The following is a 51,904-nucleotide window of genomic DNA, read 5'->3' on the forward strand; positions in this document are numbered from 1 at the left end:
TGTTTACATGGTTTGATTTAAAATATTAATTATGATGCCACGTGCCCCAATTACCATTTTAGATCGCAGTTTAGTGAGTCACTTTCTGTAAATTATAACTTGTACTTGCTACACATAATACTTTAGAATTAAACATAATATTATCAATATAAAGTGTGCATAATTATTAGGAGGTATAAAACATATTGCTACAGTTATTACAATGTTTTAAAATGAATATAAATTAATATAAAGTTGCAAATAATTCCAATGCAGCCCTACTTCATATTATCCTAATTTTATTTATTAAAGTGCCTACAAAAATAGCATAGCAAAGATGCCTCAATTTGAGCGCCTTATGATTTTTATAAGCAACAACATACATTACGTTGCATTCCAAATTCTCAAGGATATCCACATTAGTTAGTTTTAAAAGCGAAAGTGTGTCTGTGTGTTACTGCGAACAGGTTTGGATGAAATTTGGTATAGCAAGACGAGAAAGAACAGGATAGTTTTTTGTGTGGTTTCATGATTCCCACGATTGCTTAAAACTAATTTTGGCGCATAGGTAAGAGTTGTGGGCGTCATCTTGTCTCAAAGAAAGGCAAATCATAATAAATAATTTATTTAATGGACGGATCTCTTTGCCTGCGACTGGAAGTCGATGCCGAGCATGCCGGGGTCAATGCCAGCGATTGCGGTGCCCACTGGCCTGGCGAGGGCCACTCCCGATAGCGCCACCGCCGTACCGACAGGCCGCGACGCCGCGAGGCCGTGGTGAGCTATCACCGCCAAACCTGGAAAATGAAGTAGGAAATATAATGTAAGATTAGAAACATTGTTAGCCCTAGATGATCAATTTTATTAGTGCAATATCATTGAACAATACTTATTATTGAAAAATTTATTTGACAATAAGATTGAAAGGCGGGGAGCGTTCAATATCAATCTTAGATGATCAATAATATTGCACAATAAAATTGATCGTCTAAAAGCCCGCTTAGAAATAAAAGAAAATAAAAAGAGAACAGAAATCAAAAGAAACAACTCAATGAGCCCTGACTCAGTTAAAAAATCTATGGATTGTAAGCTCAATTTTACATCTGCATTTCAGATTCCATTTCCTAGGGCTTCATAAAGATACCTACAGTGTCAACAATACAACGTGGAAATATAGGTATTTTTGTGTTGAAAAGTTCGCATAGTACCGTCTACCTAAATAAAGGCTTAACAATAGTTAATATTGTATCCTAATGATTATCCTACATAAACAAAGAAAGAACAGCAGCTAGTTAAAATAAACATCAAAATCTAGGATCATGTTTTCAAACGGGGTTGACCAGTTTCAATGACTTCTACAATCCTGCCTTGTTTAAATTAATGTTTGTTTCGAAACATCTCAAAAGGAGATATTATTTCCTTATAGGTAATATTAAATATCATATTTAAAATTCTAAACAAGTATTACTAGTATGTTAGACACGTACCGTAAGGTTTGGCCTCAGCAATGGTCTCGCCAATGCTGTAGTTCGGGTCTGAGTCTGAGTCGGTGGGACTCTCTATGCTCACACCCTCTTCGCCAACCTGAAATATGATGAAACTTCTATTAGATCACATCTAAGCAAATAACCCATAAATTTTACGGCACATGAAGACCCATGGGCCCGAAAATTCGTTAGCATGACTGGAAGTAGAAATTTCTAACTCTAATTCTTAAAGAACATTTGAAAAGTTTTTCTGACTTGTATTTTTTAATAATATTTGATCACGAATAGAAGATAATTTCATATACTTTATAAGTCATGTATTCTGCTTTTAAGAATTATGTTTACTGAAAATTATTTTGCAACTTACATCATCCTCAAACTCCTCAGGATACTGTTGTCTCAAGCGAGTCGAATTCTTCTTGAAAAGAGCATCGGGGTTTTCGCCCAATTCGTCTATCAACTTAATCGTGTTCGAAGCTACATCACCTAAGTTTACCAGATGGTTCCTGAATCTAGTCTTCTCGTTACTACCTAAGTATCCCTTTTTTCTGCCTGCGTTGACTAAATTTAAGGTACTACTAGAAGCAGTCCTGAGATTCTGAAGGTTGGCTACCAGTACTTTTAGCAAAAGATTCTCTCCGCTGTTCTTCATAATGTTATCGCTATTAATTTTATCTTCTGGTACAATTTTTTCGCTCAGCACTGTACCTACTGTATCTTTTTTAATTTCTAAGTAGTTGCCCTTCCCACCGCCATAGAAAGGAAGATACTGCGTCACAGCACTGAAATACATTAAGAAGTTCATCAGCTTATGACGGAAGCTTGCAATAAAGTGTTGACATTTGAATATATTTATTTTATTTACCTTAAAATTATTTCATTGTTGTTGTGGTAAAATATTTTGAGTTGAATTTTGTAACAAAATCAAAGCGTTTAAAATTATACGCCTGAGCATATTTGTAAGCAATTTATGTATTCATATTGCATTGCTTATTAAAATATGTGACTCCCAATATTAAGACACGTTAATCCTCTGCCAATTTTTTTTTTGTAATAATATTATGCCATTTCTTTATTTTAAATTAGATCAAATTTGATTTTATAATGTATTCTGATTAACATTCTTTCGTTATTTGATGAGGTTATGATTATCTAGCTACGTTCTATCAGATAATATAATATGAATTTTATACTTTACGGGCAAGAAAATACTATGTTATTGTTTTTAATTAAACACAAAAGGCTGCATATAAATCTATATTTCATAATATTTTAATATTATATTTACAGCATATTTTATCTTAAGCGTATAGTGAAGATATTTACAATAATATAGAAAATTAAATCAATGCACAATACGCTCTAACCATGGGAAGATTGAAATTTAGATGTAAAATATACAAGAATATAGTTTACCAAATTTCAATCCAGCCTACTACCCAGTCTTACATTCCTCAGCCAATATAAGATCTAAGTACTTATATATTGGTCGAACCTTTTTATTTGTCTACGCGTTTTTTTATCAAGTTTTGATAAAAAAACGCGTAGACAAATTATTAGTATTCGTATTGTTATCAAGCAAATTTTCTATTGATTCTATACACTTATAATAATAATATTTTCAATGTTAATTCAATCTATATTCTAATACATCTAGTTCTGACTCAGCATGAGCTATACCGCCCGGGCCCGCGACTGCAGTGGCTTCTGGATCATGAACAATTTTAGCTACATCACCTGGACGTAGTATCACCGTAGATATAGGATTAGATATGGCGATTCCTTCACCATTTGAAGCATACGCTGATGGCTTCAGATGGAACGTAAACTTTGGTTGCCCCTGAAGATTCGGCACAAACTTTCTTCCATCGAAGTTATAGATGTCCGGATGATTCTGATTTCGCGGCTGCCATCTCACTGCGACTGGTTCGTAGAATCTAGTCATCAAAAAATTAAACATACTATTAATTATTTGTCATTGAGCTACAACATAATGATTATCTTTGTTCATTTTCTTTCGGATGATAGTAAATCGCGGGGCCGGTGGCGACTATCCTTCCTTCTCTAACAGATTGAGCCGATGCCGCGTATGTACCGTTTTTCTTTTTTAATTTACGGAGTACGGCAGCAAAATCGCTACCTGAAGGAAGGGCAATGACTTTGGCTTGAGGCCCCGCCACTGCTAGGCCCCCGGGTTTCGTGTAGGCCAACCCACCTGCACCAACGATCGCCGTACCTCCGTTACCAGCTGTAGCTACGCCTCCCGGGCCGGCGATTGCGACTCCACCCTTCTTAACTCTAAGTCGATTTATAAAAAAACCAGGACTTGGTGCTATAGGCTTTCTATTTCCGAAAAAAGTGAAATCGCCAAACGGTGTGCGAACATCCTCGTCGACCTCTTCCTCGCGGACGTCTGTTACAGGTACAGGTTTTTCGGTTTGAACTTTCACGGGCCTCTTTGATGAGATCTTTTTGGCTGGTTTGCGTTTTGTATAATAAATCGTTTTGCTTTTTTCTTTGTCTGCCTGTTGGTATGAAGTGTCATGCGCTACATGCCTTCTCATGGCACGTGACTCCCGATCGCTACTTTCGTTATTTATGGTTTCATTTTCAGTGTTTTGAGAACTTTGAATTTGTTGCATAATATTTTGTATTATTTCACTGTCATCGTTTTCTGGTACAACTGCAGCTTTTTGTTTTCTGCTGCAGACATCAGCGCTTTGCCCATACTCAAAGAAATTGCTCCATCCACCTCCCTGTAGGAAAGCTACAATAGGATCTTTCACGAGAACTGGGAAAAAACTTGCAAATGGCGATGGAATTTGAAAGTTCTGGAAAGATGGAAGTGAAAATGACGGGAACCCTGATGTTGGTTGCGACTGCCGCAGGTATGCAAAATTGGGATTATTATTATTCTGTACGTTGCTATCTGCTCCGTAGTATTGAGGTACTTGATTACTAGCCGACAAAATAAATACTGGGACATTAACCGTATAAGGAATATGCGCAATTTGAACGGGAGCTGGGTTATTTAGATTAGGAACAAATTTTAAGTCCCTTGTGTATGTCTCACGATTCTCTTCAGGTTCTTTTAGATGTTCCTCGGTATTTTCTAAAACATCTTCAGATTCTTGTTGATCATTTACTTTTATTTTTGTGTTATACTTATTAGTGGCAATCAGATGTTTAATTTTTTCCAAAATTTCATTATCCATCACATAATCGTCGTTAAAATTTGTTTTGTAATAGATATTTTGCTGTCGCTGTGGCTTTTTTAAATTGTCATTAATTGTTCTGATTTTTTCCACAATATCTAGTTTTTTGTAGGCATCCGAATCTTTTTCTTCGTCGATCAAGTATGTTATTGATCTCTGCTCTTTCTCTGAATCAGCATTAGCTACAGTTTCCAAATTTGGAGTTTCTTCTGTCCCAGTTGCCCTAAAAAAAAATAGATTAGTAATAAACAACATTTTATAGAATACCAAAAAAGAAACTATTAATCAAGCATGTGCTAAAAAGGAAAGCAGCATTATAAAGCAGTGTGGCCAATTAAAGTAAAAACCATACCTGTATATTAATAACAGTATTATTGCCTGCAGGGTCTTCACTTTGTAGATTTTAATGTGTTAGTCAAACAAAAATGTGTTTCTTGCATTCTTGTGTATAATACAACATTATTATTTTCACGCGCGTAAAGTTTGCATGATTTTTTTAATAAATATTTTTAAATACATATTTTCTAAAATAGGTGACATCCCAAACTAAATTTAATTTGGACTAAAAACGATCGAGTTACGAGTAAAAATTATCGTGGCATGTATATCTTATATCTTTAAACGAGCAATTCTTGTATATACCTATATAATTGGAATCTCGGAATCGGCTCCAACGATTTACATGAAATTTAGTATATAGGGGGTTTCGGGGGCGATAAATCGATCTAGCTAGGAATCATTTTTATTAGAAAATGTCATTTTATTCGTGTTTTATCGAATACCGAGCAAAGCTCAACAATATACAATAGCTAGTAAGTAAATAATATAAACAAAATATGTCAGTCCTTTTTTAATTGATTTTAATGCTATTTACATTTAAATAAAAAAAGCTCGATCGTCATATCACCTTAAATTAATTTACAACCAAGCACCTTTCCCAAGTCACAGAATATACAAGGTAACATAAGGTGGCAAACCGACCACAACCGAAATATTTACAATATCAAAATATTTTATATTGCATACTCACTCATTACTTGACGGGCGAGCGCCAATCAAAGCGGAGAAACATGCCAAGATGACCTGGAAAGAAAGCGAAAACCATGTTCAACAAGTTTCAGTATTAAAGTGTTTGAAGATGTTAATGGTTCACTTTCATCTTGACCATCTATTGATAAACAAAACGAGTAAAATAATCGTAACCTTTCTAGCGACTATGTTCAAGTGAAAGTATGTAGTGTCTACAGGTTTCAGCTTCAGTAATGCCATCGGCTACTGGATAATAAAATAATGTTAGTACGAATTTAGAATAAGATTATATTAAGAATGTTGGTCGAATTACGTAGTCTCTGGCAAAGTAAAAACGAAATAAAAATTTAGAACCAATAACCACCATCAGTGATGAATCCTACTCGACATTTTTAATTATTCATGAATCATAAATCTACTCAATTAATAATTTTGAATTGTTAAAATTATTGTCAATATTTCTGCATGGATAACCTATCAGTAGGTCAAACACCTCTTCTTTGTTTACAAATAAAGCGTGCAAACTGAACGTAACGGTTTGACGCCAACAGAGTTAGTTTATAAGGAAATATAGTTACAGTTAATACCAAATACAGAGCCACCGAATCAAGGAGACGATTATTAAGATCTGTGACCAGGTCAGGATTGTTCTTTTAAGAGTCTGTTCTACTTTCTGGTAACATGGGTCTAGAGTTTTCGATTTTTGCTCAAATGGTCAAAAACAAAACCTATAGGTGTCATGATTAGTGGAAAAAAAAAACAACTTTGTTAGATCATTTACGTGCAAAATTGAATTAAAATAGATAATTTGCTAATTTTAATTAACCTTAATATCAGACTAAGTGCATAATTATGAGAAAGAAGCATATTAATCTTGTAATTTTTCACGGTTAATATACAACAATAGTGAGAAGATGATATGGAAATTAGCGAATTGCTTTTACTTTTAAGTTGTCATTATTCGTAACATTGTTGTTTATTTTGATGCTTCTAATTCTTACAATTCTAATTTGTTTTAAATTTTTAAAGCATATCTGGTGTACTCGTGATTTGTAAAAAAGGACTAATTCTACGAATAATAAAAACTAAGGAAAGGTAACTCCCATTTTTTTTTTTTTATGAAATAAGGGGGCAAACGAGCAAACGGGTCACCTGATGGAAAGCAACTTCCGTCGCCCATGAACACTCGCAGCATCAGAAGAGCTGCATGTGCGTTGCCGGCCTTTTAAGAGGGAATAGGGTAATAGGGGAGGGTAGGGAAGGGAAGGGAATAGGGGAGGGTAGGAAAGGGAATAGGGTAGGGGATTGGGCCTCCGGTAAACTCACTCACTCGGCGAAACACAGCGCAAGCGCTGTTTCACGCCGATTTTCTGTGAGAACGTGGTATTTATCCGGTCGAGCCGGCCCATTCGTGCCGAAGCATGGCTCTCCCACGTATAAATACGTGGGAGAGCCATACTTCAACCGTTTTAAATTTGGCTCCTTTTCGAACACTAAAATATGACAATTCAGATTTTCGCCAAGGTCGTATCCCAGGTAACGTATATTGCGCGCCGGACGACAGCCTGCGCGGTTATTGTCATTGTCATAGTTATGAAACAAATAATTGTCAAAATCGGATAGTATTATGCAGTATACACCAAGCACATCTACTATCACGAAGAAACGAGCACATAATTATTATTTTAAAATCAAACATTTTCCTCTGATCCTTAAGACATCGATAATAATAATATGCATGTAATAATAATAATTATGAACAAACCTTGTACGACTCGGGCGAATCTAAAACTGTCCGAGCACCTAGAAGACATTTTCAGATTACAAAAATCTAAGTGCTAAAGCCTAAATTATTACAGAATTGAAATAAAAAACTTACGCAAAATTTTGTACTTATAACTCACAATTAATATAATATTTTAATAACAGTTAGCAGTTTTTTATTTTTGTTCATTTACAATATTTAAAGAAATACTTATTTGTTTTTGTCGATTGAAAGTAATTTAATACATTATGTTTTTTTGTTTTTTTTAATTTTGTTTAAGGAATATGGGATCATCATCTTATTACGTAGTATAATGTCAGCCAGACCCTAAAATTTCGTTCATGATTAAATTGTTCCATCTTGCATAATTTGCAAACATCTTTTACAGTCCATGGCGACTGTAAAATTTTTGTAATTATATTATTTTTTGATTATTGCACTTATAGGATAACATGTAAATTTAATAAGACAAACACAAAGAGACCAGCTTAATTTTACGCAAAGGGGAAGGAATTTCTGCGACGCCTTGGTATCTATCTATAATAGTACCAATATGAGAACTCTTCAACCCACAATTTGTGCATATTAAAGCCATCCTACTTTTCCATAGCAATTATTTGTTTCAAGTAAACTGGCACTTGTTTTTGTTGGATGCACTGAACTACTGCACAGATACACAGATCTGTAGGCATAACCGGCTTTCCTACCGGCTGTGCTACTTTCAAACTGCTTTAGTCTACCAACAAAACTATATCTTCAAGATGTTTTTCTACAAAAGCTTTTTAGGGATCCGCTGCAAAGCTGTCGTTTTTCGTACAACTTTTTCTTGAAATGTACTTGTATATAATTATAATAATGGCTCTTATAATTCGCATAAGTCGCTCAGAATCCGAAATGAGTTCGAGTTCCTCAGGGGTTGATTCTAGAGCCACTTCTGTTTCAAATAGATAAGCAAGTTTTTTTTAATAGCATTCAATACTTCAACGAATGCTCCATATTATTTTGTGTTCTTAGTAAAAAATCTTAACTGTATCTGCTTTAAGCAATAAGTCTATAATACAAACAAGGATGGATAATGCGATGTAATACATTAATCTAATCACAATAGGTATCGTAACAAATTTAATGTTGTCGTGACTTGTGTCTTGTCCTGTTGTTTGGTACTTTTCCGTACCACGATGTTTTGAATTTAGATACCTTTTGTTTATAAATAAATGTCGAACTCAAATCCATCGCGCGGCGCCAGCTCTCTCAGAAGACTCAACGTATCTCCTTAAAAAATTCAGCAAAATCGGATCAGATTTTTGCGTGAAAAGAGAACAGATAGACAGACAGACACCCTTTTTAACCCCCGACAAAAAAGGGGTGTTAGAAGTTTGACGTATCTGTCTGTCTGTCTGTCTGTCTGTCTGTCTGTCTGTCTGTCTGTCTGTCTGTCTGTCTGTCTGTCTGTCTGTCTGTCTGTCTGTCTGTCTGTCTGTCTGTCTGTCTGTCTGTCTGTCTGTCTGTCTGTCTGTCTGTCTGTCTGTCTGTCTGTCTGTCTGTCTGTCTGTCTGTCTGTCTGTCTGTCTGTCTGTCTGTCTGTCTGTCTGTCTGTCTGTCTGTCTGTCTGTCTGGCTGTCTGTCTGTCTGTCTGTCTGTCTGTCTGTCTGTCTGTCTGTCTGTCTGTCTGTCTGTCTGTCTGTCTGTCTGTCTGTCTGTCTGTCTGTCTGTCTGTCTGTCTGTCTGTCTGTCTGTCTGTCTGTCTGTCTGTCTGTCTGTCTGTCTGTCTGTCTGTCTGTCTGTCTGTCTGTCTGTCTGTCTGTCTGTCTGTCTGTCTGTCTGTCTGTCTGTCTGTCTGTCTGTCTGTCTGTCTGTCTGTCTGTCTGTCTGTCTGTCTGTCTGTCTGTCTGTCTGTCTGTCTGTCTGTCTGTCTGTCTGTCTGTCTGTCTGTCTGTCTGTCTGTCTGTCTGTCTGTCTGTCTGTCTGTCTGTCTGTCTGTCTGTCTGTCTGTCTGTCTGTCTGTCTGTCTGTCTGTCTGTCTGTCTGTCTGTCTGTCTGTCTGTCTGTCTGTCTGTCTGTCTGTCTGTCTGTCTGTCTGTCTGTCTGTCTGTCTGTCTGTCTGTCTGTCTGTCTGTCTGTCTGTCTGTCTGTCTGTCTGTCTGTCTGTCTGTCTGTCTGTCTGTCTGTCTGTCTGTCTGTCTGTCTGTCTGTCTGTCTGTCTGTCTGTCTGTCTGTCTGTCTGTCTGTCTGTCTGTCTGTCTGTCTGTCTGTCTGTCTGTCTGTCTGTCTGTCTGTCTGTCTGTCTGTCTGTCTGTCTGTCTGTCTGTCTGTCTGTCTGTCTGTCTGTCTGTCTGTCTGTCTGTCTGTCTGTCTGTCTGTCTGTCTGTCTGTCTGTCTGTCTGTCTGTCTGTCTGTCTGTCTGTCTGTCTGTCTGTCTGTCTGTCTGTCTGTCTGTCTGTCTGTCTGTCTGTCTGTCTGTCTGTCTGTCTGTCTGTCTGTCTGTCTGTCTGTCTGTCTGTCTGTCTGTCTGTCTGTCTGTCTGTCTGTCTGTCTGTCTGTCTGTCTGTCTGTCTGTCTGTCTGTCTGTCTGTCTGTCTGTCTGTCTGTCTGTCTGTCTGTCTGTCTGTCTGTCTGTCTGTCTGTCTGTCTGTCTGTCTGTCTGTCTGTCTGTCTGTCTGTCTGTCTGTCTGTCTGTCTGTCTGTCTGTCTGTCTGTCTGTCTGTCTGTCTGTCTGTCTGTCTGTCTGTCTGTCTGTCTGTCTGTCTGTCTGTCTGTCTGTCTGTCTGTCTGTCTGTCTGTCTGTCTGTCTGTCTGTCTGTCTGTCTGTCTGTCTGTCTGTCTGTCTGTCTGTCTGTCTGTCTGTCTGTCTGTCTGTCTGTCTGTCTGTCTGTCTGTCTGTCTGTCTGTCTGTCTGTCTGTCTGTCTGTCTGTCTGTCTGTCTGTCTGTCTGTCTGTCTGTCTGTCTGTCTGTCTGTCTGTCTGTCTGTCTGTCTGTCTGTCTGTCTGTCTGTCTGTCTGTCTGTCTGTCTGTCTGTCTGTCTGTCTGTCTGTCTGTCTGTCTGTCTGTCTGTCTGTCTGTCTGTCTGTCTGTCTGTCTGTCTGTCTGTCTGTCTGTCTGTCTGTCTGTCTGTCTGTCTGTCTGTCTGTCTGTCTGTCTGTCTGTCTGTCTGTCTGTCTGTCTGTCTGTCTGTCTGTCTGTCTGTCTGTCTGTCTGTCTGTCTGTCTGTCTGTCTGTCTGTCTGTCTGTCTGTCTGTCTGTCTGTCTGTCTGTCTGTCTGTCTGTCTGTCTGTCTGTCTGTCTGTCTGTGGCATCGTAGCATCCAAACGGGTGGACCGATTTCGATCTAGTTTTTTTCGTTTGAAAGCTGAATTCATTGAGAGTGTTCTTAGCTATAGTTCATCATCATCAGCCTGCTCCGTGCTGAAAAATCGCGGTTCATCTGGTTCGTGAAGGGCCGATTAGCAACTCGCAGTCGTCGTTTGGTGGGCTTTATTGCATTCTAGTTCGTGACATTTATGAATATTTACACATGAATGGAAAGTTGACCTGGTGCTGCTGCATCACCTGGTAATCAATAGGATACCCATTTTTACGTGGGAGAGCCATGCTTCAGCATGAATGGGCCGGCTCGACCGGATAAATACCACGTTCTCACAGAAAACCGGCGTGAAATAGCGCTTGCGCTGTGTTTCGCCGAGTGAGTGAGTTTACCGGAGGCCCAATCCCCTAACCCCTACCCTATTCCCTTCCCTACCCTCAACTATTCCCTTCCCTTCCCTTCCCTTCCCTACCCTCAACTATTCCCTTCCCTTCCCTTCCCTACCCTCCCCTATTACCCTATTCCCTCTTAAAAGGCCGGCAACGCACTTGCAGCTCTTCTGATGCTGCGAGTGTCCATGGGCGACGGAGGTTGCTTTCCATCAGGTGACCCGTTTGCTCGTTTGCCCCCTTATTTCATAAAAAAAAAAAAAAAAAACCCAACTCCTCACCAACTTAGAGCAACGGTTTCGTGTTTGGGCTCATTTGAATTGCGACAACTAGTAAGACGTAGATAACCAATAAATTTTTGCATGGTGCTGCTGCAGCATCACCTGGATGAGCCGAGCTCCATATGAACCCAAAGTGTAGGTTTCATGTTTGGACTCATATTGACGGCCTCATCCAAAAGGACATTCGTAGATGGTATTCATTGGGATATAATATGATCCTGTTGATAGGAATTATTCTGCACTATAACCAACACAAGTTTAAAAAGCATGAAATAAAATTAAATTAAGAAATTTAAAAAAACCCCCGCCACACAACTTTAAAAAGTAATGAAATAATATATTTTACTGACTTTAAGTTTAAATAATTCCAAAGTGTAAAGTGATATTTTAGTCCATAATTATTATTGTCAAGGGGTGTCGGGGGACCGCTACTGTAGATGTTTGATTTCACATAACATTATAGTTTAAGGGTCAGTTCACAGCGAACCGAATCGAGACAATCAGTGACATGGCGATACAAAATGCAAAATAATGAAAATGCAAAACTGTTGGCGGTCCCCCGACACACCGTGACAACAATTATGGACTAAAATATCACTTTATTAATTTGTAAAATTAGTATGGAAAAATAAATACTAACATGTGAAAACTAAACGTTTTAAATATAATTTAGCGCTTGATAAGAGCTTATCAGTATCTAAACGGTAACAGAATGATGATGATGGGTTGCATGTACCAAAGAATTTGATAATAATAATAAGAATAAGAATAAGAATGGATTTATTTTTAGCATCACACAATACATCATAATATAAGTATACAGTTCGACTATAATATTATTATAAAATTAACTACTACAATGCTGTGTGACACCAAAAATTGGCCCCAGCTCAGTAAACGCAGCAAGCAAGCCCGCTGCACTGATTTTCTGCAGAGGCCAATGAGTGGCTTCACAACGCTTAAACTAACCTAAACACAAAATTATTTACAGAAAAAAAACAAATAATAATAGCGACAAGAAGTCAACAGAGTAGGTGTTGTTGTCTTAACTTTGAAAAGAGAAAAAAAAAAAATACAAATTTGACAGATGGTAAAAATAAAAAAATAAAATAATACTAAAATGGTGGTTTGACGTCTGCGGACTGCGTTACTAAAACGTGGTTTATGACGTGGCAATAATAAAAAAAATAATGGAAACTAGAACCAGTATTGTCGAACATACACCGCAGGAGGCCGTCAAACGATTGTCGTTAGTATTTGTGGATGTCGGACAAGTAACATTAGAGATATAGTTAGCTTAATATTTGTCAGTACCGCGGTACTGTAATGTCAAGGTCTGGCTTAAGAGTATTTAAAAGCTTTTGAATATAAAGACCAATACTCACTAAAGAGCTCCACAAACAATAATCTATTTTAATTATTTTATTTGGTACACAAAACAGAATACAACCAATAAAAGTGCCAGTAACAAACTAAAAACTTATCGACTAGACTATATTCCTAATTATTATGTAAACACACATGATATAGTTTTCAAAACACAAGGAGAAAACATAATTAATAAAGTAACATGTTTATGTAACTTCTCGCTTAAAAATAATTCTTTTTTAAATCAGCTTGAAGTTTTTGCTCCCTCCGCTGCAGGAAACTTACCCTATGAAAACTTTTCTGTTATTATATTTTACAAGTTGTCTATAGAGTGCTATAGAGTGCTAGGGGCCTTAGATATTTGGTTCACGCTGTCGTCCGTACTGCGCACCTATAATACGATATTATAGTTATCATTGCATTTAAATGTCAGCGGAGTCGTCAAGGATCAACATAGATCTTGTATTACCTAGGTTTAGTGCAAGGTCAGTGCTTATGTGCAGGCTAGCGGCTAGAATTTCGAAATGTGTAATCAAAGATCAAGGTAGATCTAGCATTAGGCGTGAAAGGTGTTTGCCTCCTATTTTCTTCTAATTCTGGTATTTAAGATCAGGAAATCCTTTAGTAAGGTTTTAGAATAGAACAGCCAACATGGTTTTGTTAATTTAATTTTTTTTTATGAAATAAGGGGGCAAACGAGCAAACGGGTCACCTGATGGTAAGCAACTTCCGTCGCCCATGGACACTCGCAGCATCAGAAGAGCTGCAGGTGCGTTGCCGGCCTTTTAAGAGGGAATAGGGTAATAGGGGAGGGTAGGGATGGGAAGGAATTAGGGGAGGGTAGGGAAGGGAATAAAGTAGGGTATTGGGCCTCCGGTAAACTCACTCACTCGGCGAAACACAGCGCTAGCGCTGTTTCACGCCGGTTTTCTGTGAGAACGTGGTATTTCTCCGATCGAGCCGGCCCATTCGTGCCGAAGCATGGCTCTCCCACGTATATAACAATTTAGTAATTGTCTTACTTTAATTTTAAAATTTTAATGTGTTAAATGATCACAAAGAAAAGTCTTTTTGTGAGTCATTGTCAGAAGTAGCTAATTGATTTGTCAACTAACATCCTCACAATAATAATTAATTACATCAGACGGTCAAATTATTGTTATTTTATGTATTTATGCTAAGTTATTCGTGTTCTCATTAGTCATTAGGTATTGTGTACTAATTAAAAAAGTAGAACTTATTTAATATATTTAGGTAAGTAAATAACAAATTTCATTTGTTTAAATCATTAATTTAAATAACTTTGCCTTGTCTTGCTAGCTTAGAAATGTTTCTATTGTAATAACTCTATTACTTCGGTAGAGTCATACCAATGGACTAGCAAGGAGTTATATGTATTGTAATTTGTGTCTCTGAGATCCTCAAAGTCCTTTTGGCCTCTGGTACGAATGTCATTTCGAACGCAAGTTGCCTCAATTAATGTCGTCTAACGCACGAGCCTAACAACCTGACAAGCGAATGTCAATTAATAAGAATCGAACCCATGACTTTTGTTTTTAAATAATAGTGATTTATTTACTCGTGGGTAGCAATTCTGATAATATGGCTTCCGAAGATAGCTTGTCGCCGGCCGGTTTGGACAAAAAATATTGAGATCATAAAAACTTATTTAATGAAGGCTAGCCACCGCCCGTATGTCATTATGCAAATCGTTACCACAGGCTCAATAAAATTATATTATATTGTCATAAAATTATTGTATATTACTTGTATGTAATATCTTTATTACCTATATTAATATAAAGAGAAAATACTTGTTTGTTTTGAATCGACTGGACGGAATTTGATGTAAGCTATACATATAGAGCGGACCTCAGAAAAGGAATAAACTAAAGCTCTGTTTTCTAACATTTCGAATATACTCTTCCCGAGCCATTTTCTTCAAAACAGGTTTACCTGACTGAGCAAAGAGGGTTATGTTTTCGAATAATATGTTTGTATGTAAAGGCCTATGGGGGATTTTGTATGGACCCCGTCCCCACCCTTCAACAGTCATGGGATCCGTCTCGATTTGTTCACTGGGACCCAGAAAAGTCTTAAGTACCAGTGTCAGTTTCAAAATCAATGGGGTTTACTAAAAAAATAAACTTTTCGCCAGAAAAAAGTGTTTATTTTTGAACAAAAAAATACTTTTTTCTACAAACAAAAAACATATCAGGGTTCCGTAGTCAACAAGGAACCCTTATAGTTTCGGTCTGTCCGTCCGTCTGTGTGTCTGTCTGTCTGTCCGCAGTTTTTCTCAGAGACTATATATTTTATACAGATTTGTATATATATTATACAGATTTGTATAATATATATACAAATCTGTAATTCGGCATATATATTATCTTAATGACGGCGACAAAATGGTATATAAAATCTTTTTTTCATGGTACCTCCCCTTACACATCAAGCGGGGGTGATTTTTTTTCCGCGTCCATCCTATCGTGTGGGGTGTCGTTGGGTACGTCTTTAAAAATATTATTCAGAGTGTTCAAAGATCATTTTCCGATTTAGGGATCCACTTGTGAAATATGAAGTTTTAAAGTGGAAAAAATCGTTAGAGTCCAGTGTCCCCCCTTCCACTAGCTCAAATTGTTTCAGCTCAGGTCTTAGGCTCAGGTTTAGCTGTTTAGCTCAGGTTGCTTCTGGAAATGTGGAAAAATTCTCGGGAGTAGGAGATATTATGCTGACTTTAAAGGAAAACCATCACGGCTAAGAAAACTTCATAAATAAGTAATTGAGTACCTAATAGTCGATCAACTAAAAAAATGTATTCGAAGAAGTATAAAGAAACTTTTCGTTCAAATTCTTTAGAATGTAACTGAGATGGTATTGTTGGTAGTGAAAAACACGTTACAAATGTACATTCATTGACGATACAAAAATTATCAAAAACTAGCGGTACTACAGAGCCCTATATTGCGCGTGACCCGATACGCACTATGCTGGTTTTTAATTTCATGTACAAACAAAATATGATGATTTAATTGAAGACAATAATATTAATATGATCTCCATATTTCAACACTATTTATTTGCACATTAAGGAAATGCGTATGTAAAAGAGAAAAAATAAAATAAAAGCTATATATTATTATAAAACCTAAGGCCGCGTCACCATCAAACACGGCGCGGCATCGTCACCGTGCCACGATACGACGCCGCCACCGTGACACGTGACGCGTGTTCCGACCTCCGGTGCCACGAACAGTGCGCCGCCCCGTGGCCCATTTAATTTGATTGAAATCTGCCAATATTTCCACTACGCGACTTTGTTTGATAGGTATTTTACATGCCTAGTTTAAGTTTGGAACGCCATTTTTCGGAAGTTTCACCCTGAATAGTGAATAGGGGCGTGCGGTGCACCGTTCGCGTCACCGGGACACTGTGCGGCGTCGCACCGTGTCAGGGTCGCGGCGTCGTGTCATGGCACGATGACGACGCCGCGCCAAGTTTGATGGAATTGCACTGTAACCCCACGTATTTGACAGATGTCGCCATAGTAAAAAAATCTCTTTTCTAGTAGATCTTTCGAATGACACCTGTTTCTGCTCTGTTGGTTGGTGGGGACGTTTCTTCTCATAGTCCTTTCTTTGGCTCTTGGACAATTAGACCTTAGTTTGTATTTGTTTAATGTCATTTAGTTCGTTTTGATGGTCACTCCTACGTTACACAAAGCAATTTGCAGTTTGCAATGTTTCAAAGAAATAATTTACGTTACGGGGACCCCAGAAATTAAAAATTATTTCGATCATGAGGTATAATATGAGTTATGACTTGCTAGGCCGAACTTGGTTTTGAATGTCTTATCCCATGTGCTACTGTAGTAGAGTTGGCCGGCAGAGTAGTAAGTATAGGTAGAAAGGCTTAGGTCCCTCTTGGCGGTCTAAGATGAATAGCAAGATTTTAAAAAAAATTAAAGACCGTCTTCAGTCTACAGACGCTTGAAGCAAAGCGCGAATTTACGTTTGCGTGTACTTGAAACAGCACAATAGTCATGAATGTAATAAAGACATTATTTAAACATTTAACGTTCGTTATATTTAATTAAATCTGTGGAGCGTCGTCGTAAACAAGGTAAGAAGGACAATCCGTTGTTAATTATGATTGGATCTTTCAAAAAACGACGCCTCCGACGAGTACTAAATATTATTGTCTCGTGACAGGCGGAAATGGGATTTGACATTGAAGACACTTGTTGCTTCTTTAGGCCGGCAAAGCACCTGCAGCTCTTCTAATGTTGCAAGTGTCCATCGGCGACGATAGTTGCTTTCCATCTGGTGACCCGTTTGCTCGCATGCCCCCTTATTTTATATAAAAAATAACTTCCCTTGTGTTCTGAGGGATCCCTTTAAACGTTGAGACTTGGGACATATTGGTTAACTATGATTGCGATGATGTGTGCAGCAAGCACAACAAGGTTGATCATGGGTAATGATAGACGAATACACCCCTACACGTCCGTAATCGGTTGTATTCGTCCATCATGAGTGACAAATGTTGAGGCTGCTTGGGTTCTTAGAGTCCCTAAGGGGTTTATTATTACTTAATACTAGATAACGCCCGCAATCCCGTTGCTCCAAAATTAGATTATCGCACGGGAACCGTACACTTTTGTCCTTTTCTAGGACACAAAGTATGTACATACGAAATATTAGCAAAATCGGTTCAGCGGCAATTATAATATTAATAATATGGATATGGATGTTAGAAAGGTGCCTATTCTTCATCGTAATAATTATTGTTAATTTGCGTTTTAAGTTAAATCTATGCTCTTCTTTGAATGTAAGGTCTCTAAATCTTTGCCAATTTTCGTCAAAATTGATCGGACGACACGGGGTGGAGCCTACTAAATTAAATCTTTCCTCCTCATAATATTAGAGTAGATAGCGATCTTTTTATATAATAATTATAATCCATTATTAAGTGGGCAGTAAATAGTTGGACCACAAATGTCATTGCCAAGGTCATTGACATTCAAAACGTGACATTTCTCATAATCATTGACGAGCTGCGGTGATCGTAAAAAAGCTATTTGCATCTATGATTTTATTAGCCGGTTAATTGTCCAGGACACAAAAAATTAAGGTGGACGCTCTATACGTCGATAACTGACGCGATCATAACAACATTATATATCATAGTGAACGAACCTGATAAATGTTCTGTACCTAAACACGTATCAAATTATGACTTTCTGAGATTAGCATAATATTACATTATTCGCTCGCGTAAATAAGGTATTTAACGGAAACCGTACATTTTCCCGCAAAAAATAATCTATGCCTCTTGACGTGTTCCTTTCTATATCTGTGCCAAATAACATAAAAATTGCTTCAGTTGTTCGGCAGATAAGCCCTTTCAAAATATAATTTTCCCCGTTTTGTTATGACATTTTTCTCTGTTTATTTGCTCCTATTAGTCTTAGCGTGATAATATATAGCCTTCCTCGATTAATGAGCTATCTAACACTGAAAGAATTTTTTAAATCGGACCAGTAGTTTCTGAGATTAGCGCGTTCAAACAAACAAACTCTTCCGCTTTATAATATTAGTATAGAATATAGATAAATTACAACCTAAGTCCTAGAACAAACAAAAAAAAGAATCCATACTTATAAATACGAAAGAATGTCTGTCTTTCACCTCTTTACGCCCAAACCACTGAACCAATTTTGCTGAAATTTGGTATGGAGATAAGGAAAAATGTACGGTTCCCGCGCGATAAACGAATTTTGGTTGCGGACCTCATCTTGTTTATGTATAAACCGAAATGTGAATCTAAACCATTTTTAATGAATCCTAGTAACCACTTAGGAGAACTTTAATATCTTACACACAAACAAAAGATTTAATATATACCTACCTACCGCCAACAAGACATATACCTACCGCCAACGATATCAAAATACTTAGATACGACGTATGGCGTCAAAACTGTAGCAATGTTTTTGCATGCAAAATGTGTATCGAGAAAATATTGTCGTCCTTTTTTGTCTTACAATAATAGCATATACTACTTTCTCTCTCGCTCATTTTACGCTTCGCTTTGATTTTTTTCTTAAAATGGAAGACAATAATTTAAATATTAATAAAATCTTAGTAATTACGTGTGAAATATTACACCTTTGGCTTTATTTGTATTCCTCGTTTTGTTACTGCACTGTCGGAAGGCACATGACGGCATTCTGGAGCGAAATGTAGCGAAAAACAACTCGGTAATTAATGAATTAAACACGTCCGGCTGTTACCGCGTCCTGAGGCAGATTGCTCTCAGATGAGTGAGCTCACTCATTTCGAAGGTGACACATTTTAGCGCTGACGATTGTATGGAATGCCTTTTCTAACGTTCTAATTCTATGCCTACCGCATCCTTATGCGGTAGGTTCTTTGAGTGTATACCTTGCTTCCCGCAGCTCTGCGGGGCTAAAATGGTCACATTTAGTAATTCCTCTCAATCAATTCAGCAAATGAATTGTCAAACCTGTCAAACTGACAAATGTCAAATTAGTACGAATTACTAAATATGAATTGAAAGCAGACTTGCATTTTGCGATTTTAAAAGAATAAATCATAACATGATTCATAATATTATGATTCTTCAAAGCGACCATTTTAGCCCCGCTGTACAAAAAATCGTACATCGACCGAGATTCTTTAATCGTGCGCTTAACTACGAAGTGCGAACTCAAAATGTCTCTTAACCATTATTTTTCGATTAAACTGCTTAGGGCTCTCTTTTCCCTGACCTGTAAAACTATTTTCAATCAAGTTGATATCAAACATGGCAAGTGCATATTAATCTGTTCCCACGTAAACGCATTACCCTCCTTTGCCGTGTCGGGCATAATTCGCGCCTCGAAGAAAGTGGCCAACTAAGTTTATTGAAAGCTCTGTTTCGACGACAAGAAAGTAAATATTTGTGCCCTACTGTTAGATGAATTTGAACTAGCGAATAGTGAGACGAACACACGTTTAAAATGTGTCTACATATTTTTTAAATTAAAACATAAATATGAAGACATGGACGTACTTATAAAAAATATGAAGCATATAAATATGAAAGCCGATTCAAAATAATAAGTGTTCATTTAAATTAAGACTTTCTGACACAACCAATGTCAATTTCAAAATGTGATTTCTTCAAAATTAATTATGATTCATTCTATAAATAAGGGTTCCGTTTTTTGCCATTTTGGCTACGGAACCCTAAAAAGGTATAATAATGATATAATTCTAAAATCAGAATGACCTCACTGTATTGAACATGCAGCAAACAATTCGTATAACTCGTGAAAAACATCAACGTTGTTAGCACCAACATTTGTGCGGTACGTGATACGAAATTTTTATTGGTTCCAGATTAAAGATCGAACGACTTATGTGTTTTTAAAACTACGTACATTTTTGTGTTCGATTCTAATGGGCAGTGATAACGAAGAATGAACAGAGATTGAATAAAATTTAAACTTTATTTTCTATGTAGAAAAATAATTAGTCGTGATAGAGTCAAAGAGTATAATCTATTTATAAGCCATCGCACTAGCATAATATAATATGAATCTCTGAAAGGTCTATACCGTACCAATTTAAATGTCAGTATTAAGAGTACTTTAAAGAAGTAGTAATTTAATAAAGTTTTAATGACGTCAATAACAATTTCAGCCGTAAGTAGAGTCCCCCTAAGAAAAATTCCGCAGTGGCAGAGTTTAAGAGCTTTTTTAAGTGTTTAAAATGTTTTTTCCTTACCTTTTTCCCCGTATAACACTAAACAATTATAATAATACTATCTATTAATAGGTAGCTTTGGTTTAGGTGTAATAGCCTGTTTTGGTGTCGTAAATTTTCGCGTAAGGTCAAAAACCTTCTTAGTTCGCTGTCCAGCGCCAATATTTGTATACCGCTGTATGTATAGACTGGTAATGAACATATTCAAACATAATACAACAGAGCAAAGGTTAAGCATCAAATCGTGATAAAAATACAGTCATATTTTATATTGTTAACTGTAAAATAACGCAATTGCTAAAATTGCGGTAAATGAGTTATAACAGTTTCACGATTAAGGAGTCGGTGGCCGGTTTCATTGAGACATGTTTTGATGCCCAGATGTGTGCGCAATACACGAGTATACTCTGTTCCCTTCCTGTCGGATAAACTGAAACGACCGGCGAGAGATCAGGCACAGGACCAAAATTATACAAGTCCATCCAACGAATGGATAATCTTACTTTTAAATTAAAATATGGCCAAAAAAGCAAAAGATATTAATATTATCGCATAATAATATCGAAATTATTTTATAATTGAATATTTTAACGAAACCTATAAACGTTTTATGCATTTGTATGCACTTAATTAATATCTATCAATAATCAATTTCACGATACTAAAATTATCGATTAATATTGATGCTCAGTCGGAATAATTCATTACCTCTATATACGATAAAAGCAATATGTAAATGGTCGAATATTTGCAACATTAATAACATATTGATATCAATTTGTGTGCTACCTATTTTATACATTACCACAGAATACATATTAGTACAAGTGACATTACTTACTAGATGACCAAATTGCTTTATCATGTTTGTTGTATGGGAGCCCCCCTTAATTTTTTTTTTTTTATGAAATAAGGGGGCAAACGAGCCGGGTCACCTGATGGAAAGCAACTTCCGTCGCCCATGGACACTCGCAGCATCAGAAGAGCTGCAAGTGCGTTGCCGGCCTTTTAAGAGGGAATAGGGTAATAGGGGAGGGTAGGGAAGGGAATAGTTGAGGGTAGGGAAGGGAATAGGGTAGGGGTTAGGGGATTGGGCCTCCGGTAAACTCACTCACTCGGCGAAACACAGCGCAAGCGCTGTTTCACGCCGGTTTTCTGTGAGAACGTGGTATTTATCCGGTCGAGCCGGCCCATTCGCGCCGAAGCATGGCTCTCCCACGTATAAACGTTTTTAGTATTTGTTGTTATAGCGGCAACAGATATACACAATCTGTGAAAATTCAGAAGTCTAGCAGTAGCGGTTCTTGAGTTACAGCCTGAAGACACACAGACAGACGGACAGACATTGAGGTCTTAGTAATAGGGTCCCGTTTTTTACCCTTTAGGTACGGAACCCTAAAACAGCCGTATACTCTACAATGCATGCAAAATGCAGATAATATAGCATTATTATGTAGTTCTTGTTGGCAGACAGCCTACACACTACACAGTAAACAGTATGCCCTGATTCTGATGAGGCTGGAGAATTAAGATCCACTACTGAGAAATGTACGCGGTATGCACATAACGATCATGAAAAACATGCAGTTGAGTCGGTATGATTTTGTTTCGTACAAAATAATTCACTTTTTAAGGAATTGTTATGATTAAACTAGTTTAATCACCAAAATTCCTTAAAAAGCTTACAAAAGCTTTACAGTGGTTATTTATTTCAATATAATATTGTATTATCCATTATCAAATAGGAATTTCTGAAATAATAAGGAAAGGTAGAGACTAATATTATAATCTAGAGTCGCATAATGTTCATAGATAAAGGAGAGTCTATGAAATGAACCTTATTAGTTATTGGCTAGTAGTACGGAAACTGGTAGGTACACGTCTTGTAATAGACCCGGTTTGTGAATATTTTGATAAGATTCGTCTAATTACTAGGTCTCTTAACAGGTTAAAGACAATATATCGGCAAAATACAATCAATTCCTAAAACGCCGTAAACATGGATAGATGGCGTTAAACACCAAAATTATACTAGAGAGTTCACTCATCTATAATGTCGTCAATATAATATCTATTGATATTGATAATATGATATTATCAATATCAATAATAAATATGACTCCTTTAAAAGAAATCAGAAACCGAGCACTGATCCGCTTTTGACTCTACATTTTTCATCTGATGATGATGAATTACTGTCAGAAACTGTAACATTTCAACAATACCTCTCAACACAATTTACATAAGCGAGAGGACAATACCGATCGCTCCAAAATATTATGCAAATTCAATATATTACATACCTAACAGATATATTATATACAGTCCAAGCTTGGAAAATATTTTTTGAGACTGGATTCCTTTGTGAATGTTGTTTCAATTATTTACTACATCACTAAAGAATCAATACCTACTAATATTTTAAACGAAAAGCAGTATCTAGTTTATTATGATGAACCGATGTTGATGAATAACATGACAGAAACCCATGACAATGATAAAGACATGACAATGTTTTATCCTGAAGATTACGGTTCACGACACAGAACAGTTACGGCAACAAAGTTGCTGGCAACATATTCTAATCAATAACGATGCTCTAAATATATGGTATAATTAGAACACATGGGCTACTTTTTCCTCTGGAAACTGTTCCCATAGGAATATTGAAACGGGAGATGCCGCGAGCAAAGCAGATTTGGCCTCTTTATTTTCGTTTGTAAATATAACATGGTCTGCACATAGATACAACAGAATCCATAATTATTGCTTTAATTAAGTAGACAGGTGGGTAGAAATATTTCCATTGTTCAATTAACGAAATAACTAGACCATTAAAGAGCCAAAAATAGTATCTGTGATGGTAATAAAGTAGCTATTGACTTTCTTTTACGTCGGTAAATCTAATTACTGTATCTATATGAAAGTGGGTTATTCTATGGATAAAATTAATAGTTGTACTAAGGCGCACTTCCGGCCTATAAATTTGCTGCAAAATCACGGTCGGTGCGAAAGTATATCCCAAGGGGACCGTACACTATGCAAACTTGTAAATCGTCTGAGTCAAAACTTATTTAAAAGCTGTCCAGCAGTTTCGGAAGCCCTTGAACAAGAACCCATATTCGAACAGCCTCTACGAATTTTATGAAATAATTTAAAAAATGCAAGAATATAGTAGATTGATTTTAAACACTGGGAGTACCTACCTTCAGTTATAGTATTTACCCCTATGATTCTTTATCCCTCAGGGGTTTCTCTAGATACCGGCTCAACATTATTTCACGATGCACTCGAAATTAATGAAATAGAATATTATTAGTAAGATTTCCCCTTAATTAAATACTCAAAACGCTATCATTTATGCCTCAAATAAATAAAAATAAACACTTACCGCGTAAAAAAATAGTTTAGCCATTTTGCTGACTGACTGCAACTTTGAGCTTCCAATAACGAGTGCCTGCCGCCGTGGTCACCGCAGGTTTGGCGCTCGTCCGCCGCCGGCTCCACACAGCTTTTTGCCCACGTCTGCCTACTACTACTACCGTGGGTTCTCGACTCGAATTTATCTCACTTTCACTGAACGTACAATAGTTGGTATGTTGATGATCAAAAGTGGCCAAATTTACATTTTATTTTATTTAGAGTACAAGTGGTAGGGCACTTATTTTGTTAATAATTATGTTATATAATATTAATACACTTGAAGTTAGCGTACCGATTTGTGAATTATTTTGAATTGATTGAATGAATTAGACGAAACTATTTAAGGTCCTCAATCTAGTGACTAAGAAACGACAGAGCTGTACACGATGAAGATTAAAGAATTGATGTCCCAAAACTAGTATCTGTGATATCTCTTTAACGTCCTCGAAACCCTGTCAGCTTGTGTCCCCTCTCCAGTCTCCACCAAGCCAATGCCACAACATCTAAAGGCAAATCTGACCTGCTAGCTGCCACACTGGGAGTTGGGACCACACCACAACGAAACATTAAGAAAAAAGACCAAGGCTTGATGCACTAAAATTGATTATTATAAAATTACAAAAAACATATTATCCTTGGTGTGAAAACCTTTACGATAGATATAACAAAGGATATAGGCGAATAGACCATAGACGACCTCAAATTATTGTGAATTGAAAAAAACACTAGTATTAGTAATGTTAACCTCAACAGAGGTCCGATTGGCGATTCTCATACTATTACCTTATATAAGTGACTTCGATCACAGTATAGCTAACTTACATACGTCTCTTACATGTCTTTTTAAAAAATAAAATAAAAATAAAAATAATTTTATTTCTGAATAAACTTAAAGCAAATGTTTTCAGAATGTCGGACTACAATATGTTGCCTACCACTTACGCGCGAGAAGACAGCCTGGATCAAGGTGATCCGAATCGAGGTCTTACTTCACGTTTTGACTTCGAGTTTCCGTGGTAATGGTAAAAGTATGTGAAAGTCGCAGGTGATTATATTCATTTTGTTATTTTCTTAAGTTCATTTATTATCCTAGATGCATCCAAATAGGCCATCGTGTGACTCATATTAATTATAAACCATATTCAGTTTATGCAAATTTATATTTTTTCACATGACCTTTTTGATAAACCTTAAAATTCTAATAAGCCAACAAATATGCCTTTATATTTTACTTTATTGAATAAATAAACAAAGAATTAACTTTAAAATACGTGACATGACCTCAATTCTCAGAAAAGCCTTTTGTTTTACCTTCTATTTGCTTTCGTATTAGAATGCTCATAATAATTTTTGGAACTGTGTTAGTCATATTTTTCAATTAACTCATTAAAGCAGTAATATAGATGTAAATAGTGATTTACCTCAAATTTTACCTTCCGAATCATTCTAGGTCCTAGAGTAATTATAATATTAATTTCTAAATTAAAAAAGTTTTAGAATAAAAAACTACGCAAACTTTAATAAGTTTATAATAAACTTACAAAACTCATTTCGGAATTACAGTTTTAAAGCTATAACATGCTTAGAGATATTTAAAGCTAATAAAATAATATAATAGAAGGTATAAGAACTACACTAAAGTAAACGAAGTAAAATTAAAGCTTAAAAAAAGTAATGTTCTTATTAAACCTACATAATCTAAGCAAGTTTTATAAAAGTATCATAACGTTAAAACTTACGAATAAAAAATCACATTTAATCATTTCAGAGAAAACAGTATTTGCACGGTGTCCTGCTTACGACTGGCGCCATTTTTGTCCTGCCACCCCGTCTCACACATGATCATGTCTTCGTCAGCTCTCGGATCTGCCTTCGTCTGCCTCTGAGGAACAAAACTGATATGCTGTTTTATCTTCCCCGATGCACCTGCTTTACCCGCACCGCCGGTACTACCCATTTCGTCCATCTTTTCTAACTTTATCTCCTGGTTGATGTTAAATATGTTCTGAGGTAGAACTGTCTTCGTTATGTTCTCGTTTTTCCTCCTTTCTAATCTTATCTCGCTTTCCCTGTGGTTGACTGATCCTCTAAAGTTGACTATGACCGTGGGTTTGACTACCGTTTGTGAGTCGCGGTTGCCGATTTGGCTCTGGCCTGACATGGTGTTGCTGATCGGTCGGTCTTCAACGAGAGGGGGTTCCGTGCTTTCCTCCTCCTTATTCTTTGTGGCTATTCTGTTGTTCGTCGGTTTCGGTTTTGGTCTCTGCTTTTTTGGTTTCTGTGTGGACGGTTTTGCGTCGTTAATATCGCTGGGAGTGTTGACGTACAGCACGATTTCCTCTTTCGCTGCGTCATCCTTGCTCTCGTTTACTTTGAGGTTCTTCGGGAAGCGATATTTGAGGGGGGGCATTTCTATTCGGTCGTTTCTTCGCGGCGTGAAGTTGGAGTCGCTGGGTAGATGAAGCAGTTCGTTCTGGAAGCCGTAGTTCTCGAAGTGAGGCTCAAGACTATTGTCGTCGTTCTGGTCTAGGTTTTCTGGGAGTCTGGACCGGAGTCGGATGGACTCGATGACGTCGTGGAACAGGGATCTCCTCTGGTAGGGCTTCGACACCTCGCGGTCCGACGGCGGATGCGCCGTGCAGATTATCATCAGGTACGCGACGCAAATGAAGCACTGCATCTAAAAAATATTAAAAATAAAATATTAGCTTAGCTTCAATATAAAATAGCGTGTGCCATAAGTTAGACCGCCTAAAAATAACATTTAAATACCAAAAAGCTCATTGAAATATTGTTAGATAAAACACTTTATAAATGGTCATATATAAATATCTATTCTTTTGGAAAATATTGTCCTGATAACCAGTGGCATTTAAATATTTCAATCAGTCGACGATAAATGACCAGATAAATGTCTCATCCATGTAAGGTGGCCTGGCTGATGGCTTCTTACCCTTGTAAGGCTCTTATAATAAAGACTAGCTGTTGCCCGCGACTTCGTCCGCGTGGACTTCAGTTTATAGCGCGCGATGTCAACAAAATTGGTGTCAAATGCTTTTATAAAAAAACCCTGGTACCCCTTAAATCAATACAGCTGTCCAGTGTGCACACAATAAGTATTTCATTTTTTTTATATTAAACTTTATATTTTATACCAAATTTTAAAGCTTATTTAGCCCCCCAATTACACAACTTTACCCATAAACTATTTATCATTGATAGGTTTAAGGTTACGTCACTGCACAGATAAAGTACTGAGTTATTTAATACCTACCGTAGAATAGATCAACAATCGAAAAAAATCGAAACTTAGATGGAAGATGATACCACCTCTTATAGAAAGACTTTTGAGCAAGCGTCAGCGCGATGCAGAAGACGCACGGCGCCATCTATTATGAATTTTTGGAACTAATTTAATTTGAACAAATTTACGCATTTTCACCCCCTTACAACCCTTTTTTTCAGTAAAAAAGTAGCCTATGTCCTTTCTCAGGCTTTAGACTATCTGTATACAAAATTTCATTACAATCAGTTCGGTAGTTTTGACGTTTGGCGTGAAAGCGAGACTGACAGACAGACAGACAGACAGAGATACTTTCGCGTTTATAATATTAGTATAGATTATGTGCACACTGCACAGCTGTTTTTGGGTATTTTGATTAATTAAGGGCCGCGCTACACCGGAATGGCAGCGGCGAGGCGAGCACTTTCAGCGCTGCCATTCCGGTGTAGCGCGGCCCTAAGAGGGGTACCAGTTACCAGGGTTTTAAAAAGTTTTTAAATTTGAGACAAATTTTGTTGACACCGCAGGCTATAAACTAAAGTCCACGCGGACGAAGTCGCGGGCAACAGCTAGTTATGAATAAAAACAATATATAATAAAGTAGGTATGATTAGTTCTGTTACAATAATGAAGTAAAAAACAAAACGCCATCTGTTTTCATATATTAGAATTAAAATGTTGATTGCATTGATATATTTTCTGGATGGAATACAGGCTAACACGGTACACTCGAACTCCTTTATTTTAGAGCGCCTTCTGTTGTCAACTCTTCATTTTATATGTTCTTTATTTTATGTGTATGTTTGTAACTGTGATGTGCGCAATAAAGTATATTCATTCATTCATTCATTCATTTCTAATATATTATATTAGAAATGCAGTAGGAGTTCTATAAGATAAGATAGATTGATTATTATTATACCAAGTGATAATATTATTAAACATATTATTCTAACGTATTAAAAACTGTAAACAAAAACATAATAACTAATTATAAGTATGATTAGTTCTATGTTACAATGAAGTAAAAAATAAAACGCCATCTGTTGAATCGTATTAGAACTAAAATGTTCATTGCATCGATAATATATTTCTGGATTTTTTATAATATTATACATAAAATATATTTAAGATTTTTGAAATATTATTTTAATACACATCCAAGACCCAGGAACATTGAAAACTTTTTGTTCCGCCTGCGGGACTCGAACCCAGGACCCCCGGGATGAGCGCTGGCCACGCGCAATGCGAATTAATTTTCATCGATATTTTAATGGAAATAAGATATTTTCCCACATCAAAATGTAGCCTATGTCCTTTCTCAGACTCTAGAATAACTGTGTACAAAATGTCATTGCAATCGGTTCAGTAGCTTTGGCGTGAAAGCGAGACAGACAGACAGACAGACAGACAGAGATACTTTCGCATTTATAATATTAGTATAGATTTCGGTTTTGTTAATAATTGTGTGTGATTTGTAAATCACTGGTTATCAGTTATATACATTAGCCACGCTTCGTTTGATTCGATTTATATTATTTACCTCTACATTTTGTGTTGGATATGGAATAATATTATAATTGTGCTGATAAAAGAGATTAAAACATTTAAGAGACTTTCAGAAAATGTAAGAGTCAAATCAAATTTTCAAGTCTTAAGTTTCAAGTTAACTAATATTATAAGCCCATAATGAAAATATCATATAATTTATTCAATTATTATTTAATACTAGACGTTCCGCACGGCTTCGCCCGCGTAAATTAGATATTTCGCAGACAAATTAGTCCACAAAAAATAACCTATGATCCTTCACGTGGTCTACTTCTTATCTGACCCAAATAACAGAAAAATTGCTCTAGTAGTTCGTGAGATAAGCCCTTCAAATAATTTGTCCCATTTATTCCACATTTTCCTGTATTTCTTCGCTCTTATTAGTCAGAGCGTGATAAAGAATAGCCTATAGCCTGCCTTGATAAATGGGCTATTTAAAACTGAAAGAATTTTTCAAATCAGACCAGTACTTTTTAAGTTTAGCGCATAGAAATAAACAAACAAACTAACTAACTAACAAACTCTTCCGCTTTATAATATTAAGTATAGATTCTCAACAACACAAGATTCAAAAAGCAAAAAAACAAAAACTTAATCAACGATAAATTAATGAATACTTAGGAAAATCTAGAAAACAGCGCTTAAAGGCTTTCAATGAAACCGATTACTTCTTAAAATAATTAGAAATTATATTATTTTAGGCTCAAAATCAAAAAACTTTAACAATATCTCCGAAACAAGTTAACGTCTAATACTTTAATTGCGAGAAAAGTCTAGAATCTAGGCTAGAACAAGACGTAGCCTACCTTGTGTGTGTCCGCGGCTGCACTGCGCGGTGAGGGTTGACTGAACCGACTTGAACTACACAGGGGTGGGCAAACTTTTGTCTAGCTCACAGGTAAGTACTGGATTTTATCTATTTTGTAATTAAATAGCTATAAAAACTAAGATACTTTAAAAGGTTTTTGTCTAGTATGTAGGTACTATCAGAGAAGTTGATACATAGGCTGATTGCGTACCTGCGTAATTTGGTCGTGTTATGTCAAACCCAGCCGACAAATTACGAACAACATTGAATTGGCATATTTTAACCAAATGACGTAGGTCCATCAACTGAAACATCATGAATTAATTTCTTCAATGGTACAAAAATTGCAAACTCTGCCTTGACAGTAACGATAAAATGTCTTTTTTACCTTTAACTAATTTATTATTAAAAAAACCTTTCAAAGTTTATAGGAAATTCACAGACTTCCACCACTCCATTGCAAAAATTCTTTGTCAGTAATTTGTAGAGCCTCCTTCGAATATTTATTTACCAAACAGCCTACTAGAAAAGTTGCAGCATCATAGTAATCCATTAAATTTTTTATTAATTTATTACCTGCAATTAAATTAAAATGATTATTTATCAATTAAATTAAAATGTTTACTTATTATTGTAAAACAGTCCGAAATAAGCTTAAGCTTTTTGCTGTTTCCTCTAATATACAATAAAATCGGCCAAGTGCGAGATGGACTCGCGCACGAAGGGTTCCGTACCACAATAGCGCAAAAATACGCTGAAAATTGTGTTTTTTGTATGGGAGCCCCCCTTGATTATTTTAATTTAAATATTAATATAATTTATTAAAGTGCAAATAAAACTGAGTATTTTGTGAAAATTTCAAGTGCCTATGTATTGCCGTTACTGATATCGAGCAAAAAATAGCAAAAAAATCACGTTTGTTGTATGGGAGCCCCCCTTAAATATTTAATTTATTTTGTTTTTAGTATTTGTTGTTATAGCGGCAACAGATATACACAATCTGTGAAAATTTCAGAAGTCTAGCTATAGCGTTTCTTGAGTTACAGCCTGGAGACACACAGACAGACAGACGGACAGACGGACAGACATCGAAGTCTTAGTAATAGGGTCCCGTTTTTACCCTTTGGGTACGGAACCCTAAAAAACTTACATCGGGCAAACAGAATGATAATAATTACACATTTATTATTACTATTGTAAGACTAGTTGCATTTTTTTTTTATTTAAAACTTTTGCATTTTTTTTGCATTGCATTTTTTTCCCGGCAGATCATGCCTGATCATTTATTTGTATTTTTCTAGACATTTGCTAGCATGAATGAATGTAGCAAATCTCTAGACATATTTTTTTGTAAATAAATTATAAAGTTTATAATATCAACGAATATAGTGTCAAGTCTAACAGCTTTTATTATGTGTTTGCTTGCTAAAATGTTGTAGACCCCTGGCTATATAGTATATAGGCCTGCACCGACGGGAACAACTAACCGGAACTGTTACATAAGACCTGAGCTTTTTGTGATCAATTACTGTTTTATGCCCATTTATAGACTCACTTATCATTTTATTAATGTCTAGAAATACAAATGTTGTAATGTTGAGTTGACGGACATTCGTTTACCGAATTAATATACTTAAGTAAAAAAATTATTTTCAGGGATAAGCTCTCCTTTGTCTTATTCAGGTCTTAATCTATATACAGACCAATTTTCATCAAAATTGGTTAAGCGTTTAAATCGAGAACAGTTAAAAAGGATTGCAAGTGTGCATGAACACACCGCCAGCATACGGTTGCTTATTTTTTGGTGGTTTCCTTAAACTTATGCTAACTTTCATTATTCGTAGGTTAACATATTAATATTACTGGCTATTTGAAAGAGCTTTGCGATTTTACGTTAATTTTTTTTTATAAAATTTAACGTAAAATTCTGATTTAAATCATGACAATTATTAATTTACGGTTGATTTTATTTTAGATTAAGTTTATGTTAAAAGCTTTTCATTGTAACAATTTAAATTGGTGTGTAATATTATTAAGTGCCTTTGCTGACATTTGTGCAAATTCTTTCATACATTTTGCTTTTATAACACTGTTTTCCGATTAACAAAATATAAGATGTAAAACATAATTAAATTAATGAATTCAGTATATTTTAAAATAATAATAATAATAATAATTATTATTATTATTAGTATTTTAAAGTCATTGTTAATATATAACGGTTAAGTCGTACATGTCCGTTTTTACGTTGAAATATTTAAAATATATTATAATATTATGTCGCAGTCATCTGCGATTCGATTGAATGACTAGCGCATTCATTGAATGATACCATTCAATTGAATAACTAAAAGACAACTTGTCAAGACGTTGACCGTAACGTCTTGACTAAAAGTCATAATATAGTGAAGTCGTTAAATGGCATGCTATAATTTTTAAGTAGCCGTTGACGGGGTAGTTATAACAAAGACTTCTATTTAGACTGAGTTTAAATTTAAAATAGGTTAATCCACGCTGTTATAATATTATGTTATTACAAATTTATACTTAGCACTTTAAATTGAAAAAATATTTTACGTGTAGCTGTGCCGCAGGCTGAAAAGGATTGGGAACCCCTGCGTTAAACAAAGATATAATGAGGTTAAAGACAGATTTTATTTACAAGATGCGTCGTTGGTATGTGTGGTGTTTGTATAGAACCTTTTTATAGTTTTATCTTTCAGATAAGTTTTGTCTTTTTAATGTCAAGTGTCAACCTTCACTCTGTAAATAAATATCTTTTCATCAGCATATCCTAAGTTGTTTAATAACTAAAATACGCAGATATCTTAGTGGCGACGAGGTAAAAACGTTAAAATGTCGGTGGGTAAGTTGGCCGACTTTAATTTAGAGACGGATTGCTGGGAGTCGTATATAGACAGACTCGAACAATACTTCATCTGTAATAGCATTAAGGATGAACTGAAAGTGGCAACGCTGATTACGGCTGTAGGCGCTGAGACATACGAGCTGATGACAAGCTTATGTACTCCGCACAAGCCAGCCACGAAGCAGTACTCAGAGCTCGTTGAGATAGTGGGAAGACATATCAAACCTACACCATCGGTTTTAGCCGAAAGGTACATTTTTCGGAGACGGGTACAAGGTCGCTCAGAGAATGTGGCAAATTTCGTAGCCGATCTAAAGAAATTATCCAAGAATTGTGGATTCGTTGACGACTCTCTATGTGAAAACTTGAGGGATCAGTTGGTGTGCGGATTGCGGAACGACGGCATCAGACAAAGGCTGTTTACCGAAGAGAATAAGAGAATGTGACTTTTAATAAGGCATATACTATTGCTTTAGCAATGGAATCGGCTGAGTCAGATGCAGCCCTGGTAGTTAGTGACCGAGAGCGGCAGGTTCCGCCAGTCGGTACCGTGCCCACAAGCAGACAGCCCACCGTCTATAAACTCGACGGGACTCGAGTTTTAGCTCGGGGCGCAGGAGAGTAGGAAGGTCACCTCAAGCGAATGTGTCCCCGCAAGAGAGCTAGTACTCGCCTTAGCTGTCTAGAGGAGGCTAGAGGCGACAACACGGGTAGTATAGATAACTAGCTGTTGCCCGCGACTTCGTCCGCGTTAGCATAGTAGATCACGTCCCAAGTATTATTTATTGTACAAAAATATTAAATTTACAGAATTGACTTTCCAACGATTTTATTATACATAGATGTTCCGCGCGGCTTCGCTTGCGTAATTTAGGAATTTCACGCGACCGTACATTTTTCCGCAAAAAAATAGCCTATGTCCCTTAACGTGGTGGCTTCATGTTTGCCAAATAAAATAAAAATTGCTCCAGTAGTTCTTAAGATAATAAGCAATTTCATATAATTTCCCCCGTTTTTTCCACATTTTCCTCTATTTATTCGCTCCTATTAGTCTTATAATGATAAAATGTAGCTAATGGCCTTTCTCGATAAATAGGCTATCTAACACTAAAAGAATTTTTGAAATCGGACAAGTAGTTCCTGAGATTAGCGCGTTCAAATAAGCCCTTTCAAATAATTTCCCCCCGTTTTTTCCACATTTTCCTCTATTTCTTCGCTTTTATTAGTCTTAGCGTAATATAATATAGCCTATAACCTTTCTTAACAAATAGGCTATCTAACACTAAAAGATTTTTTTAAATCGGACCAGTAGTTCCTGAGATTAGCGCGTTCAAATAAGCCCTTTCATATAATTTCCCCCGTTTTTTTCACATTTTCCTCTATTTCTTCGCTCCTATGGTATTAGCGTGTTAAAATATAGCCTATAGCCTTCCTCGATAAATGGGCTATCTAACACTGAAATAATTTTTCAAATCGGACCAGTAGTTCCTGAGATTAGCGCGTTCAAATAAACAAACAAACAAACAAACTAACAAACTCTGCAGAATTATAATATTAGTATAGATGAGGAGGTATATAATTATTCTATTTGTAATAGCTCTTTTAAGGATTTTCCCCCCTACACTATTAATATTACCGTTAATGATAAAAATTTAGTAATGGAAATTGATACGGGAAGTGCAATTTCATGTATTAACAAGGAAACGTACGACAGAATGTTTAAGAATTGTAAAATATTTCCTAGCGAGATTAAGCTTAGGTACTACACGGGAGAACTGAAGGAACCTATTGGTAAAATAAGGCCTCTACTTGTATATAATCAATGTAAAAAAAAATGACTTGTTTATAGTCGAGAGAGGTAAAAGTAACCTTTTAGGTCGGCAGTGGATTAGCGAGTTAAAGATATATCTACAGCCATCGCAAGTGTTTAGCATTAGCGGAGATCATAACTGGGATTACTTTAGTTCCAGGTTCTCTAAGGTCTTTGCGGATGGACTCGGGAAGTATACAGGTGGAACAGTCGGTTTTCGCTTACGAGAGGGGGCACAGCCGATCTTTTTACGTGCTCGCCCGTTAGCTTACGCTTTACGTGAACCAGTAGAGAAGGCACTCGAACAACTACAGCGTGATGGAGTAATTTCCCCTGTGTCAAGTTCGGACTGGGCGACACCTATCGTACCGGTAATGAAAAAGGACGGCACGATACGTATTTGCGGTGATTTTAAACTTACGCTGTATAAGTGTTTGGAAATCGGTCGTTTTCCGCTACCTCGGGTTGAGGATTTGTTAGCCAAATTACATGGAGGAGATAAATTTTCTAAAATTGACTTATCGCAGGCGTATACGCAATTTGAACTCGATGAGTCCCAAAAATTCACTGTTATTAATACGCATAAAGGTTTGTTTAAATATAATAGACTTATTTTCGGTTTAGCATCTAGTCCGGGAATTTTTCAAAGAAAGATGGAACAGATTTTTGCAGGCTTGCCCGGGGTTGGTGTTTTCTTAGACGATATTATCATAACGGATAAAAATGATGAGTCACATTTGGCTACCTTGAGTGAAGTTTTCACGAGATTGGAAAAATGGGGTTTGCGAGTTCGAAAAGATAAATGTACTCTTTTTGGCGACTCCGTTTCATACTTAGGATTTATTATCGATAAGAACGGAGTTCATACCGACCCAATCAAGGTGGAAGCTATTAAAAAAGTAAAGACACCAACCAACGTTTCCGATTTGCGGAAATTTATGCCCAACATGAGTACTATGCTAGCACCTTTATACGACCTTCTTAAGAAGAATTCTAGGTATAGGTGGGACCAAAGATGTGAACGGGCATTTAACGATATTAAAAATATTTTAGCCTCTAGTGAAGTCCTCGTACACTACTCTCTAGACTTACCGCTTATTTTAACGGCAGATGCCAGTAGTATCGGTATAAGAGCAGTCATCTCGCATATTACGTCTCAAGGGGAGAGACCGATTGCATACGCTTCCCGAACACTTAATTCGGCAGAGAAAAATTACTCCCAAATTGAGCGAGAGGCTTTGTCCATTATATTTGGTGTACGGAAATTCCTTCAATATTTGTACGGGCGTAAGTTTATTTTGAGGACGGATCATAAGCCTCTATTTATCATATTTGGCGATAAGGCAGGTATTCCGATCATGGCGGCTAGTAGGATGCAAAGATGGGCGGTTATACTAGGTGGCTACGATTACAAAATCGAATATGTTAGCAGTAAGAATAACGCTGCGGATGCCTTCTCAAGGTTGCCAGTAAACCAGCAGGTAAGTGTGAAACAAGAGAGCACATATCTTTCTTTCGTGCAATCTTTTTTACCGATCACTAGGAAGGAGGTGCAAGAGCAGGTCAGCTTGGATAGTAACCTAAGAAAGGTGATGGCGTATTTACATTCAGGTTGGCCCGATTCTCGCCCTGATCCGGAATTACGACCCTACTTCGCGCGACGTAACGAGTTGTATATCGATATGGAGTGTATCGTATGGGGCTATAGGTTAGTTATACCGGCTAGCTTATGGTCATATATGTTGAGCGAGTTGCATGTGGGTCATATGGGGGTAGTGAAAATGAAGAGCATAGCTCGAAGTTTCGTCTGATGGCCGGGCATAGATGCCGATATCGAAAGAGTTTGTAGAGAATGTGCGACGTGCATAGCGGAGAGTTCGGCGCCACCCAAGGCGGCGATACAGCCGTGGCCGCATGAGCCGGAACCGTGGTCGAGGTTGCATGTTGATTTTTTGGGTCCATTAAACGGTAAAACGTTTCTAGTAATTATCGACGCGACCAGTAAGTGGCTAGAAGTTTTTCATATGCCTAGGACCAACGCTGGTGCGGTTATTAAAGTGTTGCGAGAGACGTTTGCGCGGTTCGGGCTGCCGAAGCAAGTGGTGTCCGACAATGGGCCACCTTTCTCTAGTAGGGAGTATCTGGAATTCATGACTAATAACGGTATCAAAATTTCGTTTTCGGTGATTTATCACCCGGCCTCTTATGGTGCCGCCGAGGGGGCGGTCAGAATATGCAAGCGGGCGTTGAAGATATCGGCCCGGGATGGCTGCGATCTAGATGCGGCTTTGCAGGCATATCTGCTGGCATATAGAAACGTAGAGCATAGCACCACGGGTGTGTCGCCAGCCATGATGTTGCAACGTAGGTCGTTACGTACTAGGCTAGATCATCTGAGGCGGGGTAGGCCGATTGAGGATAAGGTGCGGACAGCTCAGGAAAAACAAATTGAATCCGCCCGGGGGCAACCGCGAGCTTTTCAAGTTGGGGAGGACGTCGTGGTGCACAATTACGCGCAAGGCGAAAAATGGGTGCAAGGGAGAGTAGAGGAAGGAGTAGGCTCTCGGCACTACGTAGTAAATACGGGTCTAGGTCAATTAAAACGGCACGTGGACCAAATTAAGCCATGGGCCGTGCCGTATGAGCCGCCGGATATACCGGGGACCTCAAGCAATAGCCCCGGTAGCCACCCAGCTGCGGGCGAGGGTGGCGCACCTGTATTAGTAGTACCACCACCCCCAAGCGACGCTCCCGTTGCGACAAACCCGCCTCCCTCTGTTCCACCTGTACGCTTACACCGACCCAGACGCCTTACGAAGCCAGACAGGCTGGGCTATTAGTAGGCTACTAAGGGTAATTAAGTACTTAGGCTAGTTGTTATTATTAAAGCAGTATTTTGTAATTTAGTGTGAGGGTGTGGTGTTTGTATAGAACCTTTTTATAGTTTTACCTTTCAGATAAGTTTTGTCTTTTTAATGTCAAGTGTCAACCTTCACTCTGTAAATAAATATCTTTTCATCAGCATATCCTAAGTTGTTTAATTACTAAAATACGCAGATATCTTAGTATGATTTTTTAAATATTTTTTTTTATAAAATAAGGGGCAAACGAGCAAACGGGTCACCTGATGGAGAGCAACTACCATTGCCCATGGACACTCGCAACATCAGAAGAGCTGCAGGTGCGTTGCCGGCCTTGTAAGAGGGCATACGCTTTCTTCTTGAAGGTTTGCAGGTCGTATAGGCCCGAAAATATTGCTGGTGACAGTTCGTTCCAGAGTTTTACAGTGCGAAGCAGAAAGTTACGCGAAAAACGCACGGTGGAAGACTGCCACTCATCAATGTGATGAGGATGGTATATGTTTCGCGTGAAACGATGGCAAAAAGTTGCAGGAGGTATGATATTATATTATGATATTTTTGCAAAGTCTACGTTAACTAAGAGTAAGTAAGTAGACAAAAAACCATTCGAAAATCATTCTCAATGTTCTTGACCATAAAAATCTTTTCTTTTATGTTTATAAATAAATAATTATAATATTATATTTTCAAGTTTTTAGGTTTCCAAGCTTAATGGTTGAAAACAGGAACCTATCTGACTTTCTATCTGTCATCCGTCCGTCTATCATCAAACTTTACCTAAAGAACCGTAATAAAGAAATTTTCACAAATTAAGTATTTTTGTTGGCGCTATTAGAACAAAATATTATAGTCAATTAAAATAAAATTAATGATTATTAGTGTGGGGGCCACATACAACAACAACGTGATTTTTTTGCTCTATATACATTATAATGGTACGGCACTGATGGTTGTTCATCATGAAATGAAGCTTCAGCCAGCTTCAGTGAAATAATAGCTGCACCGGAGTGCAGCTATTATTTCACGTTGCTGATTACCCAAAGACTCATATTGGTTTGAAATTGACAGAATTTGTGGCACGAGTCGCACTGAAGAAGAACAAAAGTCTCAAAATAACTGAACGTATATGATAACAAGTCTATAAATTACTCGCTGCCTTATAGGTAGAAACGGACATGTAAGACATGACTTCATTTACATTGCTAAACTATATAAAAATACATGTACATATATTGTATAATAATAGTCATATAAATTCACTGAATACGAGTACACCTGCGTGCAGCGCTCCCTGTAAATAAGAACAAACTGTATGACATGTCCATGTTCGCGCGGAAAGGCGCGTAATTTCAAACGCGGTACAAGACGGTAAGTATAGTGTGCCGAGTGTGAGTTTTTTGTTTGACATTCGATCGTGAACGCGTTTGGCATTTACTAAGATTTTGTATGGGAGCTGGGCTCACTCCCGTGAGCATCGCTAGGTGGCGCTGTACAAAACCCATACAAAATCTTAGTAAACGCCAAACGCGTTCACGATCGAATGTGTAACAAAAACTCACACTCGGGCCTCAGCTGTCCGCATCTACCACAGTAAAATCTAACACAACTCTCATCTTGTCGTCATTTACCTCTTCTTATCTTTGGAATTACTTGTGATAGAAAAAAATAATGTAGGAATATGCGTCTCATTATATGGACTTGACCTTTTATACGTAGGGACCGTCGAAATATTGTAGTGTTCTAATGCACACAAACAGACGCTCGATAGCTCGGCAAGATTTGGCAACGAGAGGCACAACCTCCCCGTCTGAATACTAGCGGACGACTGCCGCCCGCGCCCGCGCAGACCACCTTTGAACCGAGTTGTTCGGAAATACTGTTTTCCGATATCTTTCAAAAGAAAATAATGTTCGATTTTTATAAAAAATGCTGACATTCAACAATAACAGATTCCAAATATATCTATGAAAAAAAATATGCATATATCCCAGCCGTTTAGGAGAAGTCCCGATTTCAAATTGAAAATCGATGTCACGTATTATTTTTTTATTGAGGCAAGGGTAAGACATACAGCAGAAAAAAAAATTGAAATATTAGATGTTGAACTGAACTTTCACATATATTTTTTTCAACTCTTTCCTGTCAGAAATTAATGAGTAGTTAGAAAAACAAAATAACCATTTCACGACTCTATTCGCCTTAATGAGGTGGTTAAAACCGACAGTATATATATTATATTAAGTCTATGGTTAAAACCGCGTATGTGACAGGTCAACCCGCAAACTACTGTTACTGCATTATTCATGTAAGCTATTCGCGTATGTTTATTAAGTTTTTATTTACGTGACGTGTTACTATTTTTAGGGTTCCGTACCCAAAGGGTAAAAACGGAACCCTATTACTAAGACTTCGTTGTCTGTCCGTCTGTCTGTCCGTCTGTTTGTCTCCAGGCTGTATCTCAAGAACCGCTATAGCTAGACTTCTGAAATTTTCACAGATTATGTATATCTGTTGCCGCTATAACAACAAATACACAACAACAAAAACAAAATAAAACTAATATTTAATGGGGGCTCCCATACAACAAACGTGATTTTTTGCGGCCTTTTTAGGGTTCCGTAGCCAAATGGCAAAAACGGAACCCTTATAGATTCGTCGTGTCTGTCTGTCTGTATGTCTGTCTGTCTGTCTGTCCATCCGTATGTCACAGCCACTTTTCTCCGAAACTATAAGAGCTATACTATTGAAACTTGGTAAATAGATGTAGTCTGTGAACCGCATTAAGATTTTGTATACAAAAATGGAAAAATTATCAAAAATTTTAGGGGTCCCCATAGGTACAACTGAAACAAAAAAATTTTTTTTTTCATCTAACCTATGGATAGGTCTTCAAAAATCATATTGAAGTTTCTAATATAATTTTTTTCTAACAAATAGTTTGCGAGAGAGACTCTTCCAAAGTGGTAAAATGTGTGTCGTCCCCCCCCCTCTAACTTCTAAAGTAGGGGCATGATAATTCAAAAAAAAATATATGATCTACATTACTATAAAAACTACCAACGAAAATTGGTTTGAACGAAATCTAGCAAGTAGTTTTTTTTATACGTCATAAATGGTAAACCTTAATTTAACTTACATTAAATCAACTGAAATATAAAAATAAATCAAAAACCTTTTAAATTCATAGAAATAAACCTTAATATATATATATATATATATATATTACTCGGCTCCAACGATTTTCATGAAATTTAGTATATAGGGGGTTTCAGGGGCGATAAATCGATCTAGCTAGGAATAATTTCAAAACTCGGTCAAATAGCTAGTTTCATAATAATATTAAAATAATATAAAAATTTAAGGGGGGCTCCCATACAAAAAACAAAATTTTTAACCTATTTTTGCTCTGTATCGGTACGGAACCCTTCGTGCGCGAGTCCAACTCGCACTTGGCCGATTATTTACATAAGTAACGTAATATAGTTGTGACTTGTGCCCGGCGGGATCACTTGTTTGGTGATACAAAAATTTATTGAACATAATAATAATATAATATAATAAGGGAACTAATTTTTGGAAACACAATCCAGAAAGTCCAGTAGTAGGTTAGGTTAGAACTTAGACCACAATACAGAGGGAGCCGAGCGAGCGCAGCGAGCGTGCTGCGGCAGCAGTCGGCGACCGTCTTACTCTTAGAGCATTACTGGTTTAATGCTCTAAGGTCTTACTTTCGCTTTATAACGGTACGGAACCCTCCATGAGCGAGTTTGACTCGCACTTGGCCGATTTTATTTTATTTTCCCACCTCATTGTTTAAAGAACTGCTTAGAATGAGATTTCTTATTGACAAATTCCGATTTGTTACTGCCCACACGTAACCGCTCATTCATTAATTTTTACCGCTCAATTAATTATTGTATTGTTCAATAATGTTTTCAATGATCCATTTTATTATTTTTTACTACTCATTTTTGTTTACTTTACTGCTTAGTTTTAACTGCTAAACTAGTTATTAAACGTGCCATTTATGATTTTTAACTTAAAAAAACTGCTATTTACAACTGCCCCTTTAAATCAGCGGCGAAAAACACAGTAGACAAGACTCTAGAATCTAGATCGAGTTGTCTGAGACTACACTTGTCATTTTGCCAAGCGCAGTCCACAGAAGGGATACAAAAAATATGCCCAAGTCCTTACATACAACATAAATTGTATTTTTAGTTGTAGCATTTTATAAAGAATCAATTCTACGAGGCCTCAGGTCAAAGTCGTTCATAGTTGTAATTTTTTGGTTGTATTTTTAGGGTTCCGTAAACCGAGATGATGTTGTTAGTAGTGTAAAACACGTTTTAAATGTATATTCATTGACTACACAAAAATTTATGGTACTACGGAATCCTTATTGCACATGACCCAACACGCACTTGGCCGGTTTTTGGCCTTAGCTTCACATTATATTTCACCGGTAATTTTTTTTTACAAAGTTTCCAAAATTGGTTTACCAAACCTTACGTAATAGGTATAATTACATAGAATTATTATTTATAGTGCGTCAAGAATGTCTAGGAGGCGAAACTTTTTTTTTAGCAATAGCAACACTCTTTTGACATTTGTCCCTTTGTTGTATCAATACTCTATGACATAAAATTTACAAAACAAAGATTTTCAATTTGCTTAAATTTAGTTATACAATGTGAAAAGTGAAAACTACATGTTACTGTGTGTGTTCTCGCGTCCACATTTCCGATTCTGATCGCTCAATCCCCATAGTAGCAGGTAATTATGCGTTTGTTTTATAAATTTTGTTTGTTAATTTTATTGTTTACTAGCTGTTGCCCGCGACTTCGTCCGCGTGGACTTCAGTTTATAAAGCGCGATGTCAACAAAATTGGTGTCAAAAGTTTTTATAAAAAAACCCTGGTACCCCTTAAATCAATACAGCTGTCCAGTGTGCACACAATAAGTATTTCATTTTTTATATTAAACTTTATATTTTATGCCAAATTTTAAAGCTTTTTTAGCCCCCAATTACAAAACTTTACCCATAAACTATTTATCATTGATAGGTTTAAGGTTACGTCACTGCACAGATAAAGTACTGAGTTATTTAATACCGTAGAATAAATATAACAATCGAAAAAAATCGAAACTTAAATGTAAGATGATACCACGTCTTATAGAAAGACTTTTGAGCAAGCGTCAGCGCGATGTAGAAGACGCACGGCGCCATATATTATGAATTGTTGGAACTAACTTAATTTGAACAAATTTACGCATTTTCACCCCCTTACAACCCTTTTTTCCAGTAAAAAAGTAGCCTATGTCCTTTCTCAGGCTTTAGACTATCTGTATACAAAATTTCATTACAATCGGTTCGGTAGTTTTGGCGTTTGGCGTGAAAGCGAGACTGACAGACAGAGATACTTTCGCATTTATAATAAATATTAGTATAGATTATGTGCACACTGCACAGCTGTTTTGATTAATAAGGGCCGCGCTACACCGGAATGGCAGCGGCGAGGCGAGCACTTTCAGCGCTGCCATTCCGGTGTAGCGCGGCCCTAAGAGGGGTACCACTTACCAGGGTTTTAAAAAGTTTTTAAATTTGACACAAATTTTGTTGACACCGCGCGCTATAAACTAAAGTCCACGCGGATGAAGTCGCGGGCAACAGCTAGTATTATACATAAAATATGTTTAAGATTTTTGAAATTTTATTTTAATACACATCCAAGACCCAGGAACATTGAAAACTTTTTGTTCCGCCTGCGGGACTCGAACCCAGGACCCCCGGGATGAGCGCTGGCCACGCGCAATGCGAATTCATTTTCATCGATATTTTCATGGAAATAAGATATTTTCCCACATCAAAATGTAGCCTATGTCCTTTCTCAAACTCTAGAATAACTGTATACAAAATTTCATTGCAATCGGTTCAGTAGTTTTGGCGTGAAAGCAAGACAGACAGACAGACAGACAGACAGAGATACTTTCGCATTTATAATATTAGTATGGATAGTATGGATTAGAAATGCAGTAGGAGTTCTAAATAAGATAAGATAGATTGATTATTATTATACCAAGTGATTATATTATTAAACATAATATTCTAACGTATTAAAAACTATAAACAAAAACATACTAACTAATAAGTATGATTAGTTCTATGTTACAATAAAGTAAAAAATAAAACGCCATCTGTTGAATCGTATTAGAACTAAAATGTTCATTGCATCGATATATTTCTGGATTTTTTATAATATTATACATAAAATATGTTTAAGATTTTTGAAATTTTATTTTAATACACATCCAAGACCCAGGAACATTGAAAACTTTTTGTTCCGCCTGCGGGACTCGAACCCAGGACCCCCGGGATGAGCGCTGGCCACGCGCAATGCGAATTCATTTTCATCGATATTTTGAAATAAGATATTTTCCCACATCAAAATGTAGCCTATGTCCTTTCTCAGACTCTAGAATAACTGTATACAAAATTTCATTGCAATCGGTTCAGTAGTTTTGGCGTGAAAGCAAGACAGACAGACAGACAGACAGAGATACTTTCGCATTTATAATATTATAGTATGGATAGTATGGATTAGAAATGCAGTAGGAGTTCTAAATAAGATAAGATAGATTGATTATTATTATACCAAGTGATTATATTATTAAACATAATATTCTAACGTATTAAAAACTATAAACAAAAACATAATAACTAATAAGTATGATTAGTTCTATGTTACAATAAAGTAAAAAATAAAACGCCATCTGTTGAATCGTATTAGAACTAAAATGTTCATTCCATCGATATATTTCTGGATTTTTTATAATATTATACATAAAATATGTTTAAGATTTTTGAAATTTTATTTTAATACACATCCAAGACCCAGGAACATTGAAAACTTTTTGTTCCGCCTGCGGGACTCGAACCCAGGACCCCCGGGATGAGCGCTGGCCACGCGCAATGCGAATTCATTTTCATCGATATTTTCATGGAAATAAGATATTTTCCCACATCAAAATGTAGCCTATGTCCTTTCTCAGACTCTAGAATAACTGTATACAAAATTTCATTGCAATCGGTTCAGTAGTTTTGGCGTGAAAGACAGACAGACAGACAGACAGACAGACAGACAGACAGACAGATAGACAGAGATACTTTCGCATTTATAATATTAGTATGGATTGCAATTTTAAGTACCTAGTATAATAAAACAACAATTTTACATAGGAGTAACGATAGCTGCAGCCGCTGCAGATATATTATTTAAAATTTGCTTTTTTTTGGCACCCAAAAAAAAGCAAATTTTAAATAATAGTTTATTAATTATAACTTTTACATTAATTAAAATTAAAATTACTAATTACGAATTACAAATTAAGAGTGATTCCCTACTGAAGTGAAGTAAAAGAACCTCTGCTGGTCTCACGATGGTGGTGGCCGCTTCTGCTGAGTTGAGTATTCCCTCGAATTGATGTCGAAATCTTGCACCGTGTGCGGTACAGCGCGGTAAAGCTGTGTGCACACTTGGGTTTCTGAATATTAAAATAAAGGTGCGGATACACTTATGTTGAGGTGTATCGTAGTTAGGATGGTGTAACACCTCCCCCCGTAGAACAGCGCCTGCTGAAGACTGTTGTCGTAAACTGCGCTGGAGGATGATCAGGATTTATTCTTCTAGGTCGAGCATAGACAGCCGGCATGACTATCTTGCTATTGTCATTCGGATTTGATGTTTCAGCCAAAGATCTGGTATATCTCTTCCATAAGTACACGCTAGTGAGGGCGCATGCACTTAATAGTATCAATGCATACATAGGTATCGTAGTGTGATAGATACCGTAGTTGTCTTCATTTTTCAGTTTTATAGGTTGCTGCATGGAGATTCTTGTATTGATTTCTTGTAGATTTTTCAGGCTTACTGAGTTTAGTGTAAGAGTAGCCTGTGAGTCTTCTTTAGTAGTCGTGTAGTTGGGCATATTCAGTAGCTTGAGCGCCTGACCTTTTAGACGATCCTTGGAGTTCGAAATGGTAAATTCTGGTGCCTCCATAAAACATTGCTTAGGGATGATGACAAGATAGCTGCCTTGGAGAGTCTCGTACTGGTGACGTTCGCAGAACATGTTGACTTTTGTTGGCTCAGGGAAACTGACAGTGTAGTGCTTCTCATCCAATTCTTCAAATGCTGCGTGGCTCAGGGTAACAGTGATGGGCTTGCACGAAGGGCTTCGCTCCTGGGTTGATATTAGTCGCTGCACGCAGTCCTCTGGCTGGTTGAGAGGGTTCGGCTGTTCCTTACATATATGCCACTTGTTGGCCTTCAGGCATTCTGCCTCTATGTACCTGAATTCTTTCTCATGGATAACTAGGAATGGAAAGGTGGGTTTGAGGATCTCATGGTGCTAATTAAGAACTATAGATAACTTATATAAAGTAAATATCTTAGCTAGAAATATTGGAAAATTAAAAACTAAAACTATTTCATTACCCACATAAAATGAGCCTACTTTAATTATATCATAGTATTCTCTTACATCTAAATTAAGAATACGCTCACTGCCGTACAATGATGACAGTTTGCTTAAAATAGAGCGTACTCGTATGTTAGCTAGATCTAAAGCCGAATGATGTAAAGTGGAAGTTCTAATAAATGCTAATATGTTCTGCAACTTAATTATTTCCTGTGAAATGGAATCTACATTGTCACTCAATATTAAGAGTATTTGAGTGAGACGAGTATATTTAACTAAACTGAAATTCTGCTTTGCATTGTTATCATTAATTTTATTAACCATATTCATCATTTTATTCTGATTTTCTTTAATAATTTCTATAATTTTTTAATACTGAACTGTCCAATTTTTAGATAAGCTAATATGACTGTTTAATTCATTTATTAAATTATTTTCATTTTCCTGCAAATTTTTAATAGCTTCATTGTAATGAATGGCATCAGTATAATCTAAGTTACCAGTGACACTTTTGATTACTGAGCCAAGACCATCAATAAGGCCTCTTTTAGCACGGTTGGACACAAATGTCTCTAGTTGATTTAAAACACCAGTAAGCTTATTTTTAAGGTATGCTATATGGGGTTCTAGGAAAAATTTAGTTTTATTCTGAAATTCTTGAGTAAAGGAATCTAATTGAATATCGATAGACTTAATTTGGGACTCTAATTCTTTAAGGTTAATTTTATTTAAAAAGGTATGATGATGGGAAATGATCCTAGTGGATCCTAATTTAAAAGGTAAAATTCCAGGTCCATCGTTTAGGCTTTCAAGTTTTATCTCTTGTGTTCGGACGACGCTCAGGAGAAGAAAGAGGATCAGCGGTTTCCTGTAACAATTGCGCCGATTTAGGTACTCTTTTGAGTCTGTTTTTGGCGATTGGGTTTCGTTTTTTCCTCGTATATATATGAATAGGTAAATCAGCCATTACTACATCATGGGTATAACGTGGAGCTAGTTTCTGTCGTGAAGCTGTTGGATTTTGGATAAAAACTGTCTGTTCAGGTAAGTAGTTAATTTCAGGTTCCCTATTTCTATTTCGATTTTCTATCATGTTTTCTCGAGAGTCATTGGATATGTCTTGTATTGTCTTGTATGCTAAAGTAATTTTGTCTTTATGATTAGTCATGTACTGTTGTAGAAGCTGGGTGGAAATGTCCAAATCAAAAGCATCTCGTGGGTCAAAGTGTCCAGTAATTACTTCTATAGGTCTACACTTATTTAAACTATGTATACTACTATTATATGCAAGAAGTGCGTAAAGCATTAAATTAAATATTGATTCTGACGTGTGGCTTAATTTAAGAATTCTAAGGTGTTCGAGAATAGTGGAATGAAAACGCTCAACTATTCCGTTTTCGTTTGGTGCGTGAGGGGTTGTTTTATGGTGTTGTATTTTGTGTAATTTCAGGAATTCCGCAAGCAGTTGATTCGTGAATTCGGTACCATTATCGCTAATTATTGTCATCGGTATACCATGGTGAGTACAAAAATTAAGTAATCCTTGTAAAACGCTGACAGCAGTAGAGTCACGCAAGTGATAGGCTTGTGCATATTTCGAAAACGCATCTACGATGGTAAGAAATTTTTCATTTTGGATTGTATACTCGTATAAATCTATGTGCACTATTTCTAATGGTTTTGAGGCAGATGGAACTAATTGAAACTGTGGTCGTATGGGATTACGGTCGTATTTTGCTTGTCCACATATGGTACATGAGTTGATGAATTTTGTTATGGTTTCCTTCATTTTTGGCCAATAATATCTATTGGATAATGCTAAATAGATTTCGGTAATACCTCGATGGTTCGTTTTACCCTCGTGGTATTTTTTTATTATATCCTGCTGTTTTAAATATTCACGTACATTTTCTACTTCGCGTTTTGTCACGGTAAGGAACATAGATGAATTTTTAAAAGCTCTCTGTATTATAGGAATTATTTTGTACATAGCTTCATTTGGATTTATTAATAAACCAGTTTTAATTTTAGGAATAACATATTCTTTTATGGAGTTGATAACGTCTACCTCTAGGCTGGATTCTGATAACTGAATAGATGTTCGCGTATGGTTATCGAATGGTTTGGTGACAACGGTGCGGCCCTTAATGTCGCCTACAACGGTAAGTACTATTTGTCTAGAAAATTTATTTAATGGGTCATCAGAGATTGGGATATTTAATATAGGTTCCTCGTGGCTAGTATGTACAGTAGCGGTCCTTGAAGAGGATTCACTAGCAGTACCTGTCCTTGAAGAGGATTTGCTGGCAGTTGCGGTCCTTGAAGAGGACACACTATTCGTTATTGTCCTAGATTCATCTTCTGGATCGTGAGATCCTTCTGACACATTTACTACTATAGAGTTCGTTTCATCATTATGTAATTCAATTCTAGAAAGTGCGTCGGCGTTAGTATTACTTTTACCCTGCTTGTATACTACAGTAAAATCGTATTCGGAAAGCTTAAGACGCCATCTCGTAAGACGTGAGCTGGGTTCCTTTAGATTCATGATCCATTGCAACGGTTTGTGATCAGTGATAATTTTGAATTTACGGCCGAATAAATAAGGTCGGAAGTATTTAGTAGCCCAAACTATTGCAAGCAATTCCTTTTCTATTGTACTATAATTACATTCACTGGTGTTAAGGGTTCTGGAGACATATGCTATTGGTTTATCTGAACCTACTGTTCCTTGCGATAAAATTGCACCAATAGCAACATTTGACGCATCGGTAGTGAGAATAAAATCTTTGGAAAAATCTGGATACTGTAAAATGGGATCGTTTGTCAAGAGGGTTTTGCAATGTTCAAAGCATTCTGTATAGTTTTTATCAAAAGTAATTTTAGAACCTTTCTTAAGACATTGAGTAAGTGATTTTGTTATACATGCAAAATCCGGAATGAATTTCCTATAAGAGCCTATTAATCCTAGAAAACGTTTAATTTCGGTTGTGGTTTTCGGTAGTGGATAATTTTGAATAGCATGAATTTTATTAGGGTTAGGCTTAACACCCTTGTTACTTATTACATGGCCTAAAAATTCTGTTTCAAGTTTAGGAAATTCCGACTTATCCAGCTGAATTTTGAAATTGGATGAACGTAATTTATCAAAAACTTTTCTTAAATTAATAATATGCTCCTGAAGGGAGGTACTGAATACAACAATATCATCTAAATATACAACACATATTTTATTTTGCAATCCGTCTAGAACATTGTCCATGACGCGCTGGCAAGTTGCAGGTGAGTTTTTCAAACCCATAGGCATACGTAAAAATTCATAATGGCCGTTTTCAACATTGAATGCGGTTTTGTGAATATCCTGGGGGTCCATTTCAACCTGATAGAACCCACTAGCTAAGTCTAAAGTAGTGAAGTATTGGCATTTTCCTAGCTTGTCTAGTATGTCAGATATATTGGGAATGGGGTATTTATCATTTATGGTTTTTTCATTGACTTTCCTGAAATCTATTACAAGACGCCACTTAACTTTGCCGGAAGCATCTGCCTTCTTAGGCACTACCCAGATTGGAGAGCTCCAAGCAGAATTGGATGGCCTAATTATATTCTGTTCTAGCATTTTTTTAAATCTGGTCTCTTACTTCTTGCCTATGAACATAAGGATACCTATAAGTTTTTGTATGAACTGGAATTTCATCGGTAGTCTGAATTTTATGTTTTATTTTATTTGTAAATGTTAAAGACTCGCCCTCAAGATAAAATATGTCCGAATAATTAATACATAAATTTATTAAATTTGCACGTTCCTCTGGATTTAAGTGATCTGTCCGTAAGCGAGATATTACTTCTTGTGCGCGTTCAGATATGGTTTCTGGCTGGCTCTCAACATTATATAATTCTGCTTCTACTGGTTTATTCATAGAAAATATAATATCATTATGCGTAGGATTGGTTATTTCAACCCATCCTCGATTATTAGTCACTTTAGTTAAACATTCGGTAATGTAACAGTTACAAATTACTTGCTTTTCAATTAAAACGTCGCCATTTAAAGAGTTAATAGGTAATCTAACTAATTTTGATGAGTTAGCTGGAATAATCTCCTCGTATAAATTTGCGTTACGTGAGTCATACATATGAATAGGAATTGTAGCGTTACGGGTAATTAATTTTTTATTTTTAACATCTATATTTGATCCAAAGACATCTAATAAATCAAAACCTATTAAACCGTCAAAATAGTTGTGAAACTTATATACGAATTTAATACGTGGGAGAGCCATGCTTCGGCACGAATGGGCCGGCTCGACCGGATAAATACCACGTTCTCACAGAAAACCGGCGTGAAACCGCTTGCGCTGTGTTTCGCCGAGTGAGTGAGTTTACCGGAGGCCCAATCCCCTACCCTATTCCCTTTCCTACCCTCCCCTATTCCCTTCCCTTCCCTACCCTCCCCTACTACCCTATATCCTCTTAAAAGGCCGGCAACGCACATGCAGCTCTTCTGATGCTGCGAGTGTCCATGGGCGACGGAAGTTGCTTTCCATCAGGTGACCCGTTTGCTCGTTTGCCCCCTTATTTCATAAAAAAAACGAATAATGTTATATTTCCTTTATCTCGAAATTCCGGAAAACAAGGTAAAGTGATAGAATAATTATTTCTACTGGTAGCGTGCACATTTGTAACTTCGAAAGGATCATAATTTAATGGTACATGGCTAAAATACTTTTGTACAGCTTCAGGGCTAATAAAAGACTGATTAGCGCCTGTGTCTATTAAAAACTTAAGGGGTGGATCGGATATCTGAATATAACCTAATTGTCTCTGAATATGAAAATTAACTTCTATTTTGGCTTTTCTAATTTCGGGGACTGATGAAAATTTACATCGTCAGCAGTATTTTGGTTTTCGATTTCAGTCACTTGCATTGTTTCAGGGTAAGGATCATGATTTTCATAATAGTCAGTTTGTTCGCATGTCAAATAATTTTGGTCATGGTCAGAATAGTAAAAGTCTTGGTCATAATACTCGTATACGTCATTATATTGATTGTCAAATTCATTATAATTCATTTCGCACGATTTTAAATAATTAGTTGGTGGAGGATTGCCGGATTTACGCCAATCGTGTCCACTAAGGGTTGGTGGCAAAACTTTCGGAACAAAATGACTAACGCCACTCATGGGACGGGGCTGATTATGATGATTAAAATTATTATTATAATTATTCTGATGCATGAAAGGTCTATTTATTCTGAACATATTACTTTGGGACCACGTTGCTGCTGCATTTGGGGATGGTAATTTAATTTTGAAGGACCCTGAAAATTATTCACAAATTGTCGCGGAAAATTAGGCATATTAAAATTAAGGTTTAGGAACAAAATTATTGAGGGGTAAATTATGACTATGCTGGTTTGAATTATTAATTTCCTTTTTGCTCGAATGACTGCTATCATTTCTATGTTGCATGTATAATGCATTTGATTCCTCCTGTACATATTGTAATGCTTTTTCCATAGACTCCGGTCGCATACACCTACTCCTATAACCTAAGGGGTCTTTAAGGCCTCGCAAATAAGCTTGTAGTGTTAATTTTTTATATAATGTGCGCTTAGCCTCAATAGTAGTACTGACAGTTTCATGTAAAGAAATATATGTCATAATCGTGCTAAAAAGATTTTGGCAACGCTCATATGATTCCTGTGGTGTACTGGAACCTTGGGTCTGCATCGAAAGGTCACTATAGAGTGCTGTCTCGTCACGGTGGTCAGCAAAATTATTTATGAGAGCATTTTTTATGCCCTGCCAAGTTTCTGGTATGCCACTTGCATTTATTAATCTAGCTGCGGGACCAGTGATCTTATTTAAAATACCATTAAGTATCGCTAAATTACCTAAATTATGTTCTGGCTCGGTACCTAAGTGAGTTAAAACTATTTGATCGCAAAGATTAATAAAACGATTTAAAACGTGAGGGTTCCCGTCAAATTTGGGTAACATCCTCATTGATTTATAAATGTTATCTAACGGCCGTTCCCAATATTTGATCTATCTCTGGTTTTGCCCTACTAGAGATAGGAATAGCTCACAATTGACATAAAATATATGTCTCTAATGTCTAATCTGAGCTATTCCTATCTCTAGTAGGGCAAAACCAGAGATAGATCAAATATTGGGAACGGCCGTTAATCGTATTGAGACATATTTTCTGAAAAATCCCTGTTCTCGT

At 36.7% G+C, this 51,904-nt stretch overlaps 2 protein-coding genes and 1 long non-coding RNA gene across 6 annotated transcripts in view; all 3 read right to left on the bottom strand.

Moving 5' to 3' along the window:
• Window positions 1-591: 591 nt before the first annotated feature.
• LOC121731248 lies at window positions 592-24,063 on the bottom strand. 4 transcript variants are annotated; one of them, XM_042120607.1, is made up of 6 exons: window positions 23,979-24,063; window positions 5,712-5,764; window positions 3,131-3,403; window positions 1,834-2,248; window positions 1,467-1,563; window positions 592-776 (listed from the first exon to the last, which is right to left on the bottom strand). In XM_042120607.1, exons 1-6 carry the CDS (start codon window positions 24,000-24,002, stop codon window positions 607-609), a joined length of 1,032 nt encoding a protein of 343 aa, XP_041976541.1. In that variant the 5' UTR covers window positions 24,003-24,063; the 3' UTR covers window positions 592-606. The 4 variants fall into 4 exon arrangements, with proteins under 4 accessions (XP_041976541.1, XP_041976539.1, XP_041976540.1 ...); XM_042120605.1 differs by lacking the exons at window positions 592-776; window positions 1,467-1,563; window positions 1,834-2,248 and adding an exon at window positions 3,682-4,904 and having other exon boundaries at window positions 3,316-3,403; XM_042120606.1 differs by lacking the exons at window positions 592-776; window positions 1,467-1,563; window positions 1,834-2,248 and adding an exon at window positions 3,703-4,904 and having other exon boundaries at window positions 3,319-3,403.
• Window positions 24,064-25,712: 1,649 nt separating this feature from the next.
• LOC121731249 lies at window positions 25,713-29,784 on the bottom strand. The gene is made up of 2 exons (XM_042120608.1): window positions 29,651-29,784; window positions 25,713-26,690 (listed from the first exon to the last, which is right to left on the bottom strand). Exon 2 carries the CDS (start codon window positions 26,688-26,690, stop codon window positions 25,770-25,772), a length of 921 nt encoding a protein of 306 aa, XP_041976542.1. The 5' UTR covers window positions 29,651-29,784; the 3' UTR covers window positions 25,713-25,769.
• Window positions 29,785-46,814: 17,030 nt separating this feature from the next.
• Window positions 46,815-51,904, bottom strand: part of LOC121731329 — a 7,141-nt gene continuing 2,051 nt past the window's right edge. The window contains exon 3 of the long non-coding RNA XR_006036214.1: window positions 46,815-46,825. This is a non-coding gene — a long non-coding RNA (uncharacterized LOC121731329). The remainder of the gene's footprint in view (window positions 46,826-51,904) is intronic.

This window comes from Aricia agestis, chromosome 10, assembly GCF_905147365.1.
Source record: "Aricia agestis chromosome 10, ilAriAges1.1, whole genome shotgun sequence".
Lineage (NCBI taxonomy): Eukaryota > Metazoa > Arthropoda > Insecta > Lepidoptera > Lycaenidae > Aricia > Aricia agestis.

Coding starts and splice junctions, on each gene's coding strand:
- LOC121731248 (XM_042120604.1), bottom strand. CDS start 24,002: ATGGCTAAACTATTTTTTTACGCG. Junction 5,765..23,978: donor CTAAACTATTTTTTTACGCG/GTAAGTGTTTAT, acceptor CTTTCTTTCCAG/GTCATCTTGGCATGTTTCTC. Junction 4,905..5,711: donor GCTCGCCCGTCAAGTAATGA/GTGAGTATGCAA, acceptor ATTTTTTTTTAG/GGCAACTGGGACAGAAGAAA.
- LOC121731249 (XM_042120608.1), bottom strand. CDS start 26,690: ATGCAGTGCTTCATTTGCGTCGCGTACCTGATGATAATCTGCACGGCG.